Source organism: Bidens hawaiensis, unplaced genomic scaffold, assembly GCF_021521415.1.
Source record: "Bidens hawaiensis isolate Kalapana, Puna unplaced genomic scaffold, B.hawaiensis_p1.1 tig00022408_1, whole genome shotgun sequence".
Classification (NCBI taxonomy): domain Eukaryota; kingdom Viridiplantae; phylum Streptophyta; class Magnoliopsida; order Asterales; family Asteraceae; genus Bidens; species Bidens hawaiensis.
The window spans coordinates 19,499-91,587 of record NW_027493495.1 but is presented as its reverse complement, the minus strand read 5'-3'; the positions used below and the strand labels follow the sequence as shown (position 1 = coordinate 91,587).

At 40.5% G+C, this 72,089-nt stretch overlaps 2 protein-coding genes and 1 pseudogene across 2 annotated transcripts; all 3 read left to right on the top strand.

Annotated features, from left to right (window-relative positions):
- The first annotated feature begins 8,439 nt into the window (after window positions 1–8,439).
- LOC143565546 (indole-3-acetic acid-amido synthetase GH3.6-like) lies at window positions 8,440–11,151 on the top strand (annotated as a pseudogene).
- Window positions 11,152–48,526: 37,375 nt separating this feature from the next.
- LOC143565545 (uncharacterized) lies at window positions 48,527–50,383 on the top strand. The gene is made up of 4 exons (XM_077052497.1): window positions 48,527–48,710; window positions 49,543–49,642; window positions 49,727–49,815; window positions 49,919–50,383. The coding sequence occupies exons 1-4, from the start codon at window positions 48,625–48,627 to the stop codon at window positions 50,103–50,105; spliced, it is 462 nt and encodes a 153-aa protein (XP_076908612.1). The 5' UTR covers window positions 48,527–48,624; the 3' UTR covers window positions 50,106–50,383.
- A 7,382-nt stretch (window positions 50,384–57,765) lies between these two features.
- On the top strand, window positions 57,766–59,997 carry LOC143565558 (uncharacterized). Its single transcript, XM_077052503.1, has 4 exons — window positions 57,766–57,815; window positions 57,918–58,045; window positions 58,557–59,085; window positions 59,633–59,997. The coding sequence occupies exons 1-4, from the start codon at window positions 57,766–57,768 to the stop codon at window positions 59,820–59,822; spliced, it is 897 nt and encodes a 298-aa protein (XP_076908618.1). The 3' UTR covers window positions 59,823–59,997.
- The last annotated feature ends 12,092 nt before the right edge of the window (window positions 59,998–72,089 follow it).

Genomic DNA, 72,089 nt, shown 5'->3' with positions numbered 1-72,089 from the left:
ACGATCCTTCTTTCTTTTTTACGAAGAGAACGGGAGCGCCCCAAGGGGAAGAGCTTGGATGGATAAAGCCCTTATCGGAGAGTTCTTGAAGTTGGTTCGATGACTCTTGCAATTCCGAATGAGCTAAACGATAGGAACCCTTGGCTACGGGTGTCAAAGAGGAGCGTGTGATCATACTTATTGAGGATGATGTCAACCAACACAAGTAATAAACATTTAGCAATTAATCATATGAGGCATATATAACACAATCGGGCAATTATCTAAGCAACACATTACTTAGAGTTTGTGGTTTGAGGATCTAAGTCTTAAATCATTTTTGTTTGAGTAAGTATGCAAGCTACTCCCAAAGTATAAAAGAGAAAACGGGGATGAAATTATTCATTTGGAAAAAGTGACATTGAAGAAGAAAAAGTTAAAATAAATTCTCAAGTAAGCGAGCCCGACGGTTCGGTTTAATGTGTGTGTCCTATATTGAAAGATATTAAGTTAATATTGAGTATTGAAAATGGAATACAAATGGTAAAATAGTTCATAAAAACAAGGCTTTAGTTTTCGGGATTTTAAGTTATATTTTACAAAATCCGGTTAAATAAAGTAAGCATGAAAATACATGAGATTTACATGAAATCGGGTCTTTGATGTTTAGTTTTACTCAACCTTTGTTAAGTTTTACATAGTAGAATTGGTTTAGTGCAAGTGTGCACGATTCCGCTAATGTAAGCATCAAGATCCGACTTTTAAAGGTTTGTTTAGTTTAGTCGGTTCAGGACTTGATAAAGCACCAAATCCAAATACAACTTACCATAATATTTAAATATATGAATTACTTCAATAAAACCAATAGCTTAAAAAAGTTTGAGAATTATATTCATTAGTCACAAACTCGGGTTCAAACGAGTGTAAGTCGGGCCGATCTTGGTATAAAACAAAGCTGGTTCCAACATACCACAAACTTAGAAATATAAAGATTATAGAATGAATAATTAGTTAGAAAGGTTATAAAAGATTTTTGGTGGTTTGAACAGTGACTAGCTCGTTAAAACGAGAAGTTCGGCTTTTACTCGGTTTTTTCCAGAAACTTGGTTTAAGCCAAGATTTATTCCAACACTTCCAAAATCTTAAGTAATGAGTAATATAAAGTAAAACATAACTACATAGGATAGGTTGACTTTTTAATGGTTTGAACGTTGACTAACTCATTAAGACAAGTGTTTGATTTTATTCGTATCTATCAGAAACTTGGGTTCAAGCCAATATTTTTTCTATTCTTATCAAACCATACAAGAACTAAAATATAAGGAAAAACTCAGATATAAAGTGTTGCATGAAACATGTTTGCTCAAAAGTTAAATAAAGTGCTAAAACGAGTTATCGCTTTTGGTTCGGTCCTTGACTCGGTATGAGACTGAGGATGGTTACCACATCTCCAAAACCATAGCACTAAAATAAAGTAAAATTTTCAAATCCAAACTCAAATGAAATGATTATACGAGTAAACTTCCCGAAAACGACCAAACGAGCCTAAAATGCAAACATGTGCTTGATTGCCCATAAACCTTAAATAAAGATGAAAATGGTTTTCTTAAGATAAAATAACTTAGAACAATTGAAAATATCAAAAACATATAACCGAAATGGATGAAAATTCAAGATTCGGTTTTGTCGACTTTTAAAGTCTAACTTACGCAAAACTAGCTAGAACAACTTGCAAGTTCAAATAGTTTGAGAGAAGAAGGTGAAGATGAACATGTGAAGAGGCTGAGATTGAAGGGATATTTATGGGGGAGGATTAGGGTTTTAGGAAATGGATAATGCGTTGTACGATGAAAAACATGTTTGGAGTGTTCTAGAATAACTATGAGTTAAATCTTAGTCGATTTGGATGGTTAAAACCCGAGTTAGGACCTTAAACGGGCATAAACGAACACGAAAAATAAATATGCTGCTACAACTACCTGGTGGTGTCACACGACCAACAAAGGGGTGCTTAGTGGTGTGACGCGACGAGAGGTATTTTCCAAAAAGTTTATTTTTTGACGTTTTTTTTGCCCATGAACTTGTTTTAAAACCGATTTTTAGCGTAAATTAAGCGAGTTAAGGACCGTTAAGGATGATATAACAACATGTCAAGTGTGAAACAAGATCATAACATAAAATCCATCATTTCATTAATATCCAAAGCTTTGAAAATCAAAACGGGTAAGATTTACAATACAGAAACAAATACAAAGCGAACCGAAACTGACACATGTCACACATACACACACGCATGCATATGCATATCATACATACATACACATAACATACATAGGTTTGTTCACGAGCTGGACCAAACCGAGCGAGTGACTACTCATGCTCCGCTCATTTACAAAACCAAATTGAGCCGAGACTTTTCCGAGCGTTTTCCAGTCCATCGCCTAGTGAGATTGAGCATTGATTAGTTTGGACAACCCTACTCAAGACTTAAGCCTTAAGGCGTCTAACGGAGTCGCAAAGAACTAGAGATCAGATCACAAGTGATGAGTTTAGATAGAACTAAACACACATACACATACCATTCATATGCATGCACATACCATATACATACATACCACACACACATACACATACATATACAAACCATACACCCATATTATGCATGTACACATACATAATTATTACATATATCGCGTTAGGGTTAGCACCCTTGCTTAAATGGTGTGTGTAGTTACATATACATGTATATAGATAATCTAAAGGCTAGTTTTCAAATGAAAAGAAAAATTAACATCAAATGTTGTGTGGTGCCCCAAGTCGCATTACCCTTTCAAGTTTTAACTCCCATAACCTTTAGCCAATCATTACACATGGGCGCCAAAGAAAAAAAAACCCATATAGACGCAAAGGTAGTAACGGGTTCCACTGTTCCAAAGCTCTTTGAGTGGTGTCCACCAACTTTCCAATTAATCAAAATTATCTATCTATAATTTTTATATAAAAAAGATTAAACAATAATTATACTCTGAGTTAAACCATTTCGTATTTTTCAAATGAAAATAAGGTTAGGCTATGGGGTGTAGACAGTAGTAGTTAATGGAGGATGGCAAATGATGTTCTATGTAGAAAATACTTTTGGTTCATAAATAATAGAATGGTGGATCATTGGATAACATGGGTTGAGTGATGGAGAAAAAAAACTAATGTGGCGTTGCGCGCTAATGTGATGAATAATGAAGAATGAGGGGAGTGAGCATACATTAATATAGCTGAGCGTATACTTAAGCCAATGAAGCCGTGAGTCATCTACCATTTTCACTTCCCAACAAACCACTCCTCTCCGTACAACTTATAATGGTCGTTCAAATGTATATGATGTAGCATATGCGTATTTCCTTTTATATGGCCTCATATAAGAACGTTGATTATTTTTATTGTAATACCCCGAAAATTCCATATCAAATTTGGCAACTTTGAAAGTAAAAGGTCTATTTGATCATTTATCTAAAGTTAAAGTTCAGGGTTTTAAGTTATTACTCTGCTAAACATGTGATAACGGATCGCTATGATTATCCTGATAGTTCATCGACGATGATTTGTTTACTTTTAGTTTAAATATTATGTGAACTTTGGTACTTCAAGCGTGTTTATGTGTTTCCGTTTACTTGACGTTAAGGACGCTTATCGGGATGAACTACGGACTTGGAACAAAGATGTAGAAGACTCATGATGATTGGCATGTTTTCCTATACAAATTAAAAAAACAAAATAAAGATGATGTGTCAGATACCCCTTAGCGCGGCCCTAAGGGGTCCTGAGGATGATCTTAGAGATACTCTAAGATCATATTTAAGAAATCAGATAAATGAGTCCTTAGCCCGGCGCTAAAGGCACACCCTCTGGATGTTAGTGCCGCGCTAACATCCCTCCTGGCGGGAAAATTAACCTAACTTTGATATAATCAGTTTTAAGCCCCTATTTCAACATATCCTTCATTTCAGCAACCAAGTACAAGCCCTAGGATGATTTTGCACCATCCCGAAGCCTCCAGTTCATCCGTTTATCGCATGCTTTCATCCTTTCATCAGATAAGCGAATCCTTCGTGATGCCAATGTCAGGCTAAACCATTGTATTCACCTTAGGCTAGGGTTTTTTGTAATCTAACTTTGATCAGATTCTATGTTTTGAATGAATATAAACTTGATTGAATGTCTTTAATCTTGTTTTACATTATGAATTGATTGTTTAAATAGTTTATGAATTTGATTATCAAACTTTGCATCACTTGTCGGTTGTGTTCATCACATGTAGGGTTAGCTCTTATGTCATTGAACCAGTAATCGTTAGTCATTGCTTAAAATTGGTTTTCATACATTAAACTGGTGATTGGGTAAACCGGGGTTCAGTTGTGTCAACAATTCGGTTAGGGTATCGTTTTTCCTCACAACCCAACTGTTAGGTTTAGTAATTACTGCGCAATTAATCTTATGAATCTATGATTAGTCGGTCATCACATTATCTGAACCTGAAGTGAATCATTTTCTCATTATTGTTTACAGTTCACTTAAAGTAATTGTGTTTTACTTGAATCATCTTTTATAAACCGCTTGACATCGTTTGTCCACTTAATATAATAACTAATAATTATGAACTTTACTTGCACTTTTCACTGATTCCCTGTGAAGACGAACTTACTTACCCGTACTAGTTATAGGTATTTAAGTCTTATAAATACTTGTTTTTTGTTAGAGCACGACATTTACATCAGCGACGAACCGTCGCCGCCACCAATGGCCCGACAACCGGTCGCTTAATCTTGAAGCAAGCTATAAGAGAGTGACATGTGGCCAATGACTAACTGATGGGGAATGACGCATGTCAATGACATGTGACTGCAACGGACCAGCGACGACATGAGTTATTCGTTATCAGACAAATCATGACACGTGTCCAATGATTCAACATAATGGGTGGCTATGATGTGCATTGACATATAATTCAGAGATGTTATATAAGGATTCATTCAGAACTATTGAATTAACCCATTTCACCGGGACATGGACGCTAACTAATATAAGATTGTGTACTTCGCATTAATTTTCTCGGTGCGTTAAGTGAAACTAAGGGAAGGATAAGTATTCCTAAAAAAGCTCCATTCCACCTTATTCTAAATAAATAAATAAGAAACTTATGCTTAAATGAGTGGTTTTGTGATGAATAAGGATTTGTTAGTAAGGCCATAGGGTATACTCTAACACCCAACATAAATTAAGATGACATGACAATTTAAAGATGAATTAAATCACTCTCCACATGTATTAAATTTGTTAAAAATGGCCATGGATTATGATTTTCACGGATTAAATGGCAAAAAAAACAATATATTAAATTAACAAGTAATAGGAGTGAGATGGAGTTAAATGGATTAAATAATTTTCTTTTGGAGAGATTGAGTGAAAAAGAGAAAAATGAGTGTTGTGGTGTTTATGTGGAGTTAAGAGGGTCAGAGTATACACCATGGCCTAACAATACCCCATTCTTCGCAATGAATTGTACAACCTTGGGACCTGGAATATAACCAAGTTGATGAGAAGAATACCCGTCTATCAGCATAAGGCCTAACATGGGGCAAGTTGCTCAAACAAAAGAAGTGAAGGTTCAAGACTAAAAGCAAGGCAGGCTCAAAATTTTCGAATGAAAACGAGTCAAGTTACACTATGTAAAAAAATTAGACAAAAATGGTTAAATCTATGCTATTGAGCAAAAAAAAACGAGGACAGGGTCACTCTGGGCTATAAGAAAGTCTCGCATTGTACATGGAGGTGGTAGCCGTATCTCTAGCGGCCACGAACGCACCACGACGGTGCCGACACTCAAGCGTAGCGACAATGGTAATTGAGATAACCTTGGAGTGGCGACTTAGGGTTTATACTATGGAGGCCGTTGGTAAGCTTGGTGTTGGCTTTCGTTGGTGATCTTCCACAAACTATGATTGTTCCGCCAATTTCTTTCACATTTTTTTAGCTAAGCGTTTAAAAGATTTTAAATAATATTATTAATTATTCACAAGATTTTCTTATTTAAAGATTTTGTTATGATTTTATCAATATAGCATGTGTAATACGTTTTCCCTTTTAAATATTATTTGTGTTTTAATATGAGGTGGAAAGTTGACATTTTTTTGGATTTTAGCTCTTCAACCTATTTTATAAGTTTTGTTCTTGATGAATAAAAATGTTTTCTTTACACAAAAAAATTGCCTTATAATAATTATGTTGATGGTAGCCACTGCCATCGTGTTTCATGGAATACTTTCTTGATATATAAGATACATAGAAAGCTTATAAATTGCTTACTATAAAATCATGTGTAGCATAACTCTTCACATCCAGGCATTATGCGTCATGTGACGTTCAGTCAGAGTTATGGTCTTTTACAAAAACAGGCTGTTGTCATAATGCCTCACCTATGGGCGTTATACGACATGTGGCGCCTAGTCACATTTACACTTTTTTGAACCCACCACCGGATCTAATTATTCCGGCCACCATTAAACCCACCGGATCCAATTATTCCGGCCACTTAAACCATTTACAACTCCATAACCTCACAAATATTTAAATAATAAATAATTCAAAAAATAGAAATTAAAAAGCCATAAAACTCATGTATATCCCCTTCACATCAAATAGAACCCCTTCACACCCACTCACATCCACCCACCTCCGATCTTCACACACACATAACACACACAGTGTTTATCAAAACCACTTCATAGCAACGAAGAAGAATTCCAGTCGTCGGAGATTCTCCGATTTGAACATGGTGTCACTAGATTCTCTGATTTGACGCCGTCAGAGTTCCGGCCACCATGAAACCCACCAGATCTATTATTCCGACCACCATGAAAACCACCGGATCTATTATTCTCACCACCGGATCCATCATTCTGGCCACCAACGAAGAAGAATTTGTTTTTTTTTTAAATTTCCGTTCCTTCCATCAAAAGGTCGGAAAAAAAAATAAGCCAAAACGCCGGGGGGGCGGTGTGCCCCCGGCGTTATACCCCATAACATTCGGCACAACGTGCCACTACGGACGGTCTAAATTTGTTTGAAAGTAGCCACCACCATCGTGATCCATGGTTTGCTTTCTATATATACATAAAACTAGTTTTTATCCCCCGTATTATGGGGGTTGTTTTATATTATTTGTTTTAATATTTATTTATTCTTTGAATTTATATTTTTTTATTGTATTAAACTTAATAATATACTTATGGTTTGATGATAAATTGTTTCACAAAAAAATGAGATGTTATAACCAGGTTTAAAAGCTATATGGTTTTGATGAGACCTAAGACCCGTTTATTTTTTTTACTATAAAATTGGTTTTTTAATTATAAATATTATTTATGAAAGTTAATAATATACTTATGATTTGATGAGACCCAAGACCCGTTTATTTTTTTTACTAACAAATTGGTTTTTTAATTTAAATAATATATATATCTTTTTTAATATAAATAAGATATTAATTTTTATTATATCCTATTTTATAGGATTTTTACATCAATAATTTGGTGAGAACAATTTTTAATTTAATGAGATGTTATAACCCGTTTAAGGAATATCTGGATTTGGTAAGACCCATACCCATGAATTCGGGTCAAATGCATGAGAAGCCTCCATTTAAAAATCAAACAAATTTGATGACTCCAAAAAAGGGGGTGACCACATCACGACACGTAGGATTTTTGTGTCTTCGTTTATATATATTATAGATTCAACAGAAAGCTTATAGCTTGCCTTATAATAACATTTTGCTTATTATTTGGTATTCCGTTACAAGGCCGTCACTGAGAATTATTTAAAAAATTTCGGTTGAAGTGAGAAAAATTTGGGCTTTAAGTATAAATATTTTTAGTAATTTAAACAATTAATTTTATAACGAGCTTACTAGGTTATGATATAGATTAAAATGAGTAAATATGCAATTTTAATACAAAAATAAATACTTCTTTTTTACACTATTGAGAAAATAACTTCGGATAAATTTACCCGTTTTAATATAAAAATACGTATACGTGGTGAAAATTGTCCGTTTTCTTTCAAAAATTTGTGTCTTTTTATTTAATATCATATTTATTTTGTTAGTTACTATTCTATAAATAATAGCTAGTGTTAGAAGTTCTATAAATACAAATTTTTTTATTAGCTATTATATCGTTCGTTTTTAAACCGGTTCAATCATTCTTACCGATCCGACCAATAAATCAAAAATGTTAGGTAAGATTAAATGTATACAATGCTTTGATATAGTATGGACTTATACAAGAGCATTCACATTAAATGTATAGTTCCGCTTCATTCGATTACTTCTATATAACCCCTCATTCCCCTCCCTTTAAAATGTAAATCTATAGCAAACCCCTGCCTTATTCTCCAATTCTTTGCACCATGCATAAGTCTCCAAATTTTCCACATGATCTTACCCAGAGTAACAAAAACGCTCTTCAGTTCATTGAAGACGTGACCTCTAATCCTGATCAAGTCCAGCAACGAGTCCTCTCCGAAATCCTCACACAAAACGCCATCGTTGAATACCTCAAACGCCACGGTCTTTCTGGTCAAACCGACCGCGAAACATTTAAGAAACTTATACCGGTTATCACCTATGAAGACCTCCAACCAGATATCACACGTATTGCCAATGGTGATAAATCCCCAATTTTATCCTCTCGACCTATTTCAGAATTCTTAACAAGGTATAATTATATTATAAATTATACATAATTAATTACGGGGAAAATTGCAGATATTTCCCTTATAAATACTTCGTACCCGTTTCTTGCGTTTTTTCTAACTTGTTTTTTGTTTGCGGGGGACAATTTTATATTTTTCCTTACAATTAGTTTCTTTTTCTTTGGTTTGTTCGTTTTTTACTCGTAGTGTTTTCTCACTTTTCTTAATATATTCACCCGTAATCTATATGATTGATGCTACTCTAAAAGCTTGTGGTAGATGAAAAATATTAAATGAAAAACGCAATATATATACACACACCTTAAAGAAAATGCAAAAAACTAATATGTGTTGAATCATATTGTCACTCGTATTCTTTATAATTGTTTTTCTTCTTTATTTTTTTTTTTTGTTTGTACTAAGATAGAAAAAAGTTTGAAATGAGTAAATATGTAATTTTAAAAGTTTTAATAAAATAAACCAAAAATAGTCATTATATAAACTAATTTTAACAAAATGATATCAAGATGGGTAAATTTGTAAGGCTTTTTTTTGTTTATGATGAGAAAATATACAACTGAATTTTCATATCGGTAAATATGCAATTAGAGAGGTTTGGAGGGGAAAATATGCTATTGAATTTTTTGATTGGGCAAATATGTAATTAAGAAGTTTTGGACTCCTTAATTACAAAACATTTTTCTAACTTTGATTATGTAGTTCCGGGACAACCGGAGGTGAGAGGAAACTGATGCCCACCATTGAAGATGAGCTCGAGCGACAGGCATTAACGTACAGTCTATAATGCTAGTGATAAACCAGTTTGTGCCCGGTTTAGATAAAAGCAAAGGGATGTATTTCTTGTTTGTCAAATCTGAAGCCAAGACTCCGGGTGGGCTCACGGCCCAACTGGTTTTAACAAGTTTTTATAAAAGCTCTCATTTTCAACAAAGGCCACATCACCCTTATACAAACTACACCAGCCCGAACAAAACAGTTCTCTGCTCGGATTCTCACCAAAGCATGTATTCACAGATCCTTTGTGGTCTTTGTGTAAATAAAGAAGTTGTTCGTATCGGGGCAGCCTTTGCTTCCGGGTTTATCCGAGCTATTCGGTTCTTGGAGGACAACTGGACAGTTTTATGCCACGATATCAAAACCGGCATCTTGAACCTCGAGATTAATGATCCTGATGCTAGAAAAGCTGTGATGAGAGTGTTGAAACCCGATCCAGAGTTAGCAGACTTTATTGAGTTGGAATGTTCCAAGAATTCATGGCAAGGGATCATCAAGAGGCTATGGCCGAACACTAAATATATTGATGTTATTGTTACGGGAACCATGTCACAATACATACCCACTCTTGATTATTATGGGAATGGCCTCCCACTTGTGTCCACGTTGTATGGTTCGTCGGAGTGTTATTTTGGTGTCAACCTAAACCCACTTTGTAAACCTAGTGAAGTTTCCTACACCTTCATTCCGACCTTGGCTTATTTTGAATTCCTTCATGTTATCCGCAACAACGAAGACCTTGCTAGTTCTAGTTCAGTCAAGAATACGAGCTTGTGGTCACCACTTATGCTGGTAGTTAGTACATTCTTTTCTACTAATGTTATATACCTACTTTAATACTTTATATTATTTGTATTTTTATATTTTAAAAAATGGTTAATTGGGTGCAACCTCTCTATCTTGCTCAAATAATCCCTGCTTTATAAGCGGGGTATAATCGGGAACGTTAGCAATGGTTTTGTATTCAATTTTTCATGTGTTGTTGAAATGATTCCTTGAACCGCAGGACTTTACAGGTACCAAGTTGGTGATGTGTTGAGAGTCACGGGATTCAAGAACAAAACCCCACAGTTAAAATTTGTTTGTCGAAATAACGTGGCATTGAGTATTGATTCTGACAAGACTAGTGAAATCGAGTTACACAAAGCAGTTGAGACTGCAGCGAACCATTTGACGCCATTTGGAGTGATATTGGCCGAGTACACGAGCTATGCAGACACCACAACCATCCCGGGTCATTATGTCATCTTTTGGGAGCTCAGCTTAAACCAAACAACAAAAATCCCGACTTCGATTTTTGAAGAATGTTGTCTTGTAATTGAAGAATCACTCAACAGTGTTTATCGACAGGGGCGTGCTTCTGACAAGTCAATTGGACCTTTAGAGATCAAGATAGTGGAAAATGGGACATTTGATAAACTCATGAACTATGCAGTCAATTCAGGTGCATCGATCAACCAGTACAAAACACCACGGTGCGTGAAGTTTGCACCTATTGTCGAATTGTTAAACTCAAGAGTGGTGTCGTGTTACTTTAGCCCGAAATGCCCAAGATGGGTTCCTGGGCGTAAGAAATGGGGATATACTGATTAGTGAAATTAGATTTAGTTAGAATAATGAATAACACACAATATCATGTGTCATGGGACTTTTGTTATTTGTCGTTGGATTAAGGGATTTAAATTAAAAGCAGTTTGAAGGTTCAAAAACTCAATTTGACATTTGATCTAAAATCCAGCAGAAATCATCATGATATTAAAGTATTTAGTTACATATTTCCATCGCTATAATAATGTGAAAAAAGATTATATCATGAAGACTTATCTCATGTAACAATGGATAGGTTCATATCTACTAGAAACACACGCGACTCACTAAGCGAATCTTACTTCCGAGTTGGAAGATTATTATGTTAGCCCAAAGTATTCATTGTTTCAAAAAAAATGTTTCAAGTTTGAAAAGCAATATGGACCGTATCAGGTCTTGAAAATGGATCATATGGTCTGTATGTTGACGTCATCACAACGTCTGAAAACATAGTTGATACAGACCGTATAAGGGTTTGTAGAATATCCTTATGGTTTGAAATTAGGTCAGGTTCCTAAAACTGGTTATACAAACCGGTTCGTAAGTGAAGACGATCATTTATAATTTGAACAGCCAGTTCTGAAGAGGTAGGTCCCAGCAGAGACCAGTTGGTCCCGCAAGACTCACCTTGAATAGGGACGTCTGCGCAAAGGCCTTCTGCTCCCGCAGGACCCACCATGCTCATAGAATCTTACGCGCAGTACGCAAGCTGTACACGCATGGAAAGCCTCCCAATGGTGAAGTACCCCGCCTGTTCCCGCAGTTGCGGATACAAGCCATCAGGGAAGGCTACCCGCAGACAGCAGGGCTACACGCACAAGGCGATAACTACTTCAGTAGTCACATGAAGGAATGAGCAAGGCGGGAACAATCCCGCCAAAATGAGCCAGTCCGTATGATTCTGAAAGATCTTTTGTACTATACCTACCAAGGTATGGATAGGACAGACGATCTGACCAGAACAACCCATGAGCCAATCACAGGGTGACAGCTCACCGACAACAGTATGAGGAGGAGCACCCTCTAGTACTGTTTGTCACTATTAGCCGCTGCCTACTCACCAACTCTTACTGACGGGCGTACGTAGCCTACAGTTGGTAGAATAGTGTTACTATTGGCCGTAACCTATTCACCAACCAGCATGGCCTGCGTATAATCCACAGTAGGTGTGACGTGCATAATCTACAGTTGGTGGAATAGTGCAGCCGACTTTGTTACTGTTGGCCGTAACTTATCCACCAACCAGTATGGCCTGTGCATAATCCACTGTTGGTAGAACAGGAATACTATTCAGCCGGCTGTACCTGCTTGGAAACCTACCTTCGGCTATAAATACTCCAACATCTTGGAATGGTAAGATCATCTGCTATCCAGTTATCTAGCAATCTCCTAATATACACTTATATTCAGAGCAATCTAGTCTGATTCTCACGCCGGAGGGTGGTCACAAGGAGGAACCCCCCCTTCTCAGTGACGAGCTTACGGTGTTTGTTTTGCAGGTCTCCTGAAGAACAGCCTTCTCAGCTAAACCTCATCCGTGGGAAACATTACTTAAACCCCAGATTATCTATAATCTATCCAGGGTTCACTTAGTGTTTCTTCATTGGCGCCATCCGTGCATAAAAGCTAGAACTATTTTAGTTTTTTCACAATTTCTGAAGAAATGGTTAACGTTACTCCGGTCCAAAGGCCAGTAACCGATCAAGAAACCCCGGTAACAACCCCAGCAACTGGGGGGAATACCGGCGGTTATACAATCCTTACGAACACTACCCCGACTACCATAGCCGGGGCAAGTGCAGTAAATATTCCACTGGGGTTCACCGACACCCAGTTGGAAAGACGAACAAGGGCCCCTCGCCAAACACTAGATCAAGTGAAGGCGTGGGCCGAAGCACGGCAAAGAGAATTCCAAGCCGAATTGGATGAACGCTTGCGTTCAGCTCAACAGGCTGACGAGTTCGGCAGTACTCGCCAACACCTCAATATGAGCAGTGACGGTGAGTACTCAGATGAGTTGGAGTCCGATACCGACGCAAACCCTCGCCATAAGGCGAAAGGGAAGCGTAAGGAAACGGACGTCCAACCAAAAAGGAATTTTGGGGAAGCTTTTAAACCAATCACGGAGAGAAACCCGCGTGACTTCTCCAAAACCTTTAGACCAACTGCTACAAATGCAGGAAAGTCAAAATTCGCAAGGGACATTGCGGAAGCAATCGCCCCGAGAAGTGCCAAACAGATGTCCAACATTGGCACTTACGATGGTCTATCCGACCCAGACGACCATTTGAACAGGTTCATTGCGGGGGCTACCGTCAGCAACTGGACGGAACCCACGTGGTGCTACATGTTCCAGATGACTCTGGTCGGAGCGGCCAGGGCATGGTTCGATCGTTTACCGATCCACCACATATATGACTGGGCGGACTTTCAGAACAAGTTCAGCCAGCACTTCAGCCAACAGAGGAAGTACACTGAAGAGCAGTGGACGATCCTCAACTGCGTGAGAGAGGAGGATGAATCTTTACTAGACTTCATCACTCGCTTCAACTCCAAAAAGCTAAGTCTCGGCAACATAAGTGAGGATCTGGTTCGCGCCGCCTTCATCCAAGGCGCCGAATACCCAGAACTTATCCGCACATTGACGGGTAAGGATGGCATGCCATCAACTTGGGATGCCATCATGACGGCGGCAAAGCGCTTTGCCGAGACGGAAAAGCAACTGGGAAGGGATCTTCCCCAGAGTACACACCTCTACACGCAGAGGACAAGGGAGAACAACGTTAGGACCGCCCGGCAGAACAAAAAGAGGAGGCTAGGTATTTGGCAGTCAAGGGTAAACTTTGACACCTCATCCAGCTCTCGCCCTCTTGTTGGCGGAAGAGACAACACACACCCTTCAAACCGAAAACACCGGTGGACGCCACTCACGAAGAGCGTCACGGAGATATTTGCCACGGAAAAATTGCCATGGCCAAAAGCCCCATTGATCCGGCAGAAACCTAATGCGGATCAAAGCAAGTCCTGTGATTTCCACGGGACAAAGGGTCATGGTACTGAAGAGTGCACATCCTTGAAAGACATTGTTGAAGCATTTGTCAAGGATGGACGACTTGCACATCTCGTGGCATCAATCAGGAAGGGAGGAAGGAATGACAACCGGTACAGAGGTAACGGACGAAAGCCCGTCGACATCAGCATCAACATGGTTCATGGCAAGGTCGGAGGAAGAAAAAGACGAATGACAGAACCATGCGCGTGGAAGGAAGCTGAGGTGCGCTTCCCGCGAGTGCCAGGAGGCCCCAGCAAAGAAGGCCCCATCGTCATCAAAAGCCAGCTGGGGCATTACATCACTTCCCGCACTCTTGTTGACAACGGCGCTTCGTCAACAGTGATGTACAGGCAGTTCTTTGACAAGCTGGATGATGAAGACAAAGAACGCCTGGAAACGGTCTACGCTTCAATGGAAGGGTTTGACGGCAGTACAGAAACCCCCCTGGGTATCCTATCTTTCCCCGTCACTCTTACAGATGGAAAACACTCCCGCACAGAGGATGTGGACTTTGTCGTGATGAGGAAGCCACACCACACGTATGACATCCTCTTCGGGAGAGACGGGATGGCAAGATTCAACGCCGTGGTATCTTCAGTCCACGGCATGATGGGATGGCCAACAGCTGAGGGTGTGGCGATGATCACTGGCATTCCCCAGGTATGCATCGCATCTGTCTCATCTAAACCCAAACCAAAGATGGCTAAACCAACCATCACCGAACCGGAAAAATGGGCCTTCAATGGCAAATACCCCGACCAGGCCGTTACCATTGGACCAACAATCGTTGATCCCACCCGCACCCTACTCAAACGCTTACTGCAGAAAAACGCTGACATCTTTGCGTGGGCACCAGCTGACATGACTGGTGTACCCCGAAGTAAGGCGGAGCATAAGCTCAAGTGCGATCCGGCTGTCACGCCAGTCGTACAAAAGCGCAGAGTAATGGGGCCTGAACAAACTAACGCGTGTAGAACCCAAGTCAAGGAACTCCTTGACGCAGGCATCATACGCGTTAGTAGATATCAAACATGGGTTGCAAATCCCGTAATGGTACCGAAGAATGACAAACAATGGCGCATGTGCATAGATTTCAAAGATTTGAACAAAGCATGCCCCAAAGATTGTTATCCGTTACCAGAAATTGATCTTAAGGTGGATTCGTTGGCACCATTTCGCCTTAAATGCTTCCTGGATGCGTATAAGGGGTACCATCAAATCCACATGGCCGTAGATGACCAGGACAAAACCGCATTTCGGACGCCCGATGGTACATTTTGTTATAAAATGATGCCATTCGGACTTAAGAATGCAGGGTCCACGTACCAACGACTGATGGACAAAGAGTTTCATGCCCAAATCGGGAGAAACTTGGAAGTCTATATGGATGATTTGGTCATCAAAAGCCCCGAGCCAGAAGCGATGTTGAAAGACATTGAAGAAACTTTCAACACGCTTAGAAAGATAAACATGAAGCTCAACCCGAGCAAATGTTCATTTGGGATGGAAGAAGGGAAGTTCTTGGGAGTCATTGTTACTAAAGATGGCTTCAGAGCGAACCCTGAAAAGGTCGAAGCCATTGTTAAAATGGAATCACCTACCACCATCAAACAGGCTCAGACACTGAATGGACGACTAGTCGCACTTAATCGCTTTTTGGCAAACCATGCGGATAGGTCGTTTCCTTTCGTGTCAACATTGAGAAACTGCTTAAAGAAAACGCACTTCCGCTGGACACCAGAAGCGGAAGCAGCTTTTCAGGAGATTCGGTCACGCTTGATCGAACTCCCAACACTTACAGCACCACAAGCGGAAGAGGAGTTAATCCTATACCTTTCCGCAACAGATAGAGCAACCGGGGCAGTCCTGCTAACAGAACGAAAAGGCATCCAGATGCCAATCTATTATGTTAGCCGTGTACTAACAGACGTAGAAACCCGGTACTCTACCCTCGAAAAATTGGTCTTAGCACTTATACACGCTTCACGCAGGTTAAGACGATATTTCCAGGGCCACCCAATCACCATTCTCACCAACTTCAAACTCTCAAACGTTCTAGGCAAACCCGAATTATCGGGACGTCTAGCCAAATGGGCAATTGAATTGGGAGAATATGCAATTAAGTACAAGCCAAGACCAGCCATAAAAGGCCAGGTCCTGGCCGATTTTATTGCAGAAGTCCCCGCTTCGCGGGAGAAAGAGTGCCAGGAGGAGGCTCAACCCTCCCCAGCACAGGACATCAATGATGTCTGGCGACTCTACACTGATGGAGCAGCCAATAACGAGGGTTCAGGCGCAGGGTTAAAGTTAACCAACCCAGCAGGCCAAGAATATACTTACGCTATTCGGTTAGATTTTCCAAGTACGAATAACGAAGCCGAATATGAAGCATTCTTGGCCGGTTTGAGAATTGCGCGTAAAATGGGAGTGAAAAACTTGGAAGCCCACGTGGATTCCATGCTGGTGGCCAACCAAATAAATGGGACGTACACGGCTGTGAACGACACAATGGCCCTGTACCTCGCCCAGGCAAAAACCCTTATGCGTGATTTTAGTGATTGTAAAGTCATACATGTCAGGCGCAGCGAAAACAAATCTGCGGATGCGTTAAGCAAGCTTGCGTCACTAGCCTTCACCCACTTGGGAAAGGACATCCGCATTGAACTCCTCGAAGCACCATCAGTCCCGCACAAGGAAATTTGTGTCATCCAAACCGGTACAGAAACGTGGATGACACCAATAATAAATTACCTTGCAGCAGGAACACTACCAGAGTCAAAAACACAGGCAAGAAAACTACGCTGTAAAGCACTGAATTATCAGCTCGTCAATGACATCCTTTACAGACGTAACTTTCTTGGCCCACTCTTGAGATGCGTGGACAACCAAGATGCCGACTACCTCCTAAGGGAAGTACACGAAGGCATCTGTGGAGTACACGCAGGTCCTCGCGCTGTTGTAGCCAAGCTAAACAACGCGGGATACTTTTGGCCGGGGATGCATACGGATGCACTGGCATACATCAGAAAATGCAAGTCTTGCCAACTTTACGCACCCAACACGCACCGCCCGAAGAATGAACTGGTTCCAGTCACTTCTTCATGGCCATTTCAGAAGTGGGCCATCGATGTGACAGGCCCATTTCCTACAGCAGCAGGAAATGTTCAGTTCCTAGTGGTAGCCATCGACTATTTCACCAAGTGGATAGAAGCAAAACCTTTAGCCCAAACAACCGCGAAGCATATCAAAAAATTTATTTGGGAATTTATTATTTGTCGTTTTGGACTTCCACAGAATTTGGTGAGCGATAACGGCACCAACTTTGCTGACAAGAAGCTACAACAGTGGCTAAAAGAACTTCAAATTACCCACACCTTTACCTCAGTGGCACACCCGCAAGGTAATGGTGAGGTGGAAAGAGCAAACAAGAGCATCGTCGATGGCATAAAGAAAAGACTCTTAAAACACAGATCCGGCTGGGTGGACGAGCTTCCGCACGTCCTTTGGGCAAACAGAACGCTGAAGAAGGCCAGTACGGGAGAAACCCCGTTCAGCCTCACTTATGGCACTGAAGCCATGGTCCCGGTCGAAATTGGTCTACCCTCGCCAAGGGTCTTGATTCAGCCAGAAGACAATGATGCGGAGAGACGGTTGGATCTTATGCTAACCGAGGAACGCAGAGACTTAGCCGCAGTGCGTGAAGAGAACTACAAACGACAAATGCAAAAGTACTACAACACGCGGGTAAAACTCTGCAACTTCAAAATAGGAGACTACATACTGCGTAACAACGAGGCTTCAAACCAAGAGCGCCCGGGAAAGCTGGCCCCGGTTTGGGAAGGGCCATACATTATCAAAGAAGCCCTGGGAAAGGGCGCATACCGGCTCGAAAGGCTCAATGGCACTCCCATCCCAAGAACATGGAATGGAGCTCAATTACGCAAATGTTATATGTAGATCAATTCCAAAACTTGTAAAGGCCTAGAGCCACTTCTAATGGAAATGATTCTCCTTTCATAATGTGTTTGCCTTCATCCTTATGAACTTCCCACTGGTGCCGGTATTTACCGCATAAACGGGGAGAAGTAAGTCGTTACGTGTGGAAGGCGGCAAAACCCACATAAACACAACGTTAAAAATAAGGGAAATCTACACGCAGGTATAATGTAAGTAAAGTTTAGCCATCCTTGTAAGTGCAAGTGACGGTCTTACCCGCACAATCACAAACTAGGAAGCAAAACTTCAACCTATCATCTACCACGTTCAAAGGTTATCCTAAAAAAAAAAAAAAAAAAAAAAAAAAAAGATAAGGAAAACCTACACGCAGGTCAGATAAGGGTAAAGTTTTGCCATCCTACTAAGTGCAAGTGACGGTACTACCCGCACAATCACGGAAGAGGAAGCAAAACTTCACACCTATTATCAACCACGTTCAAAGGTTAACTTATCCTCAAAAGATGAGGAAAACCTACACGCAGGTCAGATGAAGGTTAAAGTTTAACCATCCTACTAAGTGCAAGTGACGGTTCTACCCGCACAATCACGAAAGAGGAAGCAAAACTTTAACCCATTAACCACGTTCAACAGGTTAACTTATTCTAAACACTTGGAAAATTGCTAATTTAAACTAAGTATGCAAGTCATAAGTTTATAAAGCAAGGAACCCAAAGAAAGAAATAACAATCTTATACGCAAAAAGATTTATATTTCACAAATAAATTATTACAAGAATGGCCGGGTAACTACCCGCCTACGAAAAGAAAAATAAATACATCCGTACAAGACTATCCTAGCAATGGGAAGGGATCTTCGGGATCAAGCTTCAGGGCCGCTTCCACTTGGACCCGCTCCATCAGAGGAACGAGGCGGTTCAAGGAAAGCTTTAAGGATAGCTAACCCATCATCAGCAGCAGCTACTTGGTTCACCTTCTCCATCACCGGATGCGGGAAGGCGGCGTATTGATTTACTGCTTGGTCATATATGGCTTCGGTATCTACGTTGTACAAAGGGAAGTTGGATGGCGGGACGCCTTTCTCAACAAACCCTAGACCAAGCAGGAAACCGACCCGTTCCCCATCGTAAGATGTCTCTGAGAAGACCCGATGCACAACCTACATAAGAAAATATACAAGTGTCAACACCCTAATTACAAAGATAAGCGTGAAGACATGAAGATAAGACTTACCTGAGACAACGCTTCTCGAAGAAGCCATTCCTTGGCAACCAGAGCTTCTTTAAGGGCGGCTTGAGCTTGGGTGCAGGCGCGTTCGGCTTCGCTTTTGTTAAGTTTGGCAAGTAGCACTTCCTTTGCGGCAGCCTCTTCGACGCCCTTAAGCTTCCGCTCGGTGTGATCAAGCACGCCCCTCTGGTCCAGGATCTCTTGAAGTTTCTTGGCATCCTCCATCGCCAAGGCATCATGAGCACGTTGGAGAGCCTCCAATTTGGCCTTGAGTTCCTCGTTCTCCACGCGTAAAGGCTCAGCAACGGCTTCAGCCTTGGTAGCCCTCTCGGTTGCGTTCCTCGCAGTCTCCTTAGCCAGCCGAAGCTGTTCATTAACAGCTTGGGCAGCCTTAGAGCGGGCCTCGAGTCGCGCTTGAACCTCAACCTCGAGGGCCTTGAAGGCCTTCTCCTTCTCCGCAGCAGCTGCGGCCAACTTTTGGTTCTCCTCCCGAAGAGCCCGCGCTTGAGATACTTCCTTGGCGCGAGCTGCTTTTAACTTGTCGTTTTCACGACAAAGCAGCTCGACGCGCGGCTGCATCCGGGCTTGGAGAACCCGAAGCTCATTGGTTAGCCTACCCTCCTGGTAGCTAGCCATGGCTTCCCCCAACGCACCATGGGGAGCAGCGTCGCGAGCCCATTCCACGCACTCCACAGGGGTACGAAGGGTTGTTCCTCGGCGTATGTTCCATCACGGAACATACACTTCATTGGAATCCGAAACTGCAGAAAACAAAAAGCAGTTAGGAAAAGATGATAAAATATATAAGTGAAAAAGGGCCAAAGGAACCCTACGCACCTGTAGGGTCAATTACAGGCCGATAGCCGCCGAACCCATCACCTGAACCCAATGGAAATCCATCCAAGAGGTCAGGCAGATGGGAAGGTGGCGGAAAGATGCGAGAAGCCCCACGCGTACCTGAGGGACCGGCCATCGTTGCCGGAGGCGTAGTAGCAGCAGCCGTGGTTGCCGCCGCGGTCGCGGGCCGCAGAATCTGCGGCAAAAGTAACCGCCGGCTCTGTGAAGGATGCTGTAAAAATTGCACTCACAGCCGGCGGTGACGTCATCTCAGCTGGAACAGTCGGCTCAGAATGAGCAACTGAACCAGCGGAAGCAGGCGCAGGCGCCTGGGTCGACGCCTCAGGTAGGCTGACCAAGCCTACCGTCATTGGCGGAGAGGTAGTACTCGGCCCCTCACCCTGGAATGCGCCAACATCCACACCTGCGTAAAGAAGAAAAGTGTTAAAAGACTTGGAAGATTAAATTACGAAGATAAAAGCCAAGAGTTGTACTTACGGGTTTTCTTGAGCTTGAACGTACGGACGGGCGGGGACGAACCCGATGGAGCCGGTCTCTTGATGCCGGTCACCGTCGTCGTCATTGGTTCTCCGGAGGTAACAGTCGTAGCCTCCGGAACAGTGGTCTTCTCACCACCGGGGTTCCCCGCCACCTCTTCACTATCTGACTCAGTGTCAGATAGGAGCACTGGATCGGCTGTGGAGGCCGCCTTCTCCTTCCCTTTCCCGCCGGCAGCCCTCTTCTTCCGCACTAACGGAGGACCATCTGCGGATTCCTCAGAAGAAGACAGGTCAGGAATTCCAGCAGCGGGTACAGCACTGAGGGGGGGGAGGAGAGAATAACGCCTTACCTGGCCGCCGGTGGCTCAGGATCTCGTGGCCCAGCGGATAGACCTCCACAAACCGATCCGCTGTTTGCTCCAGGATGGGCAACTCATTCTCGTCAAGAGCACGAGTACCCACCCGCACGGGATCGTTAGCTTCCCGTGGGTACAGGAGCGACTCCAAATTGTTCCCCTCTGAAAGAAAAGAAACAGTTAGAAGACAAACTCATATAAGCAAGAAAGACAAGACATACCATAAGGAGTAGAGTTCAAACCGTATTCGAGAAGGATGGGAACCTAAGACGCCTCCTTCCATACCCGGCTCATCCCCAACATCACCATCCCGGACTCCGCAAACCGGTAAACCGGAGATTGGACCCGGGATATCTTTGCAAACCATTCCGCCTCCTGGTAGTTTGTGGCATGGTGGCTCGGAATGGCTTGGCCATTTTTAAACTTCATGGCAATGGGGACGGCGCGAGCAGAAATGTAGAAGAACTCCCGCTTCCACGATCGGAGACTACGCTCGGTCGCGCAAATCTTCAAACCCTTGATTCGGGTTGTCAGGGTGTACCACCCCTGGATGCACCTCCAAGTATAGAAGGTCATCAGGCGGTCCACGTAGGGCTCAACACCCAATATCCGGCACACCCACTCGAAGTGGCGAATCTTCGCGATCGCCATTGGGTGCAGCTCGGTCAGATGAACACCGTGCCTTTCGAGGACACGGTAAACAAACTTTGTCAATGGGAACCTAAGGTTCCCATAAACAAATAATGCAGCATATACCCCGATCTTGCCACTGGGGGCATCGTACACGGTCTGATGGGGTTCAGGAAACTCAGGCTCGAGAGGATCGAGCATGAACTTCCTAACAACATACCGGTACTGATCGCCGGGCAGAGCACACTGGCACTCGCCAGTAGTACTCCTGTCATCGGTGGTAGACTCGAGATCATGTGAAGACATCTTGCAGAAAGAAAGCGATTTCGGGAAAATGCTTGCCTGAAAAGGGGAGTATTTGCCGGAAATCGCTAAGAAGAAGAAGAGAAGGGTGAAGGTGTGAAATAAAAAAGGACCCTCTCCCCCTTTATATACTAATCGCAATTAATGCGGTGAATTTAATGCGGAGGAGAGAGAAATCGAGGGTGCAATGAAACTATGACGCGTGGCAAAAAGCAAGCTGGCAACAGCTGTAAAAAGGACGCGTGCCAGTAATTTCGCGGCCACGCGCCCGGAAAATCGAGCCCACGCGCCTGAAAAAGCGTCTGGAATGACCATGTACTGTCACGTCACCATAACTTCCTGCACGTCCTGACACAGTCAGAAGAAACCGTCGCACGACGTTTCAGATGTTTGGACTGTTCTTATCCTCACCAACCTTTCGAATTTCAAAATTCAAAATTCAAAAAGATTCAAAAGTAAGCGGGAAAATACCCCTTACCTTGGCAACCAAGTAACCATAAGACGGATGCGGGTACAGTGTTAAGGCAAAACCCTTCACATACCTAGCACCCGCAGGGAATTGACGCCAGGGATACCTTGAAAGTAAAGTAACCATAAGACAAGCGCGGGTACAGTGTTAAGGCAAAACCCTTCACATACCTAGCGCTCCGCAGGGAATTGAAACCAAGAAGGATCTTCTGGGCAATGCTTCCGGAAACGGAAATAACATCCCCGCATAGCGGGAACGTCGAGAACTACATTGTTTGAGGCTCCAGGATGGAATTGGTGGTTTAAACATAATTGATCACTATGTTCAAAACCACTAAAACCTCAAGGAGAATACACACAAGTGAGACTCAACGCTCCTGACTTGCGAGAAGGTTACATACCTACCCGCATCATACCCAAAGATCAAGCAAAAAAATCGGGAATTTTTGCAAGTGACATTAGGAAACCCGCGGGAAGAATCCCCACGGAGAACCTAAAAACTAAAAACCCTTTTCAAAACCCCTTGCTTAAAGTCCAAAAGTTCACCTCACTTTATTAAACATTCATGAGAAGAACATTGGACTGGGGGGACTTGAAGAGGTAGGTCCCAGCAGAGACCAGTTGGTCCCGCAAGACTCACCTTGAATAGGGACGTCTGCGCAAAGGCCTTCTGCTCCCGCAGGACCCACCATGCTCATAGAATCTTACGCGCAGTACGCAAGCTGTACACGCATGGAAAGCCTCCCAATGGTGAAGTACCCCGCCTGTTCCCGCAGTTGCGGATACAAGCCATCAGGGAAGGCTACCCGCAGACAGCAGGGCCACACGCACAAGGCGATAGCTACTTCAGTAGTCACATGAAGGAATGAGCAAGGCGGGAACAATCCCGCCAAAATGAGCCAGTCCGTATGATTCTAAAAGATCTTTTGTACTATACCTACCAAGGTATGGATAGGACAGACGATCTGACCAGAACAACCCATGAGCCAATCACAGGGTGACAGCTCACCGACAACAGTATGAGGAGGAGCACCCTCTAGTACTGTTTGTCACTATTAGCCGCTGCCTACTCACCAACTCTTACTGACGGGCGTACGTAGCCTACAGTTGGTAGAATAGTGTTACTATTGGCCGTAACCTATTCACCAACCAGCATGGCCTGCGTATAATCCATAGTAGGTGGGACGTGCATAATCTACAGTTGGTGGAATAGTGCAGCCGACTTTGTTACTGTTGGCCGTAACTTATCCACCAACCAGTATGGCCTGTGCATAATCCACTGTTGGTAGAACAGGAATACTATTCAGCCGGCTGTACCTGCTTGGAAACCTACCTTCGGCTATAAATACTCCAACATCTTGGAATGGTAAGATCATCTGCTATCCAGTTATCTAGCAATCTCCTAATATACACTTATATTCAGAGCAATCTAGTCTGATTCTCACGCCGGAGGGTGGTCACAAGGAGGAACCCCCCCTTCTCAGTGACGAGCTTACGGTGTTTGTTTTGCAGGTCTCCTGAAGAACAGCCTTCTCAGCTAGACCTCATCCGTGGGAAACATTACTTAAACCCCAGATTATCTATAATCTATCCAGGGTTCACTTAGTGTTTCTTCAAGTTCAAAACTCAAGGACTAATAACTAGAGGTGCACAAATCGGTTTTTTTAAAAAAAACCGGTTCGGTTAATAACCGGACCGGTTTTTCTTGGCCTGGAAAAAAACCGGTTTTTAAATAACCGGACCGGTTTATTAACCGGTTTTTTTTGGTGCAAAACTCGGACCGGTCTAACCGGTTAGGACCGGTTTAGAAACCGGTTAGAACCGGTTAATAACCGGTTTTTTTAATTAACCGGTTTTTTTTTTTTAAAATAACCGGTTAATAACCGGTTTTTTTCATAATAACCGGTTTTAAAATTAACCGGTTTTTTCCATAACCGGTTCAGTAACCGGTTTTTTCTCTAGAACTTGTAACCGATATACGAACCGGCGGTTACTAAACCGGTCAAACCGGTTTTTAAATAACCGGTTTTTGTAAAAAACCGGTTTTCGGTTTAAACCGTTGAACCGGTTCACCAACCGGTTTTTTTGCCCATCTCTACTAATAACCACACAGTCTGTATGCTTTCTTTTGGTAGAAAACCAATTTTTTAGATTTTGAGCTTAAATCCAAGATTTGTGTTTGTTTCTAAATTCGAACATACTAAACATTTTTGTAAATATTCTTTTACTTATAAACACTCGAAGTCATTTATTAATTCATGTGCACATGTTACGTGTGTCGGGTTTCCACAAAAGTTCGGGTTTTGCGTTTAGTTAGAATTAGAAAGTTGGACATTTGGTTAATGAATTACACCTGCACTTGAATGTCCATTCTTATAAGTTATAAGCCATTGAACAAGCTTCTGAACCCTCTATAACAGCCTGCGATAGACCAATCTTCTATGTTAAAACTCTTAAGATATAAACTTAAGTTATAAACCGAGTCCAAGCTAAAGTCCTTACCAAAAGGTGTTCTAGAGCTGAATAGAACGAATCTGACTATTAAGAATCTGTGTACCAAGTTTAACGCTTGCAATCTATGGATTCACTACTTATCAACATTCTTCAACAAGAGTATATATGTGTGAGCTTGGAGGTGTTCAAGGAGGCGGATATAGATACGGAGGTGTTCTTGGATATATAAAAGGTAATGGGAATGTTGAATATAGGTTTGACACGCAATAGACCCAGTATCAAAATTTGACAGAACTGTGTTGGCTTTCAACGGTGGTTCGGAGAAAACGGTCAAACTATTTTAACCCGTTTTAAATTATTAGATTCGTTTAAATAAACATTAATCATATTAATATATAAAACGAACCACGGAAAATAAATGATTAAAACGAACCCGAAACCCGAACTCGGATCTGGTTACAACATATACGAGCACGATAAAATAAATAATAAATCAACCATAGATCTAGTTTAGTTATTCATACCTCGGTTATAAAAACCGGGTGAGACACCAAGGTTTAACGAACCGCACTAGATTTGGACACAATCAAGACCCTCCACGGATTCCGGTGACACGGTGGCAGCGGCTGATGGCGGCGCTGGCTGCGGGTGGTGTCGGACGACTGTGGACAGCCACGAACAGCAGCAACAAGCTGCGGACAGCAGCTGATAGCTGCGCACAGCAGCTCAAAAGGCAGCAAACGGCCAGATAAATACCGGCGGTTGGTGGGAGGCGGCACCGGCGGCGGCGGCGGCCAGAGGGCGGTGGCGACGGCTGGTGTGGTGGTGGCAGCTGGAATAAGTTTTATGGAGGCTAAGGTTTGTTGTTGGTGTTAAGGTTAATTAAAATATAAACAATAATGTGTTTATATATTATAAGATTAGGGTTAAACTCAATCTTAAACCCATTGGGTTTTAAGCCCAGTCATCAACTAAAAGCCTAGATCATCAATCTATCATTGTTAATTAATTGTGCCAGGCCGAGTTAACGATTAAGTGAGCATAAGGTTCGTTATCCTCGGTGTAACTCATACTGGGTCACAATGGGTCGGCCCGCGTTGACTTGACCCGAACCGACCATATATTCCAACAGTCTCCCATTTGGACGGATTTGGATCAAGTAGCACAACGCTGACAGCTAGAGGCGTTCTAGCTATACATAGCTGTCCCCAACCGATTATGACATTTTTAAATTCATAACCAAAATATCTTGGAATACCTTATTGTAAGATAATTAATTTATAGTAATCGTTGTCATCTATCCTTTCTGTATAAGACATTAATTGAACAATGAGACATGGATCAAATCAATCTCATATAGTGTTTAGTTATTGTAGTTCTCGATATAGAGTCAAAGTGGTCCAATCAAACACACAGTAAGTTTGGGTGAGGCCTCACACTTTACCAGTTTGAATCAACGAGAGCGCCAATATGTCTAACTGTTACATTTTAACGTAAGAGTACAGAATCCCATCTTGACTACATACAACTCCCACTGAACTCTAGAACATTCCCAATCAACGCCTTTATGGCTGGCAGTTACGCAACAACGGTTAACATGATCAAAGAATATTCCTCGGTAAACGAAAGTTCCAATATGTATCTCAGGTCTAAGGATACTAAATGAGCATACCATTATCAAAACATCTTATGATCAAGATCCATGAAGATTATTTGATGCGAGTTACATCCATCGTCATTCATAATGAGGTCTGTGAGTTTTGAAGTCAACTGCTTGAGTCCAAAGTCAGAATAGTCTTAATTCAGAATCGTTCCCACAAGTCTGACCGACTACGGATAATTTAGAATACAATATTCACGGATTAAACTTATTAAAAAGAACACAGTTGTATCATTCAACGTTTGCATTTAACCATTAAATCAAAAATGAACTGAAAAGTACAACTGTTTAAATGTTCATACATCCAAATACTAAAAATCAAAATAAATCACTAGCAAGTCTAAGCCCGATAGCATCTCTATGCTGATCATGCTTGTCCTGAGTCATTGGCTTAGTGAACGAGTCAGCCAGATTTTGATATGTGTCTACTTTGCTTATTATGATATCACCTCGTTCCAGTATTACTCGTACATAGTAGAACTAAAAATGTGCTTGGCCATGTGATGATAATTGGGCTCTTTGGCTTGAGAAATAGCACCTGTGTTATCAAATATTACATCGATCCTTTTCCTAAACTTGGAACCAGATCGAGGTTGGCTATGAATTTCTTCACCCAAGCAGATTATGGGCGAGAAATATCTCGGTCATTCTGGAAGTCAGTGTCAGTGTAACACCTTACAGTGAGCTCCTCTTCCACTCCTCCAAACACGTTTACGAGACGTCAGGTCTAGTGCATAATATATCGTACATGACAGAGCCAATCGCTGAAGCATATGGAATTGCTTGCATGTGCTTTGTCTCAATGTCTGTTGCCGGAGATTGCGATTTGCTAAAACGGTTCCTTTAGCAATGGAACAGCTCCTATATTGGAGTTGTCCATTGAGAAGTGTGTCATGACTTTGCTTATGTATGTACTTTGACTTAGCCCTAGAAGCCGCTCAGACCTATCTTGGTAGATCTTGATTCCTATAATACAAGCAGCTTCTCCAAGATCCTTCATTGCAAAACAAAATTCCAACCAGTGCTTAACTCCCTTAAGCATAGGAATGTCGTTTCCAATGATCAGTATATCATCCACATACAAGATTAGGAATGATATAGTGCTCCCACTAACCTTTCTGTAAACATAAGGCTTATCTTCATTTTTTTATAAAACCAAACATTTTGATTTTCTCATCAAAATGTAGATTCCAGCTACGAGATATTTGTTTGAAAATCTACTTGATCCTATTTCCCGACCTTCGGGGGTAGCTCAATCAAGTTCCAGACTTGATTGTCATGAATAGATTGCATCTCGGCGTTCTTGGCTTCATACCTTTTCTCAGATTCCGGATCCAAGATTGCAGATTTGCAGTTAGTAGGTTTGTCGCTAGACTTGGCTACTAATAAGGCTTCTGGACCATCCAGATGCCATAGGTATCTAGGATTTGGTGCGGGGGTCCTACTACTTCTGCGAACGCTGGTGTTCATGTCTGATGTATCAGCAACAACAACTTGTTGATCAGATGCTCCAGCTTCCTCAGCGGTTGTTTGTGGTTCTTGAATTTCTTCAATATAGACAATGTAATCTCCAGTTCCTAGATCGAGAAATTCTTTCTCAAGGAAGTGGTCTTTCCTCTTGATAGAAATCATATTTGTATCACGATGAAGGAAGTAATAACCGCTTTGGTTGTAGTAATTGACGAATGAGGGAGGCGGTCATAAGGGCGAAACTCCAAGGGAGTGAGGCAAGTTAGTTCTACACATCATCGATCGAACCATGTTTAGCAAAGTTCGATTCCTTCTCTCGCTCACGCCTTTATGTTGGGGTGTGCCAGGTGGAGTGAGATGTGAAACAATTCCACACTCTTTTAGATGACTGATGAACTTTGAGCTGAGATACTTTCCATCTCGATCTCATCGAAGTATCTTAATGGTTTTACCAAGTTGGTTTTCCACTTCGTTTTGAAACTCTTTGAACTTTTCAAAACTTTCATGCTTGTGTTTCATAAGATACACATAAGCATATCGACTATAATCATCGATAAAAGAAACGAAGTATCTTTCATGGTTTCTAGACATGGTTCTGAAAGGCCCACATACATCTGTATGTATGAGTCCTAACATATCTCTTGTTTGTTCACTTTTATGAGTGAAGGAGTCTTTGGTGAGTTTGCCAGCTAAGCAGACTCACAATAGTCAAAAGAGTCCAGTCCTGTGGATTCAAGAATCCCTTCGGATTGGAGTCTTTTAACTCTTGCCTTGCTTATGTGGCCAAGTCGGCAATGCCATAGAAATGTATCATTGATGCCAGATCTGATACGTTTTGAAAGATTATATACGTTATTACTAGTTTGAACATCAATCTCAAGAATATCATTTCGAGGTTTAGCCTCAAACTAAAACGATATCATTCAAGTAAGCATAATTAGCCATGCCATTAAAAACGTACTTAAAACCTTGTTCAAACAACAAAGAAACTAAAACGATGTTTCTGGTCAAACCAGTAGCATACAAACAATTATTCAAATGAAAAACTAGACCAGGTGGACAAGTAAAAATGAAAAACTCCAGTTGCCAGAACTGGTATTCTCTTCTCATCTCCAACGATGAGTTCCATGCTGCCTTTATTCAGTTTCCTCCACTTCTCAGGCTCCTGCAAGACATAAATGATGTGGAAATCACATCTGGTATCAAATAACCATGTGTTGCTAAAGACAGTGAAAATTTCAATAATGTATGTAGGAATACCTCGAGAAGAGCCTTCACCATTGGCTCTCTTCATCTTGATCTCAGCAAGGTATTCGGGACAGTTTCGCATCTAGTGTCCCATTTGGTTGCATCGGTAGCACTGGCGCTCCTCAGGGGGCGGCGGCGGTATCTTTGGAACCCCTTTGTTAGCATTGGTGGCACTAGGGGCAGCAATAGTAACATTCTTCTTGCCTTTACCCTTATAACCTCAGTTCTTGGGATTAGGCTTCTTGACACCAGCAGATCGGATCATCAGAACTTGATTGCTCCTTGAAGGAATGTTCATCTCAGCCGTCTTGAGCATGTAGTGAAGCTCCGGCACTGTCTTCACTCAGCCGTTCATGTTGAAATTCATTACGAATTGGTCGTAAGAGCTAGGGAGATAGTTGAGAATGAAATCCGCTGCCATCTCATCAGGCAGGGGATAATCAAGCTTTTTGAGCTGATCGATGTGCCCCTTCATCTTTAGGACATACGCACTAACGGGAGACCCTTCTGCCATCTTGCAGCTAATGAGCTGTTTCATGGTGTCGAATCGTTCTTGACGGGCTTCTTTCTGGAACATGGCTCTCTTCATCTTGATCTCAGCAAGGTATTCGGGACAGTTTCGCATCTAGTGTCCCATTTGGTTGCATCGGTAGCACTGGCGCTCCTCAGGGGGCGGCGGCGGTATCTTTGGAACCCCTTTGTTAGCATTGGTGGCACTAGGGGCAGCAATGGTAACATTCTTCTTGCCTTTACCCTTATAACCTCAGTTCTTGGGATTAGGCTTCTTGACACCAGCAGATCGGATCATCAGAACTTGATTGCTCCTTGAAGGAATGTTCATCTCAGCCGTCTTGAGCATGTAGTGAAGCTCCGGCACTGTCTTCACTCAGCCGTTCATGTTGAAATTCATTACGAATTGGTCGTAAGAGCTAGGGAGATAGTTGAGAATGAAATCCGCTGCCATCTCATCAGGCAGGGGATAATCAAGCTTTTTGAGCTGATCGATGTGCCCCTTCATCTTTAGGACATACGCACTAACGGGAGACCCTGCTGCCATCTTGCAGCTAATGAGCTGTTTCATGGTGTCGAATCGTTCTTGACGGGCTTCTTTCTGGAACATGCCCTTGAGTTGCTCAAGCATCTCATACGCACCAAAGTCTTCCAAGCCTTTAGCAAGCTCAGAAGTCATTGTGGCTAGCATAATGCAGGAGACATAAGCTGAGTCATCCTTATGCTTCTCAAGAACTTTTCGAGCAGCGGTTGTGTTGTTTTCAGGCTCGGTTGGAACAAGTCCATCGAGAACATACAGGCGCTTTGCCATGGTGAGAACCAGTCTCAAGTTGCGGTGCCATTCAATGAAGTTGATGCCGTTTAGTTTATCCTTCTCAAGGATAGACTTAAGGGCGTAGGGTGAGTTTTCGTTTGATGACATCTGATTAAAAAGCAAAAGTAAATTTAATTAGTATTTTTCGACGTTGTAGTCCTATTATTAATGACCCAATAACATTAATAAAATAGGAGCATGAGAATCTGGCTTCCAGTTATTAAAGGCAGATGTAGCACACAACATTAATAAGTGGTTAGGCAGACCGACAACGATTGCCAATTGGGAATAGAGCACAACTCTCGGTTATGAGGCCTATAGAGACAACGATTGTTGGTATAGATACGTTTAGCCTCATCTTTGCCCACTTTAAGTCTCCAGACAGCTGTAGCACAAAACAAGAGAGTAAAGTAATAGTTGTCCTAGTACAATGACGTGTGAAAGGGCCGGATGTGTTAACGAAACGCTTTCACCTTGATGGGATAGGGTAGAAAACAAGTGCGGTGCTTTAGCTCCAAACACTCGAAATTTCGCAGTATGCCTCAAGTGTGACTTGTAGTAGGATTGGCATAAACTATTGGTTTTTAAATTGGGATTAATTTTGTAATTACCAAATAGAGTAAAAGTCAAATTTTACTGTATTTATTATCGGGACAAAAATTGATGAACCCTTTCATCTCTCAGGACACTTAGTTTTAAATAACCTATTAAAAACTAAGTTTGTTGCGATACGCCTAACCAATTTTAAGTTAATAGAAAACTATTAAGTTATTAGTTTTGGAAATCAAAACGTTTTAAATTTGCAAAACATAATTGGTTAATAAAAAATGTTTATTTTCCAAATTTATTTGGTATTAAGTTGGTGATATTATAATCCTATTATAAACATTCCAAGAAACTAAAATAGCAAATAATAATATGTAAATCCTTATGGCCAAAAGGTGATCGGTCTCGCTAGAGCCAATTAGGGAGACCGATCGGGTCAAGGGGGTCACAACACAAAACAACCACAAGGATGGACTTCAAGGTGCATCCCGTCATCTTGTCCGAACTCCCACTAACTCCAAGAAATCCTTGAGCTCGTCCTCGGTTATCATCGCGTCTTCCTTTTATTACAATTTATAAACTAACAACAATTTGCCCTATTACAAATTTGAACCATCCAATATGGTCAAAAGAAAACCGAAAAATAAAATAACAACCGATTAAAATTTTGAACCATCTATATGGCCAAAAACAAACGTAACAATCAAACACAACCAAACAAACATAGGTCGGGGCCGGATTTACATATTCAAAATAAATAAATTTCGGGTCGTTTTGACTTGGTCAAATAAAATAAACAAAAAATTGACCAAATCTAAAATTACCCGAAAACTAATCTAGATCTACGAACTTTAAACGATTTAAAGTTTGAGATGTAGATCCGGTTTAAACGAACCGGGATCGACTCGTACGTTGTAACCGCGGCTCTGATACCACTGTTGGGTTTCAACGGTGGTTCGGAACGAAACGGTCAAACTATTTTAACCCGTTTTAAATTATTAGATTCGTTTAAATAAACATTAATCATATTAATATATAAAACGAACCAAAAACGCAGCAGAAAATAAATGATTAAAACGAACCCGAAACCCGAACACGGATCCAGTTATAACATATACGAGCACGATAAAATAAATAATAAATCAACCATAGATCTAGTTTAGTTATTCATACCTCGGTTATAAAAACCGGGTGAGACACCAAGGTTTAACGAACTGCACTAGATTTGGACACAATCAAGACTCTCCACGGATTCCGGTGACACGGTGGCAGCGGCTGATGGCGGCTCGGCGGCGCTGGCTGCGGATGGTGTCGGACGACTGTGGACAACCACGAACAGCAGCAACAAGCTGCGGACAACAGCTGATAGCTGCGCACAGCAGCTCAAAAGGCAGCAAATGGCCGGATAAATACCGGCGGTTGGTGGGAGGCGGCGCCGGACGGCGGTGGCGACCGCTGGTGTGGTGGTGGCGGCTGGAATAAGTTGTATGGAGGCTAGGGTTTGTTGCTAGTGTTGAGGTTAATTAAAATATAAACAATAATGTGTTTATATATTATAAGATTAGGGTTAAACCCAATCTTAAACCCATTGGGTTTTAAGCCTAGTCACCAACTAAAAGCCTAGATTACCAATCTATCATTGTTAATTAATTGTGTCGGGCCCAGTTAACGATTAAGTGAGCATAAGGTTCGTTATCCTCGGTGTAACTCATACCGGGTCACAATGGGTCGGTCCGCGTTGACTTGACCCGAACCGACCACATATTCCAATAAACTGAACCGTATATATAAACTTGTATATACATGTATACTTTTATATAGCGTGTTACATCAAAAATTTCAAGACAAGGTTTAGGATTCATTCCATTTCAAGACAAGGTTTAGGATTCATTCCATTGCAGAAGTGTACATTTGTGATACGTCAACTAACGTACAAGACAGTCCCTAACGCGTCTGATGAGTGTTTGAAGATGTCGATAAGGTTTTCACGTGGAATTCTAGACCTCTTTTGTACCAGTAACATTTGCATGTACGAGCACGGATATTTGCATAAACCGAGTGAAAGCGATAAACAAACATGGATTCCCTAGAATGCTAGGCAATAATTATTGTACACATTGGGCATGGAGGAATTCTCTAATAGAATGGCGGGTTCAATACATGAGAGGTACGATTATGTTTGAGGCGGTAGCGTCTCAAGATTTATAGTTTTGACATACATTCTTTGGTGTTGTCGGTTAGAACAATGAGTCAATGACATCAAACTCTTCAATCAATCGCCATTATTAAACGATGTACTAAAGGAAAATGCACCTAGTTGTCCATTTGAAGTTGAAAGATTACAATGCGAGCATGTGTATTATCTTGCCGACACATTCTTGCTAAATATTTTTAACTGCCGGGCAAAGATAAAGGAAATATATTCAAGAAAACATAGAAGCAATATAAAAAGACTTAAAATGTAGAAGAGTGTGCACATAATCAACCCGATAAAAGACTGAAAGTTCTTGAAGTGGTTGAGTTGATAAAGGGAGAATGGAAGGAAAAAATTACTGATACTGAAAACAATGAGATGTTCAATATGCAACATAGAATTGTAAAGTCTTGTAGGCATTTTGTGCCAATTACCCAATATGCTTTAGTGTTGGTTAAATAAAAGTAAAATGTATGTTTAGGCTTATAGAAGACTACTAATTGGTTCTGTTAGAATGTTAAAAAAATAATGTGATTATCCCTCACAGAACGGGTTATTTGGGTTGATGTCGGGTTAGATCGAGTTTGGATAAAAATGAGTTTAAGATTGTTCGGCTCCAAATGGGTCTGGACTAGAATTAGCTTGAGTTGTAATGAGACTTTTTCAAAAAAGTAAATATATATATATATAATTATATATATCAAAATACATTAACCAACTATATTTAGTTTTTTACATCGCCACACCCGGCATTGACGGTGGAGGCCCAAGCAAAGAAGGCAATGGTACTGGTGGTGCCTTTGTCAACACCTTTAGCCAATAGGCATAGCAAACGGGTCAGGTGGGTTGGGTTAGGTTATAAGTCGGCGGGTTCAGCAAAATGGGTTAAGACCAAAACAAGTTTTAAACAAATTATTTTGTTTTAGAACATTTACCTACCTACTACCCCTGACCCCTAGCCCTACACCCATGTTAAAACAATTTGTTGTCCTCACCCATCACTGAGTCATTTTAAAAAGAAAAGAAAAGTACCCATCCCACCCCACCTCCCGTTTAAAACGAGTCGTTTTAGAAAAAAGTAACATTCTCTCCCAGTTGACTAGGTCTAGATAAAATTTTAAAATGACCTAGTTAAAAGTGCTAGTGTGCACAGAGCGGAAAAAAACGAATTAGTAACCGATGGTTTGGTTTTGGTTTGGTTTTGTCGAAAAAAACGAACCGGTATTACTAATTTGTTGAGTTACTTTTTCGTTGAATTGCTTATGTTTTATAAACTTGGATATTTGTTTCATTTTTAACGTTAATAGGTTATGTTTTGTCGATTTATATGAGTTACGTCATTTTAAAAATGTAAGTATCTATATAGGAAAATTCCCAAAATAAGCGTTTATAAATACGTTTTTCAGGTTTTAGGTGTCATTTCCAACAAGTTCCCAAAATAGGTATTGTAAACTAGTCGTGACGAACAGTTTATGATTACCCATGAGTAGTTTGTGTAACCAATTAAAACTTGTCACGTATCTATAAATTAACTGTAACAACCAGTTTCACTAATAATTTACTCGTAAAGATTAAATAAGTTTAAAGCCTCGTAATCAATGCCCACGAGTAAATAAGAAATCATTTAGTCGCGACGAGTAGATTCTAAAACTTTACGAGTCACGAGTAGTTTATCAAACTAACCGCGACGATGCGTTTGATTACCAAATGTATCGAACCGGTTAGTTTACCTGGTAAACATTACGCATACGAGTAGTTTATATGTAGTTAACTCGTCTTGATTAGTTTACATTCCCCATACGAGTATTTTATTAGTAATTAACTCGTCCTGATAAGTTTACCTGACTTACATTACCCATACGAGTAGTTTATAGGTAGTTAACTCGTCGTGTCTCGTTTACCTTATTTACATTCCAATACGAGTAGTTAATTTGCAACTAACTCGTCTTGGCTAGTTTAACGTAAGAATCTAGTCGTCTCATTACTTTATAGTCTAAACTAGTCGTTACAATGTTGTCTTGAAGTTGTTGGGTTTATATAAACGCCATGTCTTGTTGTTTTGAACCCGCACATCAATGGAGGAGGAAATTGATAATATTGTAGTTTGTTATGGCGTAAAGTGGGAAGAAACAAAAGGAGCGACTGAGTATGTTCCGTTTGATTGCGGGAGGCAAGGCGTATCTCTATCTTTGATGTTCGGTTATTGTTAGTTTATAAATTTTGTTACTAGTCGTTTTAAAATAGGTCATGCTAAACGATTATCTTATAAGTTCTGTAATTACTCATATCTGGTGGATATACACAACAACTATGGCATGACGCTTTTTCTAAAACGTGCTAAAGGAAGACCAAATGAAGTCGTTTATATCTACGTTGTTGAGGATGACAATGGAGACATTGCAAAACAAAGTTTGATGTCGAATGAGTTACTTACAAACGAAAATGAAACGGGGAAATTTGTGGAGTTTGTTCCGGACTTGAATATAGCTTTGTCATCAAATGTATATGAATAATTAAGGTAAACTTATCAAGACGAGTTAATTACTAGCTGAGACGAGTTAGTTACTAATTAACTACTCGTATTTGAATGTAAATAAGGTAAACGAGACACGCCGAGTTAACTACCTATAAACTACTCGTATGGGTAATTTAAATCATGTAAACTTATCAGAACGAGTTAATTACTAATAAAATACTCGTATGGGGAATGTAAACAAGTCACGACGAGTTAACTACATATAAACTACTCGTATGCGTAATGTTACCAAGTAAACTAACCAGTTTGATGCATTTGGTAATCAAACGCATCGCCACAGTTAGTTTGATAAACTACTTGTGACTCATAAAGTTTTAGAATATACTCGTCGCGACTAAATGATTTCTTATTTACTTCTTTAAACTTATTTAATCTTTACGAGTAGATTATTAGTAAAACTGGTTGTTATGGTTAGTTTATAGACACGTGGCATTATATCATTGGTTACACAAACTACTCGTGGGTAATCATAAACTATTCGTCACGACTAGTTTATAATACCTATTTTGGGAATTTGTTGGAAATGACACCTAAAACCTGAAAAACGTGTTCATAAACACTTATTTTGAGAATATTTCCTATATATTATTAGCTCTTAATATTTAAGGCCAAGATATATAATATTCTATTAATTAATAATTTTTTAAAATAATACTGAGTGTTCAATTTCAAAATATCATGGGTTAAATAAAGTTGACCCAAAAATTAAGGGAAAATTCTCAAAATGATCCAAAAGTGGAGAGAGAGAGAGAAAAATGATCCTAATTAAGTCAAGATTCCCAAAACAATCCAAGAAATATATATAGAGGCGACGAGTTGGGAAAATAAATGACGAGATTTTTTAACCAATCAAAAGGTGACATGTGTAAAGGTTCTGATATTTCCGACGAGATTTTTAAAAATCTCGGGGTTTCCGTCCATATTTTTAAGTTAAAATCATTTTGAAAAAAAAAACAGTCTCTCCAGACGGTTTTTTTATGTTTCTTATCTGGTCCGTTCAAATTATTATTTTTCCTAACTTCATCTTCTTCATCCTCTTCATCTTCAAATCTTCAAGTATCTCATCTTGTTTCAGAAAAACCAGAAATGAAAGATCAGTTCTGTGTGGTCAAAAACTCCATTGCTTCAAGATCTTATTAATAATAATAATAATAATAATAATAATAATCTCCAAAGTTTTTGACTTTTTCTTTGATTCTTGAAAGCTTCATCATCCATGGCTGGCAGTAATCGAATCAACGCTAATGAAGCCATGAATGGTTTCTAGGAAAAGGAGAATTAGGTCGGCGGTTTCTAGGAATGGTTTCGGTTCGGCTACAGTGTGCTCGGTGAACAATGATTCCTCGGGGGAATCTTGGTGTGGTGAGATTGGATCTTTTTGAAGTTTTGCTTTTTGAAGTTTTGCTTTTAAAGTTTACTTTTTGAAGTTTTGCTTTCAAAGATTTCATGTTGGACTATTTTGGTGTGGTGAGATTGGAGATTTTGAAGATGATGAAGATGAAGATGAAGATGTGAAAGAAGGTGGGGATAATAATAATTTGAACGGATCAGACGAGAAACATAAAAAACCGTCTGCAAAGACGGTTTTTTAAAAAGTTAATTAAGTTAAAAATATGGCCGGACAAGACGAGATTTTTAAAAATCTCGTCTGGTGTGTCAGAACCTTTACACGTGTCAGATTTTCTAAGTTGTCGCCTCAGTACATATTTTTTGGATTGTTTTGGGAATCTTTACTTAAATAGGATCTTTTTTTTTCTCTCTTCTTTAGGATCATTTAGGGAATTTTCCCAAAAATTAATAGTCTGATTAGCAAAACCAAATCCAAAAACGGGTTGAACCCGAAAACCCATAACCAAAACCAAACAGTTTTGAAGAAACAAAAAAAAAATTAAACTTTTGTTTTCGAGTTGGTTTTATCTTAAACCTACACCGAACCGCACCCGCATTTAAATATTGTTTTGAAAAAAAAAGGAGACACCGGGGGAGAAGGGGGTGGGGAAGAAACACTACATACATACCTAACCTCACTCCACACCAGGCCTACCCCCGAGTTAAAAATCATTTTGTTTAGAAAAAAAAGCACCCACCCTACACTAGCCCTATCACCTACTTGTTTTAGACAGAAAAACTTACTATACATGTACACACATACATACAGGCATGTCATGCACACACACATACACACACACATACCATACATGTACAACACGCATAAGTTTTCTCACGAGCTGGACCAAACCGAGCAAGGGTCTGGTCGTGCTCGACTTGTTTACAAACCAAACCGAGCCGAAACTTTTCCAAACATTTTTTGATCCAGGGCTTAGCGAGATTGAACGTCGAGTAGTTTAATTGGACAACCTTAAATAAGACTCTAAGAAGTGACAAGTTTAGATAGAAAGAGACACACATACACATACACATACACATACACATACATACACATACATACACATACACATACACATACATACATATATATTGTTACTCTGTTAAGGTTAGCGCACCAACTTAAATAATGTGTGTATATAGTCACATATTTATGTATACAATAATCTAATAATGGTTTTTAGGTAAAAAAATAAGTAAATAAAGAAAGAAGTTAAGACCAAGTGTTATGAGGTGGCGTCCCAACTTTCGGAAAGCCATTACGCATGGGCGCCAACGAAAAAAAAAAACCTATGGACCCTAAGGTAGTTACAGGTTCCAGAGCTTTTTAAGTGGGGTTCATCGACTTTTCAACCGATCAGTATTATCAATCCAGATATATTAATTTGTAACTTTTCTATGCATCTAAGGTTGTACTTTGTGATTTGTATGTTGTACCTTAGTTATTAGAAATGATGTTAACGATATATTGGATAAGTCAATCTTTCATTAAATCATGGCCAACTATATTATTCACTTTTCTATTTTGCGGGTCAACGTGTATCGAGAATATTTGATTGACTCTCGATCACCAAAATCTGAGCTTCGGCTATAGTTTCACAAACAACGGCAACATAGGGGCTTGAAATACTACTTTTTATTAAAAAGAATGATTAAACAATAATATGACTCAACTTTTCAGTCAAACCAGTTCACACACTTCTTCTGCTTATTCACAACAAACCACCTCTCTCCGTACAAGTTACAACGATCGTCAATTCTTTCCCTCTGCCCAAAAAAAACCTTCATATCTCTCATTCCCTCTCATTCATTTCACCCAAATACACACAATTAGGGTTTCATTACCGCCAGATGATTCAAATTCAACCACACACATGTCGGAGATAAAGCCAAGCTTCCGTCACGATAGCCGTAATCCAAGGCTTTTCATTCACAACGCACTAATCTTCCGTGGCCTATCCTGTTCCTATCACAAGCTTCCTAAAAATGAAGAAACACTAACCGGACCCCGGGCAGATTACTGGTAACATGGGGGTTAGATAGATGTTTCCCACGAGGGGTGAGACCCTGAGAAGATGGTTCTTCTGATAACCTGCAAAACAGACACCGTGAGCTTGTCACTGAGAAGGGGGGGGGGTTCCTCCTTGTGACCACCCTCCGGCGTGAGAATCAGACTAGATTGCTCTTTAAATATAAATGTATATTAAGAGATTGCTAGAGCAGATATCAGGTATAATATGATGATACAAGATAAGATGAGATGGTCATACCATTTGTGGTATTTATAGCCGAAGGTAGGTTTCCAAGGAGGTGTGGCCGGCTGCAACAGTATTCCTGTTCCACCAATAGTAGCCTACGCACGTGCCCTGCTGGTAGTTGGTGGGTAGGCAGCGGCTGATAGTGACCAGGCCTGCTGTATACTATTCCTTTTCCACCAACTGCCGGCTACGCACGTGGTATGACAAGAGTTGGTGAGTAGGCAGCGGCTAACAGTGACATACAGTGTAGGAGCATGCTGCTCGCCATACTGTTGTCCATAAGCTGTCGTATCTTTAGTCAGACCTTTTTCCCATACCTCGTCAGGTACAGTACAGAAGATCTTCCCGTATCGTACGGACTGGCTTATTTGGGCGGGAGTATTCCCCCTCCCGCCCTTGTGCGGGATTGTTCCCGGCTTTGCTCATTCCCTCAGGTGACACTGAGTGATTGAGAGCTAAGTGCCTTGTGCGTGTAGCCTTGCTGCGCGGGTGGCCTTCCCTGATGGCTTGTATCCGAAGCTGCGGGAACAGGCGGAGTCCTTCACCATCGGGAGGCATTTCCTGCGGGACCAGCTTGCGTACTGCGCGTAAGGACGTCACGTCTCTGAGCATGGTTGGTCCTGCGGATCCAGTTGGTTTCTGCGCAGACGTCCCTCTTCAAGGTGAGTCTTGCGGGTCCAACTGGGCTCTGCTGGGACCTACCTCTTCAAGTCCCCCCAGTCCAATGTTCTTCTCATGAGTGTTTAATAAAGTGAGGTGAACTTTTGGACTTAAGCAGAGGGTTTTGAAAAGGGGTTTTTTAAGGTTTTCCATGGGGACTCCTCCCGCGGAAGTCCTTGTCACTTGCAGAAATTCCCGAGTTTCCTGCTTGGTCTTTGGGTATGATGCGGGTAGGTCTGTAACCTCCTCGCAAGTCAGGAGCGTTGAGTCCCACTTGTGTGGATTCTCCGTGAGGTTTTGGTTGTTTTGAACATAGTGATCAATTATGTTAAAACCACCAATTCCATCTTGGAGTTTCAAACAACGTAGTTCTCGACGTTCCCGCTATGCGGGGATGTTATTTCCGTTTCCGCAAGCATTGCCCAGAAGATCCTTCTTGGTTTCAATTCCCAGCGGAGTGCTAGGTATGTGAAGGGTTTTGCCTTAACACTGTACCCGCGCTCGTCTTACGGTTACTTTACTTCCAAGGTATTCCTAGCGTCAATTCCCTGCGGGTGTTAGGTATGTGAAGGGTTTTGCCTTAACACTGTACCCGCAGCCGTCTTACGGTCACTTGTTTGCCAAGGTATACTTGGCTTCAATTCCCTGCGGGTGCTAGGTATGTGAAGGGTTTTGCCTTAACACTGTACCCGCATCCGTCTTACGGTTACTTGTTCGCCAAGGTTTACTTGGCTTCAATTCCATGCGGGTGCTAGGTATGTGAAGGGTTTTGCCTTAACACTGTACCCGCATCCGTCTTACGGTTATTTGTTTGCCAAGGTATACTTGGCTTCAATTCCCTGCGGGTGCTAGGTATGTAAAGGGTTTTGCCTTAACACTGTACCCGCATCCGTCTTACGGTTACTTGTTCGCCAAGGTAAGGGGTATTTTCCCGCCTATTATTTGATCTTTTTGAATTTTGAATTTTGAAATTCGAAAGGTTGGTGAGGATAAGAACAGTCCAAATATCTGAAACGTCGTGCGACGGTTTCTTCTGACTGTGTCAGATCGTGCAGGAAGTTATGGTGACGTGACAGTACATGGTCATTCCAGACGCTTTTTCAGGCGCGTGGGCGCGATTTTTCGGGCGCGTGGCCGCGAAATTAATGGTACGCGTCCTGTCAACAGCTGTTGCCAGCTTGCTTTTTGCCACGTGTCATAGTTTCATTGCACCTTCATTTTCTCTCTCTTCCGCATTAATTTCATCGCATTAATTGCGATTAGTATATAAAGGGGTATAGGGCTCTTTGTAATTCACACTTTCACTCTTCTCTTCATCTTTTAAGCGATTTCCGGCGAATACTCCCCTTTTCAGGCAAGCATTCTCCCGAAATCGTTTTCTTCTTTCCTTCACAAGATGTCGTCTCGAGATGTTGAATCCATAGCCGATGACAAGAGTACTGCTGGTGAGTGCCAGTGTGCTCTGCCTGGCGATCTGTACCGGTATGTCGTCAGGAAGTTCATGCTCGAGTCTCTCGAGCCTGAGTTTCCTGAACCCCATCATACTGTGTACGATGCCCCCAGAGGCAAGATCGGGGTTTATGCAGCATTCTTTGTTTATGGGAATCTTAGGTTCCCATTGACAAAGTTTGTTTACCGTGTCCTCGAGAGGCACGGTGTTCATCTGACCGAGTTGCACCCGATGGCGATCGCGAAGATTCGCCACTTCGAGTGGGTGTGCCGGATTTTGGGTGTTGAGCCCTACGTTGACCGCCTGATGACCTTCTACACTTGGAGGTGCATCCAGGGGTGGTACACGTTGACAACCCGGATTAAGGGTTTGAAGATTTGCGCGACCGAGCGCAGCCTTCGCTCGTGGAAGCGGGAGTTCTTCTTCATATCCGCTCGCGCCATCCCCATTGCCATGAAATTCAAGAACGGGCAAGCACTTCCCAGCCTTCACGCCTCCAGCTACCAGGAGGCGGAATGGTTTGCGAAGATATCTCGGGTCCAATCTCCGGTTTACCGGTTTGCGGAGTCCGGGATGGTTATGCTGGGGATGAGCCGGGTGTGGAAGGAGGCTGATGCGCGCAAGATTCCGATCTTCCTCGAATACGGTTCGAACTCTGTTCCTTACGGTATGCCTTTTTCCCTTATGTTGATTTTGAAATTTCTTCTAACTTTTTTCTCTGTTTATTTCAGAGGGGAACGACTTGCAGTCGCTCTTAAACCCGCGAGAGGCTGATGGTCCCGCACGGATGGGTACTCGCGCTCTAGATGAGAACGAGTTGCCCATCCTAGAACAAACGGCGGATCGGTTCGTGGAGGTCTATCCGCTAGGCCATGAGATCCTTAGCGCCCGTCGGCCAGGTAAGGCGCTCTTCGACCCTCGACCCCTCAATGTTGAAACCTCTGCTGGAATTCCTCTAATCGTATGTTCTGATGAGGAATCCGCAGATGGTCCTCCGTTGGTGCGGAAGAAGAAGGCTGCCGGCGGGAAGGGGAAGGAGAAAGCCTCCACTGCCGATCCAGCGCCTCGGTCTGATTCGGAGACCGAGAGCGAAGAGGTGGCGGGGAATCCCGGTGGTGATAAGACCACTGCTCCGGAGGCTGTGACTGTCACCTCCGGAGAGCCCAAGAAGACGACGGTAACCGGCGCAAAGAGGCCGGCTCCATCGGGTTCGTCCCCGCCTCTCCGTACCTTCAGGCTCAAGAAAACCCGTAAGTACAATTTTCTTTAACTTTTATCTTCATAGTTTGATATCGTTAACACTTATCTTCTTTACGCAGGCGTGGATGTTGACGCATTCCAGGGTAGAGTGCAGAGTAGTACCTCCCCGCCAATGACGGTAGGCTTGGTCAGCCTACCTGAGGCGTCGACCCAGGCGCCTGCGCCTGCTTCCGCTGGTTCAGTTGTTCACTCCTTTGAGCCGACTGTTCCAGCTGAGATGACGTCACCGCCGGCCGTGAGTGCGATTTTTACAGCATCTTTCACTGAGCCGGCGGTTACAATTGCTGCGGATTCCGCGGCAGCGACCGCGGCGGCTGTTACGATGCCCCCGCCATCGGCAACGACGGCCGATCAATCAGGTACGCATGGGGATTCTCGCATCTCTCCGCCACCTTCCCATCTGCCTGACCTCTTGGATGGATTTCCGTTGGGTTCAGGTGATGGGTTCAGCGGCTATCGGCCTGTAATTGACCCTACAGGTGCGTAGGGTTCTTTTGGCCCATTTAGATATATATTTTCTTTATCATCTTTTCCTAACTGCTTTATGTTTTTTGCAGTGTCGGATTCCAATGAAGTGTATGTTCCACGATGGAACATTCGCCGAGGAACAACCCTTCGCACCCCTGTGGAGTGCGTGGAATGGGCTCGTCACGCTGCTCCTAGTGGTGCGTTAGGGGAAGCCATGGCTAGCTACCAGGAGGGTAGGCTAACCAATGAGCTTCGGGTTCTCCTAGCTCGGATGCAGCCGCGCGTCGAGCTGCTTTGTCGTGAAAACGACAAGTTAAAAGCAGCTCGCCTTAAAGAAGTTGCTCAGGCGCGGGCCATCCGGGAGGAGAACCAAAGGCTTTCCGCTATAGCTGCGGAAAAGGAGAAGGCCTTCAAGGCCCTCGAGGTTGAAGTTCAGGCTCGACTCGAGGCCCGTTCCAAGGCTGCCCAAGCTGTTAATGAACAGCTTCGGCTGGCTAAGGAGACTGCCAGGAACGCAACCGAGAGGGCCACCAAGGCTGAAGCTGTTGCTGAGCCTCTACGCGTGGAGAATGAAGAACTTAAAGCCAAATTAGAGGCTCTCCAGCAGGCTCATGATGCCTTGGCGATGGAGGATGCTAAGAAGCTTCAAGAAATCTTGGACCAGAGGGGGGTGCTTGACCATACCGAGCGTAAGCTAAAGGGCGTCGAAGAGGCTGCGGCTAAAGAAGTGTTGCTTGCCAACCTCAACAAGAGTGAAGTCGAACGCGCCCGTAACGAAGCTCAAGCTGCCCTCCAAGAAGCTCTGGTTGCCAAGGAATGGCTTCTTCGAGAAGCGTTGTCTCAGGTAAGTCTAACTTCATGTCTTCACGCTTTTCCTTATAAATAGAAAAGGTTCTGACACTTGTATTTTTCTTTGTAGGTTGTGCATCGGGTCTTCTCAGAGACATCTTACGACGATGCTATGAGCGCAGCCCTCAACGCTTCTCACGAGGACGGGGAAAAGGCCGGCTTCCTGCTTGGTCTAGGGTTCGTTGTGAAAGGCATCCCGCCTTCCAACTTCCCTTTATTCGATGTAGATACTGAAGCCATATATGACCAAGCAGTAAATCAATACGCCGCCTTCCCGCATCCGGTGGTGGAGAAGGTAAACGAAGTTGCTGCTGCTGATGATGGGCTAGCTATCCTCAAAGCTTTCCTTGAACTGCCACGCTCTACTGATGGGGCTGGTCCAAGTGGAAGTGGCCCTGAAGCCTGATCCTGAATATCCCTTCCCGCTGCTAGGATAGATTTAGCTTGTATAGATTTATTTTCTTGTAGGCGGGTAGTTACCCGGCCATTCTTGTAATCAACCATTGTGAAATGTAAATCTTTTTGCGGGTAAGACCGCTACTTTCGTTGGGTTCCTTGCTTTGTAAACGTTGTATGACTTGCATACTTTAGTTTAAATTAGCAATTTTCCAAGTGTTTTAGAATAAGTTAACCTTTGAACGTGGTAGATAATAGGTTGAAGTTTTGCTTCCTCTTCCGTGATTGTGCGGGTAGGACCGTCACTTGCACGTAGTAGGATGGCTAAACTTTACCATCTGACCTGCGTGTAGGTTTTCCTCATCTTTTGAGGATAAGTTAACCTTTGAACGTGGTAGATAGGTGTGAAGTTTTGCTTCCTCTTCCGTGATTGTGCGGGTAGGACCGTCACTTGCACGTAGTAGGATGGCTAAACTTTTCCATCTGACCTGCGTGTAGGTTTTCCTCATCTTTTGAGGATAAGTTAACCTTTGAACGTGGTAGATAGGTGTGAAGTTTTGCTTCCTCTTCCGTGATTGTGCGGGTAGGACCGTCACTTGCACGTAGTAGGATGGCTAAACTTTACCATCTGACCTGCATGTAGGTTTTCCTTATCTTTTTGTTAGAAATTGTCTTGAACCGTTCGACGCGCGGTTGTCAATAGGTTAGTGTTCAGTTCCCTTTTTCATGATTCATGCGGATAGACCGGCACTTTCATTTAATGGGAGGACTGAACTTTTCCCCTTCGACTGACCTGCGTGAAGGTTTGTCGTTTTTTGGGTTTATGCGGGTTTTGCCGCCTTCCCCACGCAACGACTTTCCACGTATTTATGCGGTGAAAACCGGCATATTCGTGTTGAATAAATTAACCGTTCGATGCGCGGTTGTCAATAGGTTAGTGTTCAGTTCCCTTTTTCATGATTCATGCGGATAGACCGGCACTTTCATTTAATGGGAGGACTGAACTTTTCCCCTTCGACTGACCTGCGTGAAGGTTTGTCGTTTTTTGGGTTTATGCGGGTTTTGCCGCCTTCCCCACGCAACGACTTTCCACGTATTTATGCGGTGAAAACCGGCATATCCGTGTTGATAGTTCATAAAAATGTAAAATCATCAGCGTCAATGTTTTAAGGAGAATCGTTTCCATTAGAAGTGGCTCTTGGCCTTTTCTTTACAAATTTGGAATTGATTTACATGCAAACTGTGTAAATGAGCTCCCTTCCATGTTGTTGGGATGGGAGTGCCATCGAGCCGATACGCACCTGGTTCGGGATCTCGTTCTTTACGCAGCATGTAGTCTCCACATTGAAGCTGGAATTTTATTCGTGTTTTCCCCAGCTGGGGTTCTACACGCATCACCTGCTCAGCGTTCATTGCGCCACGAGGTGCGCGAGCGTCCCATCTCTGACGAATGCTTCGACCATGTCCTTCACGTCTATGCATTCTTTGGTGTTGTGGCCTTTTGTCCTGTGAAAGTCACAGTATTTGCTCCGATCAGCATTGTGACGATGTCGGATTATTTGAGGCTTTGGTCATGGGAGCTCCTCAGTGGCGAATATCTCGGTGACGCTTTTGGTGAGCGGCGTCCATCTGGAGTTCTTGGACTGTACGTTATCCCTTCCGCCTAACCGATGCTGCAAGCCGGATGAGGTGTCAAAGTTTACCCTTGACTGCCAAATGCCTAGCTTCCGCTTTTTGTTTAATCGGGCGGTAAGGACATTCTCTTCCCTTGTTTTCTGGGTGTAGAGGTTTGTGCTCTGTGGGAGATCTCTACCCAGTTGCTTTTCCGTTTCCGCAAAGCGTTTAGCTGCTGTCATGATGGCATCCCATGTGGATGGCATGCCATCTTTACCCGTTAAGGTGCGGATGAGCTCTGGGTCGTTCGCGCCCTGAATAAAGGCAGCGCGAACAAGATCTTCGCTGATGTTACCCAGACTTAGCTTCTTCGAGTTGAAGCGAGTGATGAAGTCCAGCAAAGATTCATCTTTCTCCCGAATGCATTTGAGGATTGTCCATTGCTCCTCGGTATACTTTCTTTGCTGGCTGAAGTGTTGGCTGAACTTCTGTTGGAAGTCAGCCCAGTCGTAGATGTGGTTGACCGGTAGACGATCGAACCACGCTCTAGCAGCCCCGACCAGCGTCATTTGGAACATGTAACACCATGTAGGTTCCGTCCAACTACTGACGGTTGCCCCCGCTATGAATCTGTTCAAATGATCATCTGGGTCGGATATACCATCATATGTGCCTATGCTGGACATTTGTTTGGCACTTTTTGGGGCGATTGCTTCTGCAATGTCCCTTGCAAATTTGGACGTTCCCGCATTTGCAACGTTTGGTCTGAATGTTTTGGAGAAGTCTCGTGGACTTCCACTTGTGCTTTTTGGTTTGAAGGCTTGTCCAAAATGCCTTCTCGGTTGGGAATCCGTTTCCTTACGCTTCCTTTTTGCCCTATGGCGAGGGTTCGCGTCGGAGTCGGATTCCTCCGAGTCATCCAAGTAATCTTCGAATTCGTCAGCCTGTTGGACGGAGCGCAAGCGTTCGTCCAACTCGGCTTGGAATTCCCTCTGACGTTCCTCCGCCCATGCCTTAACTTCATCGAGTGTTTGGCGGGGGAGTCTTGTTTGTTTTTCAAACTGGGTATCGGTGAATCCCAGTGGGCGATCATTTACTGCACTTGCCCCAGCTTGGGTAACTGGGGTAGTGTTCGTAAAATTTACTTCACTTGCCCCGGCTTGGGTAGCCGGGGTAGTGTTTGTAAAAACTGTGTAGCCGGTAGTCCCCCCAGTAGCTGGGGTTGTGGTTACCGGAATTTCTTTAACCATCTTGGAAGTTTGAAAAAACTGGAGAAAAATAAAGTTCTAGCTTTATGCACGGATGGCGCCAATGAAGAAACACTAACCGGACCCCGGGCAGATTACTGGTAACCTGGGGGTTAGATAGATGTTTCCCACGAGGGGTGAGACCCTGAGAAGATGGTTCTTCTGATAACCTGCAAAACAGACACCGTGAGCTTGTCACTGAGAAGGGGGGGGTTCCTCCTTGTGACCACCCTCCGGCGTGAGAATCAGACTAGATTGCTCTTTAAATATAAATGTATATTAAGAGATTGCTAGAGCAGATATCAGGTATAATATTATGATACAAGATAAGATGAGATGGTCATACCATTTGTGGTATTTATAGCCGAAGGTAGGTTTCCAAGGAGGTGTGGCCGGCTGCAACAGTATTCCTGTTCCACCAATAGTAGCCTACGCACGTGCCCTGCTGGTAGTTGGTGGGTAGGCTGCGGCTGATAGTGACCAGGCCTGCTGTATACTATTCCTTTTCCACCAACTGCCGGCTACGCACGTGGTATGACAAGAGTTGGTGAGTAGGCAGCGGCTAACAGTGACATACAGTGTAGGAGCATGCTGCTCGCCATACTGTTGTCCATAAGCTGTCGTATCTTTAGTCAGATCTTTTTCCCATACCTCGTCAGGTACAGTACAGAAGATCTTCCCGTATCGTACGGACTGGCTTATTTGGGCGGGAGTATTCCCCCTCCCGCCCTTGTGTGGGATTGTTCCCGGCTTTGCTCATTCCCTCAGGTGACACTGAGTGATTGAGAGCTAAGTGCCTTGTGCGTGTAGCCTTGCCGCGCGGGTGGCCTTCCCTGATGGCTTGTATCCGAAGCTGCGGGAACAGGCGGAGTCCTTCACCATCGGGAGGCATTTCCTGCGGGACCAGCTTGCGTACTGCGCGTAAGGACGTCACGTCTCTGAGCATGGTTGGTCCTGCGGATCCAGTTGGTTTCTGCGCAGACGTCCCTCTTCAAGGTGAGTCTTGCGGGTCCAACTGGGCTCTGCTGGGACCTACCTCTTCACTCGTCTCAAGCTCTCTGTTCTCAGATTGGACGGTTCTACGTTCGGTACGTTTCGATTGACTTGTTGATTCGTGTTTAATTTGTTTCCCGCTCAATGTGTGATGTTTAATTGTAGGAGTTGAGGTTCCGATGAGTGCTACTGTAGCAGAGCTTAAGCTAGCACTAGAAGAGTTCTTTAATTTGTTGCCTAAGGATCAGAGATGCACTATTTCGTGGTAAGATTCCAGATTCGATTAAATGTTACGGTTTTGAGTTATGAATTATCGATGTTGTGCCGTCGAAATTTGTCCATTCGGCTACAAAATTAGGTCAAATTGCATGAATTCATACTGATTTGACGTTATTTGATCATAAAAGTATGTGAGACTGTATAATTTTTGTTAATGGATTGGATCTATGATTCAGTTTTCCGTTGATGTGCAAAACTTATTATTATCACGTAGTGTGATAATTTGTAGGAATATTGACTGTTTTTATTTACGTTTAGCTCAATTCACCGGCTTTTCACCTTTGGATTAATTGGAAGTGTCATTGCAGCAAGAAATTAGCTTAAATGAGATGAAGCAATTAATGCGTTTAGTGAACATGTGCTTATAATTGCGTGAAAATGCATGAGTTGGACATGAATGCTAGTATCACACTCATTAGGACTTCCATTTGTATGTTGAAAACTTGAAATTGACAGTTGTGTGTAGAACTAGAGTGCTCCTTTTGTCTTTATTGATGATTTAGGGTTATGCTAACACATCATAATGTTAGTTAACTTAATGAGATATGTGTATAAGTATCTACTTTATGCATTATGGTAGTTACTAGTTAACACTTGTGCATAGAACCAGAGTGCTTCATTTGTCTTTATGACGATTTAGAGTTCAGCTAACTCATCATGACAGTAATGTGTTAGTTAAGTTGGTGAGATATGTGTATAAGTATCTACTTTATGCAATGTGGTAGTTACTAGTTAACACTTAACACTGCAACTGCAAGATACTTTGAATGGAGAGATGGCACCAAGCTAAACTTGTTATTTTGTACTGGGTGGGCCAGGTCACATGTTTGGGGACATTTTTGTTTGTGCTATGAAGGTGAGAAGCTGCTTGATGATAAAGCTTATATAAAAAGACTAGGAATCAAGGATGGTGATCAGGTTGTTACAAATCAACTAACTGTGTTTCTTATTTATTACTGGATCAGTAAATGGTTCTAAATTTCTAGTCATTGTCACATGCAGATTAAATTTGTAAGGCATGTTACAATCAACTATCGACCCGGAAGACAACAAATCAAGAACCAAAGTGATGAACCGAAACATTGTTTAATGTATAAAACATCTAAAATACCCTAAACTTTGAATCTTTTTGGTTCAAAAGGTTATCTTATATTAAATAAAAAGGTTAACTTTGATTAGCATGTGGTTGTTTAGGTCAAGAGGTCATGAAGATGGAGAATCTGGTGATGTCAGTAACTGTGATTCTGTTAGAGTTCAAGAGACCACTATATATGAGTGCCAATGTGAAGAAGATGAATCAGATTTCATGCCCGGGTCGAAATTAACCAACTTTTTGAGAGGGTGGTTTTCATACCGAAGATTTCGTAATGGTATGGTATGATAGATGATTCAAAAGAGTTTATTTGCATCTCAAACACAATTTTGGCCACTAGCTAGCTCAATTTAAAGCTGTTTTTAGTGTAAACTGCTTTGGTCTCTTATTAGAGAAGTTGGGGGGCATTAGTTGACTTTTTCTCCAAGAATATGCTACTAACTTGACTTCAATCGTTCTGGATATTATTAGGCCTTTAACTTTGAAATATTAACTTCTCTTGTGATGTTGCTATCTTTCTTTTTGTTTGTTTCGTAACTGCTGAAACGCATTATTGCAGAACTTATAGACCCTATCTACGCCTTGCTAACTAATGGGATTAAGTAAAACACGATGAAATCAATTTAGTGTATTGTAATAGTATGGGATTTGTAGAGGATACAAAAATTAGTATTCATTTACCTGACATATGATTATGGTTATTGGTTGCTTTCTCATAAGACGGATTAATAATATATCAACATTAAAGCATCCTAATCATATAATGTATATGCAATTTGTCTAAGAAAGAATATGGTTGTTGGTGCTTGTGAGTGTGGTGCTGTTCGTGTGGGAAGAGAGGGGACGCATATAAGAGAAAAAGAGGAGACAAAACGCTAATTTGGCATTTTCTTCGGCATCTTGTTGCATTCATAGAAATAGGGGAGTGACCTCAAGTGTACTCCAAAATACTAATATTAAGCTACAATTGGATCATTGGGGATACTCTTAGACGGATTGGTAGTAAATATTTCATAAATTGACCATGATACAAGTTTATAATATAGTTATAACTGACATAGTTTTTTATATATATATATAATTTACTTTGGTTTTAAGTTTTTGTTTTCTATCTCTTAAGTTTTGTGAGTTTCTCGGTTTCATTTCCTCGGCTTTAAATGGCTAAATGTTTAATGAGTTGTACATATAGGAAAATCAATTTGTTGATAAATTTCTCATGGTGATAATGGAAAACAAGAATAATATGATAAACCTATAATTATATGTGTACTTGTTACATCATGGAGAGTAGTAACCGCAGCAGGGTATGATGTAGTCGACATGTTTGTCATCTTGATCGAGTTCCCCTTTAGGATGTATAGTTAAGGATGGTTAGGGTAAGAACCCGGTTTAGAAGAGAGAAGAGACACATGATTTTTTTATTATGTGTGTGAGATTAGGTTATGATATTAATTTATTCTCTCTATATATACACCCAAGGGGAAACCCTTTATTAGCTATTAAGAGTAATATGGCTCATCAAGAATTACTAAGCTAATATATAATAAGGTATAATTAATTATTTTGATCTATTATTATATAAATGATAATGATGGCCATATAAATAAATATATAACATATATTTATTCTTACATTCTCCCACTTGGCCGAGTAATCATTTATTATGAGTATTAGATAAGCCTGATCAGGAGTTAACACTCATTTTAGTTTTAAACTCAAACTTGAGCAGAGAAATACAGTCATTGAATTGAACATCAGCTCAAGACCACCATTAATCATACTGCAGTCCTTATTTAAAACCTAAGTAGTTATGCTCAAAATTTTCAAGTAAGTCCTTCAAACGTTTGATTTGTATAATAATTTGTCTATATGTCATTATGCATGCAGAACATATTAAGAGACATACAAAATCAAAACTAGTGAGGAAATATTAATAATTAATCATTCATAGTACGATATGCAGTTGTACATGGTCATCAATAAACCCCTCATGATTATAAGCGCTTTCATAATACTTACGGGTAGACCGTTAGTTATAGGATCCTTAAGCATATCATGAATGTATTCGATACGGAAATTTAGATTCCTCAATTCGTTCATAAACGAATAATTAGTTTCATATCAAAATTTAATGCAGCATCTCTCAAACCGTTACTGTTTGAGAAAACATGGTAGCTGACTTTATCACAATTAGTCTTCAATATATAATTTATCTGGAGTTTAATAAAACTTCTGAGTTCACTAATAAATATTCAACATCATTGTAATTAATCAACATATTATGTCGTTATGACTTAGGTTGTTGTTATCAGTTCATTATAACTCCTCAATGAGATAGATTTATCTTCTGACAAAAGAATGTATCCCGAAAATTACATTTTCTTATCTCTGAATAGGACAAAGTTTAGAGTAATCTACCGGTTTGAATTCTCACTTCTTCTTTTAAATTATAGTCTTTCGTTTCTTTTAAAGATATTTTAATACTCTTTTTAGATGTTTCACATTAATCTAGACATATCTAGTGTGTTACAATTTTGAGTAATATCTGAACGAGTATAGACTTGAACCTACATAAGGCTTCTACTTAATGAAGCATAAAGTAATAATCTCAATGATCCTATTATCCTATAAATAGAGCAATATTGTTTGTTACATGTATAAGGACCCATTTAAGATAAAAATTATAGAACAAAACTAACGTCCCTTTGGGTCTATCTCAGAATGTTATGATATATATTATGTAAGGGATATCTATGAGATCTATCACATAAAAGTATGTACGAACAATGCTTTGACTTATGTAACATATACTTGTCAGAAGAATGTCATCTATATAAGGACAAGTTTGTTTTTAGTTGCTCCCACTCATCTTGAAGTAGGTACATTAATCCACTAGGTTTTTGATGAAAATAATTGTATAAAGACTTCATCACATTTTGATGTTTGCTTTAACCCATATATGGATTTTATTGACTTATAGACTAAATGTTCTTTATCCTTCAGTTTATAACTTTTAGGTTGTGTTATGAACATATAAATATGTAAGTCAATTGTTAGGGAAAGTTGTTTTAATGTTCATCTAATGTAGCTCTTAACTATTATAAGCTACTAGAACAATAATGATACTTAAATAAATCTTTTGTAATATAGGTAAGAAGATTCTTTGATAATTGGTTTCCCCTTGAATATAACCTTTAACAATCAATCATGCTTCTTTATGTCTTAACGTTTGTGTTAGGATTTAATTTAGTTATGAACACCCTTAGGTGTTTCAACAAAATCTTAAACGTTATTCTGACTTATGACGTTTAGTTTAATTTGCTAATAATAACTTTATTCCATTTAGAATATTGATTGATTTAATGGTTTAATTAGAAGGGGTATGATCATTAAACTTTCCAACATCCATTTCAACTTTAGTTAGGGAGCTTACATAATCATCAAAGTTAGTAGGTTTTAAAACCTAGATGACCTCCTGAGTTTGATTATTGGGTTTATTTGAAGTTTCAGTTTTATGAAATAGCTCTTGGTTAGGTTGCTATCATTTTCAGGATTCTAAGTGTGTAAGAGTTGGTACAGCATAGTGTACAAGATGTGTAATTGGAGTTAAATTTGGAGTAAAATTTAATGACTCTTTTCCCCCGGCCTCTTGTACTTCTAACAAGTCATTATAAGGACTTTTACTGCTCCCACTGACCTTAGAAACCTTTAGAAAATCAGCATGCTTAGGGTCAATATTTAAAGACCAATAGATTTTAATAGAGAACAAGTTAATGATGTAAGTCGGCGTAGTTTCTCTTGTGATGATTATTTTAGTAAGGAATCGGAGTATGCCCACATTTAAGAAACAAAGAAACTTTTGTAAGAGTAGTAATAAATTCTAAAGAGATAAGTTTTGATGGAATAGTGTTATGATGGAGCAGTGTCTTGTACAAGAGGTGTAATTGAGATAATATCAAGTTTTCACTCCCCACCTCTTTCAAATCTTGCAGATTATGATCAAGACACTTAATGCTCCCACTAATCTTTAATGTCTCTAGAAAAACTACATAAGGAGTTTTAATGATGTATGCGATGTGGGAATATGTCATATATATGTTAGACTTGATTTGATTTCATTAACGTCCAGATGTCATAATAAACTTAGGGACATATTAGAAGAAATCGTATTAGGTATATATGAATGGATTTCTTTAAAAACCATGGACCATAGAAGTCAGATTAGATACAAGTAAATAGCCTTTTAAATTATAAAAGAATTATGTCTGAATATTCCGTTTTGAATAAGTTCCATGAATGTCAGTAAAATATAACTTATGGTGGACCAAGACTTATTCCTTAAGCCAAGTAATGTTTAGGGCATCAACACATGATTAAAATCACTAAGAATGAGATTAGATGAAATTCACCCTCATCAACCATGTCATGATTTCTCATGAAATTTGGTTTTAATGGATGAATTTTATAAGTCTCATTTGTCTTTTGTTAAATTTTTATTTGCATGATAACAAAAGTTGTGAAAGTATGTAGTATCATCTAATTCTATTTAATAAATGTTTCAATCCAGATATTGATAACAAATAATATGAGAGTTTAATGTAAGAGTGGCTTTATGTTGGCTATGCAAATCTCACAACTGTCATAATGTAGCTTAAGTATTGATACTAAATTCTAATTGATCTCCAGAATATTTAAGGTATCATAAAACATAATTAGAAGACAGTTTTGTATGGTTATAATAGCCTTAACATTTAAATTTTGTCACCAACACTCATGTTAGTTATTTGTTGATATCGGTAAAAAAACTTATAGAACTAGACTTAACCTATCATGTTAATTGGAATATTAGGATTAGCAGACTTAAATATCATTAATATACGACTACTGTTTTAGCCAGATGTTCTTTTGAATTTGGATAGCCTTGTTACTTATGCCTAATATAATAATGACATATTTTTACAACGAGACTTCTCCTTAGAGAACTTAAAGCTGGAAGTAATACTTGTATTTTGTCTATGAACCTTAGAATTATCCTCTTTAAGGTTTTAATGGTGGTGAGTTGAATAACATCTTATGTTCCACTGCCATATTCTGTTCTATTACATGTGTTGCTAATCAACATACTCATTTTCCTTTTGTACTTATGAGTGTTATAATTGATACTTAAGGCAACAAATTGTAATAATAGAACATTTTAGTATGTAGCATTAGAAAAGTGTACTTATTTCCATGTGTGAGCCCTTAACTTTATGGGTCATGGTATTGTACATAATGATGTATTCAGCAACGCCATTTAACCTTATAGTTAGAACTTTTAAGGAGTGCATGAATCTTAGGAGTTATTTTAATTATTTAATAGATATTAGATTAGTTTTAGGAAAAACTTAATATAGAATAACTGTATTCGATAGCATGAGTTTATTGATTATCATAAGAGACATTATGTTTGACTCATCCCATTTTTCATGCTCTAGGTTTCTTCTTTATTACTATTATTAGAAGGAGCAACAAGATGGTCATGTCTTGAGGATAATCAAAAAACGAGAAGAGCTAAAAGTTAATGAAACTCTTTATGAAGCAAAACATATTTAGGTTTGAGATTAGAGTGGATGATTTGAATGAGATAATTATTTATAGAAGAAAATTATACTGAGTAATGTTATGGGATACTAAAATAATACATATTAAAATTTATGATCAATAGATTAATGAAGGATCATCAATGTAAGGATCATTATATTTTATTGAAGATGTGATATGTCTTTTATTAACATCAAACTAATAGACTAATTAAAAGTTCTACTTAAACAAAAAATAAATCACCTTTGGGCAGAATTAAAATTTATTTAAGTATATGTGTGCAAAACAATTGTAACACATCACCTTTGGGCAGGAGTGAGACAATTATTTTAATTATGCACGAGTTAACTTTGCTGGATATAAATGTAACACATCACCTTTGGACAGAAATGAGACATTTAAATCATGTAAGTAAAATTAACAAAGCTTTGTAATTAGACTTGAATGAGGAGTAGATGTGTAACACATCACCTTTTGGCAGAAGTGACACATCAAAATTCATTCAAGTAAAGCTTTTATGTTTTGTAAAAGGTTTTTAAGTTTTAAGTATTTACAAAACATTTAATTAGTTAATAATAACATGTTTGGATTAGAAAAGTTTTGGTTTTGTAATGAGTTCTCGATTCTAGTAATGAGTTCTCGGTCAAATTATGAGTTCTCGGTTTTATCGGATTTTCGGTTTTTAATAAGTTTTCGGTTTTTAATGGGATCTCGGTTTTAATGAGATTTCGGTTTTGATGAAATCTCAGTTTGACCGAGATTTCGGTAAGCATTAAAATCCAAAATTATTTAAGTTAATAATATTTTGGTTCAAATTATTAGAGATTAATTTTATCTCCAAGATTTGTTTAATTTTGAAATTTATATTCTTAATAATTATTCAGATTTCAAAAAAATCTTTTAAGATTTGTTTTTCAATTATTTTAGGAAAAAACACAATCATAATCTAAATTTAACCAAAATATGCATTATTTTTGAAAAACCCTTGATGAACACGAAGAACATCACCGAAAAATCATAAATTTTTAACAGGTTTTTAATGTGAAATTGGGTTCTAAAAGATTTAAACAGTTTATTTATAAACCGATTTCAATTAGTACAAGCATAAAAAAATTTTAAATTAGGTTTTATCAAGATTTTAGATTCAAGTCTTCCGGTTTAAATCCAGATTTAATGGAAAACCATGAAGAACCGATTAAACAACATCGCTCTTGATACCACATGTTGATCAATTTCTCATGGTGATAATGGAAAACATGAATAATATGATAAACCTATAATTATATGTGTACTTGTTACATCATGGAGAGTAGTAACCGCAGCAGGGTATGATGTAGTCGACATGTTTGTCATCTTGATCGAGTTCCCCTTTAGGATGTATAGTTAATGATGGTTAGGGTAAGAACCCGGTTTAGAAGAGAGATGTGACACATGATTTTCTTATTGTGTGTGTGAGATTAGGTTATGATGTTAATTTATTCTCTCTATATATACACCCAAGGGGAAACCCTTTATTAGCTATTAAGAGTAATATGGATCATCAACAATTACTAAGCTAATATATAATAAGGTATAATTAATTATTTTGATCTATTATTATATAAATGATAATGATGGCCATATAAATAAATATATAACATATATTTATTCTTACACAATTGCCCAACACATGTAATTTGGGTTTTAGGTTTCAACATTGAGTTTTCTAGCGTCAAAAGCCAATTAACCACTTTGGTTTCGGTTTAAAACCAAACTAAAGATCGATACATCGATTTTGGTGTTGGTTCGATTGTCAGAATAGAGATAGAGTCCTAGACTCACTCGCGGATACAACTGTAGCTATCCGCAACCTCTTCTTACCCCCGCGGACTAATCTCCAATATACCAATACCATCCAAAGGACGGTCACTCACAGAGTGAACAAACAATACATAACGGCCAGTCCAAAGGCCAATCATCAGGATCCTCCTAGAAGACAGACAACACATAAAGGACAATGAATGCACGACGAGCCTATCAGAAAACGTCAAACACTGTATCTCCAGGTGACAACCGTCCTTACCCACCAGCCGTTACGACCATCAGAGGCCATATTTATGCTAAGTAATAGAAGGTTTGACAGCCTGGCCAAATCTATTCTTTACCTCTCCGGCTATGAATAGGACACATGATCAATGATAAAAGGATCACCCTCTCACTCTAAATACTATTCTCAACCTACATACCCAGTCAGAGGGTGGTTACGAGAGAAATATTAACTTACCATTCAACAAGGTTTTCTTGGGTCAGTTTGGTTGGTTTAGAACCGAACTTATAACACCCATAATTACACACGCAGAAGAACATTTGGCGCCAAAATAGACGCACAATGACGGAGAAGAAACTGAAAGATACGAAGAAGAAGTCTTCATACCGATCGTAACTCCATTCCTCTTTCAATCAATCATAATTTATGTTCTTCGTTTAATTAAACATTCCAATTGAATTTGAATAATAATATTCTAACCTAAAACTTTTCAGGAAACCCTGCGTATCGAATCATGATGAGCGTGGAAAGGCGTTATTTGACGATCAAGATGAATCCGGAGAGTTGCCGATCAAACGCATTCGATGCCTCGCGCTGCACCAGCCGGATTCGCCTAAATTAGGTACACCGATTATTATTTCACTTCTTGATGTTTCTGTTAAACTTCATATTAAGTGATTATGATGAAGTTTTAGACATTAATAATGTCATCTCACTTCTTGGTTGAACTATGGTAGGATGATTCCAGTGCATGTTTTACAGAAATTAGGGCTTTTATTAAACAGGAAGAACAGCTTGTATTACTGTTTTGATCAGTTGCATGTTAAGTTGATTGCACTGTGATAGGATGTAGGTGTTAACATTATTGAACTTATAAGGATTAACAGAAATTAGGGGTGTATCAATATTTTGTTATTAAATTGGGAGACAACTTATATTACTGCTTTCATCAGTTGCATGTTCATTTGATTTCAGTGTGAGATGATTTAGTTGTTAACATTATTGAACTTATAAGATTTGACAGGAAGAACAGCTTATATACTTGATATATTAATTACATGTAATGTATTAGTGTGCATATTTAACATATCTAATTTGGTTGAAATATGTTATTATGGTGTAATGTTGAATAGGTGAAAGGTCCAGTTGGAGAAGTTATAGACCATGGAGACAAGAAACCTATCACAGATCAGCCCATTTAGAAAAGCAACTCAAGGTCCTTGAAGACCAAATCGACAAGCAAGTAAAACGGTTCCAAACCCGATATTCACGGGCCTTGAACCCGACCCGACCCAAGGATGTGGCTAAGCTTCTTGTACCAAGTTCGACCCCACCACTTGAACTAGCCACTCTCTCATGGCTAGGTGACTGGCGCCTGTCTTCCATTTTGGGCCTCCTTAGCTCATTATCCAAGTCATCGCCCACCCTAGCCTCGTCTTTGACTCATGCTGGTGCAACCGAGAAGGCCATTTCACAACTGATCCATGACTTGCGGATCGAGGAAGCTGTGATTGACGAAGAGTTAACTGAGATTCAAGCCAATTGCATACTCAATCTCCCTTTTGCACTGGCCCATGAAAAGCCCAATGGGTCTACTTTGGACCAAGTCAATTCTGAGCTCAAAAAGGTCCATCGTCTCATCGTTAAGGCCCAAAACTTCAGGTCCAATAAAACTCACATATACCTTGTAAAGTTCACTAATTATAATAGAATTGATTACGCGAATGGTCTTTGTGGTTTAACCATATTGCAACTTTGGAGATTAACTTTTCCGCTTACTGCATGTGAAATGACCAAAATACCCCTTAACATTAAATCTATAAAGAATGTCAAGTGGGCCCCACTTTTGTTATTCAAGTATAGTAAAATTCAATTAAAGAATCTTGGCTAAGCCCACGATTTTCAGCCGAATTATTTAAATAAAATTATTATATTTAAATAAAAAAAGTGGGCCTCACTTTAAATTTTGTGATAGATTGAACGTTTTAGGGTATTTTGGTCATTCACATGCACTTATAGAAAAAGGTTAGCATCCATTCATTTTAGGAACCAATGGTGTTACAATCGTATAAACATTTGGTCGAGACTTATAATGTTTTAAAGTTAGAAACTAAATTTGTAAAGTTGCAACATGATCAAACCACAAAAAACATGTGTAATTAATTAGTTCTTCATAATAATAGTAACTCGTTGATATAACATTTAACAGGAGAAATGCATTGGAGACAGTGGTGAAGAAAATCTTGTGTCAAAGTGATGCTGCTGAGTTTCTAGTTGCTTTTGGTGGAATACAAGAAACTGTGCACCAATTTTCCAGAGATTATAAAATGAGGAAAGGCCCTGTTTGTGTGCCATTGACTTGTGGTTCAGAAAATGTGGGGGCTGACACTGCTACTTAATAGGTAAGTTTCAATTGAAATGGATAGATCATAGGTACAACTGGTAAAGCATTTAGTACCTCTCATGACAGCTATTACTCTGCATGCATATGCATATACATTAGGTGTAACACAACTGGACTCTGCATCAATATTGTTCTGTTCTTTCACATCTATCTGTACTTGAAACTTTATGCTTACAACATTTAGGATTCTTTTTTTAGGTAAAATACCAACCATTTTTCTAATGTTTGGCATTGTTTGCCACTTATAGTATATGTATCATCATATTTTGCATTTATCTCTATTTTAGATGTGGTTCTTTCTAATAAATTTTTAATTAGTTATGGCACGAGTTGAATAAAGGTTTAATATGAAAATTGTGTCCTTAAACAAAGGACCCACCCATAAAACAGTGGCACTTGATGTATAAATATTTATATTCTATGGTAGACTATTATGAACATGTTACTTGTATTTAATTTAGTAAAAGTAGAATCAGAAATGAAGATTTTTAGCGCATGCTTTATAGAAGCAAAAAGTTTGGCCCCAAATTTCACATCTGATCATCAAATATAGATAAAAGATCATCCGGGTGGATATGCTTGTCCCCTTTGGATTTAACTATTGATTGGTATATGATTACAAAAGATTCATAATGATATCAAAACTATAATCACTTTGTCTTTGATTCTGGAACCTAGAATGTGCTTTAGATGCCATTCATATATTGCTACATGAATGTGTGTTTAATTAATATACTATAGAACAGGGGTGTGAGTTACTTACATGAACTTAACATAAAACTCAATGGTTTAGGTTTTAGTCTAAATGGGTTCGGGTGATACCCCACCAAACGTGATTATCTAAACGATCGCGTTCGGGTGAATTGATGGGTTCGCAGGTTTACATGTTTAAGCGTTTTGCTTTTATTCTTAGTTTTTTAAAGTGATTTATACTTTTATGGCACAACTTAAATAAATTCATTATATACTTTGGATATCAAGTTTAATAGTTTAAAAACACCTGTTTTATACACATTTTATCTTTGGTTATAAAGGTGTAATTTTAAACTACGAGTATGAGAAAGAATATCGGGTTGAACTATTGTTGAAGGGTCGTTTCGTGTCAACTCGCTGAAACTTGTTATGTGTTACAATTTGTGTCTGTTAGTGCATGTTTTGTAACAGATGATCTTTCGTGTTTGTTAGAATTGAGAGCAACGGTCAAAGGGGAGACTGTTGGTGCATTCTGTGACCGTCGCTATGCAATTCTGACCAGCGGATCGTCACAGGCGAAGTTAGCACAACTTCGCCTAGGCGAAGTTATAACAACTTCGCCAACGGCGAAGTTGTAACAACTTCTGCCGTAGGCGAAGTTATCACAACTTCGCCCTAGGCGAAGTTATGAACAACTTCGCCTACTGAAGCCCAAGCCCGTGAAGATTGTCTATATATACATGTGTCGTGTTAGGTTATGCAGAGTGAATCCAGTAATTCAGAGAGTGTGTGTTACAGTTTGAGTGTCAAGAGAGAGCAAGAGAGTGAGAGTCGTGTGAGACGACCCGAGGTAGAGCTCACCTCGGGTCAGTCGTGTTTCTGTTTATGTTACGGTATGTAACGTGTTTTATTATTATATGAATCTGCAGATTTGATTATCCATTCTTGTATTTGTTTGTGTATTTGATCGTGTACGTGTTTGTGTTCTTCGTCTATACACCATATACGAGTCTAGGAGGATTCCGCACTCCTAGACCTCGTGCGGATCTCGTATCGATCAGCACCGGGACTAACAAGTGGTATCAGAGCCTTAGGCTCTTACGCTATGGTTCGAGATCTGCGTTTTTGGTGTTTCTGGCACGTTTCTGTGCGTTTTCGGCCGAACAGCCGCCGCAGGCGAAGTTATTGGGTTCAGGCGAAGTTGTCGCTTAAATTTTAGGGTTTAGGCGAAGTTATGGCCAGGCGAAGTTATGGCCAGGCGAAGTTATGAACAGGCGAAGTTATGGCCAGGCGAAGTTATGGCCAGGTGAAGTTAAAAAAAAAAAAAAAAAAAAAAAAAAAAAAAAAAAAAAAAAATTATTGTTTGGAGTTTTCGTCTGTATGGCCGGGTGTACACGATTATTGTGAGACCAAAGATGTTGTTCCGTCAACGAGTGATCTTGTTATCTCTTGGTCTTACGTGTGAACAAATACGTGTCAACTCTGGATTTGGAGTTGAGGTTGTGAATGGGATATTGTTTGAAACTGGATATTGACACATATTCGGGTGTTTGTGGGCAATGAAATTGTTGTTGTTCGTGGTTGACCAACCGAAGAAAGTCAAATTGAACTGAAGGTTTTCGTCATTACTGGATTGCGGTCAGAGCATATTATTTATGTTATTTTCAAGGCGTTCGAGATTTGGATCCTGAAACGTGATGCTTATTTATACGAGTGAAGATTCTGGAACAAGTTGGATTTAACCGGGAATTAAAGTGTCTATGTTCTTGATTGTTATCCCTGGTGATTGAAGATGCTTCGGATTAATTAATGGTCATGTGTTAGATTCTGTCAAGGTGGTTTTGTGATGAAATTGATCACCTGATGTTGAGTAGTTGAAGATTAAACCTTATCGTATGCCGACGAGTTGGTGAAGTTGTGGAGGAAGCCCAACTTCATGTGTTGGTGAAGTCAGATGGACTCACGTGATTGGTTGAGATGATCTATTGGCACGAGGATGCATGCATTTCAAAGACCTCAATCGTTATAGTCGGAGAAGCTTACACTGAAGGGGAGATCTGATATGGAAGACGCTGGGTGATTGGTAGATTTGTGAAGCTACAGGACAGATTCAGACACGGCTGGTTGATGAACAAAACAGAAGATCATCAGTTAAGAGGGAGTCTGTTAGTGCATGTTTTGTAACAGATGATCTTTCGTGTTTGTTAGAATTGAGAGCAACGGTCAAAGGGGAGACTGTTGGTGCATTCTGTGACCGTCGCTATGCAATTCTGACCAGCGGATCGGCTCGATTGTGAGGTTCGGGATTTCAGTCAAGTGGCTCGATTGTGACCAGCGGATCACCTTCCGCACTCCAATCGGCTCGATTGTGAGGTTCGGGATTTCACGCGGGTGTAGTTTCGTCTCGTTTGACCTATTCGCGAGACGTATTTTTGTTGGGATTGTGTTCTACTAGTGCTTGACAGTCATTTTCAAGCCTTAGCATTGATCGGGAGCTTCTGGTTTGAAGAAAACAGATCTGGAAAAACTTCCAGGTTCATCGGGCGAACTTGCTGATCTTCAGGCGAAGTTGTTGAATTCAGGCGAAGTTGCCGTCACTGGAATTAGGGTTTTTGGCGAAGATATAAGGTTTGGCGAAGTTAACCACAACTTCGCTCAACTCATAAGTTCGCCTTAGCGAAGTTATCCGCAACTTCGCTTCACACTTAAGTTCGCAGATTTCATAAGTTCGCCTTAGCGAAGTTATCCACAACTTCGCTTACTACCCAAGTTCGCTCAACTCATAAGTTCGCCTGAGCTAAGCGAAGTTAACTTTAACTTCGCCAATTCAAGCGAATTAAAGACCTCAGCGAAGTTCTCTGTTCAGCGAAGTTGACCTTCAAGCGAAGTTATCCTTAACTTCGCTTACTGAGCTGTTTTAATATTTTCTTGTTTTTTTTTTTTCAGGTTTTTCAGGTTTTACAAGGATGTCGTCTATCAACATCTCCGATTTGGTCAAGATGGAAGTTGAGGCAGGGTCAGCCACTAAGGCCCCGAGGTTGATGAAGGGAACAGACTTCGTGGCATGGAAGGATAGATTCATCCAGTACATTAAATATCAGGATGCCAAAATGTGGGTGTGCATTCAAGATGGATACGTTCCTCCAACCATGCAATACGAAGGACGTGACGTGGTGAAGAAGTACAGTAAAATGGAGGACGAAGAAAAGAAAATGTATGAGGCCGAGAGCAAGGCCCATGCAGCGATAACAATGGCACTTCCTCAAGAAGTTCTCCATACGTTTCGAAAGTACACTTCTGCAAGAGAGCTTTGGGATGCTCTGGAAAACAGATTCGAGGGGAACGTAGGTATCCGTGCCTCAAAGATTAAACTCTTGAAGACCCAGTTCTCCGTCTTCAAATATTTGAAGAATGAATCTTTGGATGATATTATCACCAGATACTATCATCTAATGACAGAGCTTAGCAATTATTCGATTGCCTACCGAGAAGAAGAGATCGTCGAAAAGCTTCTCGATGCTCTCCCACCGAAGTGGGAAATGTACACCGTCCTTATGAGGGAAGACAGAGACTTTCCTAACTGTGATTTGGAAACTGCAGTAAACAAGCTCAGAACTTATGAGCTCAATATGGTTCGAAAAGAAACACCAACAGACCAGATACAAGACCCTGGTATGTATGGTGCAAAGATTAACTCAGGCTCAAGCTCGAGACCTGAATCTGCAGCTTTTTACTCAAAAGGGGAGTCAGGTCCCGACTCTCCTCATGATGGAAACGTTTCTGTAAACACGAATGGTGATGTATGTTTCGTTGCTGGAGGATCTAGTACTTCAAAGCCTCAAGCATCCACAAGTAGTTTTTCTGTAAATGCATCAAGCAATAATTATACCAAGATGCCTATGAGTGTAAAATCTGCTGAAGAGCAGTTTGCAGTCTATGCTTCATTTATTGCTTCCTACGAAAACTACATCCAGGGGAAGATTGTGGACCCTGCTGTTCTGGATGAGGATTATGACCAGATCGATGCTGATGATCTGGAGGAGATGGACTTGCAATGGCAAATGGCCATGATAGTGAGGCGAGTCAAGCGTTTCATGAATAAAACGGGGAGAAAGTTCGTTGGTGGTCGGCCCGGGTTCGACAAGTCCAAGGTAAGGTGCTACAATTGTCAACAGTACGGGCACTTTGCCAAGGAATGCAGAAATGAGAGGGTTGAACGTGGACAAGGTCGACCTACACAACACTCAGGAGTTAACAGAGAGATAAATGCCATGTTGACCAGAGAGGCAGGAGAGTACAACTGGAATCAACGCCCAAGTGGTTCTGGTGAACAGGCTAACATGGCTGAGACTGAAGCTGAAGAATGTGAGAAGGTTGAAGAAACAGAGAAAGCGAATGAAGAAGAAACCGCTTTCATGGCAAATGACAAGGATAATCGCTCCGAGGTAAGTCTTAAGACTGTTTGTACTAGTTGTGAGAATTTGTCTGAGCAACTCACAACGATAACTGATCAGTATGTCAAATTGGATGCTGAATTTAAAACGATTAAAGAAGATCACCATTTTACTAAAGCCAGAGAAAACAGTTATAAAATTAAAATTAAGGCTTGTGAAAAAGACATTCAAAGTTTAAAAACCAAACTTGCTGAGAAAGTAGAAATTATTGATCTTAGTTATGAAGTTTTGGAAGAAAAAACTAAAGTGATTGCTGATCGGGATAAACAGATTGCTGACCACCAGGTAAAGGTGGTGGAACTGAACCGCAAACTTGAGCAGTTCAGGAATTCCTCGGCCATCCTTGATCACCTCGTGAGTGATCCAGGTACCTCTGCAAAGAGGGGAGGAATCGGATATCACGAAGTTCCACCACCCTTTAACCACAATTATACTTATAATCCAAGTGTTCAGAAATCTGTCGATTTCGAAGTTCCTCAGACAACTCCAATCAAGATTACAAAACCAAGTGTTAGCTGTGGAGAAACAAGCTCGAATGTTTCTAGTGTGAATATTTCTGTATCAAGTCCAGTCTCATCAGATTCGGATATGTTGTCCGAATCTGGTCAGACAAAAGAGAAGGTAGGTTTACCCACCGATGGAGATAAAAATGAAGTAGCTAAAAAGAATACTCCACTCAATCCGTACGTCCCACCTTATGTGAGACAAACGGATAGTAAAACTGCCTCTACATCCAAATCAACATTTGACAAGAAAGTGGAGAGACGATGTTGCTTTAGATGTAACAAATTAGGGCATTTAGTTGCAGACTGCCCTCTGAAGCCGAGATTCAGAGGTGTGAGGCCTAACAAAACTGAGAATAAGCGTAATTTTGTAAATGCTAAAATTGGAAACTTTTCAAATGTCAAAAATGTACCTAATTCAAGTTTTCATAAATACAAACCTCAGTTTTTCAACCAAACCACAAGATATAACTCTTTCAATTCTCATAGGTTTGGAAGGCATTACACTCAATCTGCAGGGAGATTCCCTAACAGGACGTACAGAAATTATCCTGATGCTAACTTGAGAAAGCCAGGATACGGGATGTATCGATCCAAGACCAATTGGTCTTGGGTCCCAAGATTCTAACTCTTTGTTTTATGGTGCAGGAACAGTTGAACAGGGCTGCAAACAATCTTTGGATTGTAGATAGCGGCTGTTCCAGGCACATGACAGGCAACAAACACTTGTTGCAAGACTTAAAACCTGTTCAGGGAGCTAGAGTTAGTTTTGCTGGTGAAAGCGGTGGAAGGATTACCGGAAGAGGAACTGTGTCGAATGGGAGAATGACACTTGAAAATGTAAACTTTGTGGAGGAATTAAAGCACAATCTGCTGAGTGTGTCGCAGATCTGTGATAAAGAATACACTGTCCATTTCACTAAGAATGAAGCGATTGTATTGAAGCCTGGTTTTCATATACCAGAAGAATGGATAGTAATGAAAGCTCCACGTGAAACGAATACATACGTGATGGATATGAGGTCTACTGAAATGGCCACCAGAGAATCCTGTTTAATGACAAAGGCAAGCGAATCAGAATCAGAATTATGGCACAGGAGAATGGGACATATTCATCTTCGTAAGATGAACTTCATTGTCAAAAATGGGCTTGTGTTGGGTGTTCCCTTAAAGAGTTTTAACTTTGAAGATAAATGCATAGCGTGCAAGAAGGGAAAACAACACAAGAAAAGCCATCTCACCAAGACGATCAACTCAATTGCTGGTACTCTAGAACTACTTCATATGGATCTCTTCGGTCCGGTGAATGTACAAAGTCTAGGCGGTACTTCTTACTGCTTGGTGATAACTGATGATTACTCGCGATACTCGTGGGTATATTTTCTGAAAACGAAAGACGAGACGACTCAGATGGTAAAGAATCTCATTACAAAAGTCGAGAATGTCATGAGTAAATCAGTTAAATTCATCAGAAGCGACAATGGGACAGAGTTCAAGAACTTTGAGATGGAAATCTTTTGTCTACAGAAGGGTATTGAGCATCAATACAGCGCTCCGTATACGCCACAACAGAACGGAGTAGCTGAAAGGAAGAACCGAACGTTGATTGAAGGAGCCAGAACTATGCTGGCAGACTCAAAGCTTCCTGTGATGTTCTGGGCTGAAGCAGTGGCTACAGCCTGCTATGTTCTGAATCGGGTGTTAACAGTTAAGAGACTTGGAAAAACTTGTTACGAGCTTATGCACGGTAGGAAGCCCAACTTGTGCGGTCTTGAACCATTTGGTTCTCCTTGTTCGATTTTGAAGACTAACTCGAAATTTGGTGAAGTAGCCGATGAGGGAATCCTAGTCGGTTATGTTGTTGGGACTCCCAACAGACGGGTCTTCAATACGACAACTTGCAAGGTGGAGGTGGTTTGTAACACCGACATTACTAGTTATCAACCGCCAAAACCAAGCAATGGACCTGCTGAGCTTTTTGACTATGTTAAACTGTTTAAGTCGTTTAACGTACCTAATTTGGAAATTGCTGAAGAAGACGAAAGAGTTGTGACGAAGATGATATTTGATGAGGAAGAGGAGCTAGTGCAACATCAGATGACAGAAAAATCTCAGCCTTCCACATCAAACTCTATTGATACCCCTGCGGCCTCAACTGAAGATGAGTTTATTAATCCTTTTCACTCTCAACCTGAAACTACCATAGATGAGATCTCTTCAAACTTGGAAGAAAATTTACATGTCGGTGCTGTTCCGACCACGAGAATTCACAAAGATCACCCTTTGGAGAATGTTATAGGTGACGTGTCCTCGGGTGTACAAACCAGAAGTAGCCTGAATGAGCACACCTGTGTTTATTCAAGCATTAAAGATACAGGTATTATGAATGAATGTTTGTACTCTTGCTTCATAAGCCAAATTGAACCGAAGAATTATCAAATGGCTTTGAAGGACAGCTCGTGGGTCGAAGCTATGCAAGAAGAGTTGGCTCAGTTCGAGAAAATGGAAGTTTGGTCTTTGGTTGAAAAACCAAAGAATGTGCATGCTATAGGCACGAAATGGGTGTTCAAGTGCAAGAGAGATGATAAGGGAATTATTGTGAGAAATAAGGCGAGGCTGGTTGTTAAAGGTTTTAATCAGCAAGAGGGTATTGACTACAATGAGGTTTTCGCTCCTGTTGCCCGGTTAGAAGCGATTCGATTGTTTTTGGCGTTTGCTGCTTTCAAAAAGATGAAGGTGTTTCAGTTGGATGTAAAGAGTGCGTTTCTTAACGGGAAAGTTGACGAGGTTGTGTATGTTGAGCAACCACCGGGTTTTCCTGACCCAGACTTTCCTGATCATGTATACAGGTTGAGCAAGGCGTTATATGGTTTACATCAGGCACCTCGTGCCTGGTATTCAACGTTATCGGACTACTTGCTGGAAAATGGTTTTGAAAGGGGTTTGATCGACAGTACGCTGTTTGTGAAGAGAGAAGGATGTGACTTCTTACTGGTTCAAGTCTACGTGGATGACATCATTTTTGCTGCATCAAGAGTATCCATGTGTCAAGATTTTGAGGCTGTCATGAAGAAACGATTCGAGATGAGTGCTATGGGTGAACTAACTTTCTTTCTAGGATTGCAGGTTGATCAGAAGAAAGATGGGATGTTCATTCATCAAACAAAGTATGTTCATGATGTGCTGAAAAGATTCAAGATGGAGGACAGTTCTCCATATGACACTCCAATCTGCGTCAATCACAAATTGGGAGCTGAATCAGATGGTGACGCAGATGTGGACCCTACTCTGTATCGGGCGATAATAGGTTCTTTAATGTATTTAACTGCTTCTAGGCCTGATATAATGTTTTCTGTTTGTCTTTGTGCTCGCTTTCAGGCAAACCCAAAGGAATCTCACATGAAAGGTGTGAAGAGGATTTTGCGGTATCTCAAGGGCAAGCCGAAACTAGGATTGTGGTACCCAAAGGAGGAGACGTTGAACTGGTGGCATATACTGATTCTGATTATGGAGGTTGTAATCAGAGTCGGAAGTCAACAACAGGAGGCTGTCAGTTTCTTGGAGGAAGATTAGTTTCCTGGCAGTGCAAGAAACAGACATCAGTTGCAATTTCAACTTGCGAAGCTGAATACATGGCAGCATCCAACTGCTGCTCTCAGGTTTTATGGATTCAGCAACAATTGCGCGACTATGGTCTGAATTTCTTACTCACTCCTATTTTAATTGATAACACTGCCGCCATCTCAGTAATTAACAATCCCGTGAAGCACAGTAAAACTAAGCATATTGACATTCGTCATCACTTCATACGGGATTGTGCTGAGAAGAAACTGATCAAGATCGAAAAAGTTGATACACTTGAAAATTTTGCTGACTTGTTTACAAAAGCGTTTGATAAATTCAGATTTCAAAACCTAATTGAGCTAAATGGGATGATCAATCCCGAGTAACCATGTCTTTGTTTTTAATTCAAAAAAAAAAAAAAAAAAAAAAAAAAAAAAAAAAAAAAAAATGTGTCTTTATTGCTTAAAATTAGTCGGTTACCTCAGTTTGATGGACATCTCCTCGGATATGTTTTGGTCCTTGCTTTCGACTTAGGAAATGAGGATAGCCATTAACCGGAAGACTGAAAGTAACTGGGGCAGTGTTGACATGTTTTTCTTTCAGTTGCTGAAAATTAGTCGGTCATTCTTAGTAAGAAGGACACATACTTGTATGTGGTCGGTCCAGCTGATCCAATGGATCTTCAGGATAGCCGTTTACCTGATGACTTTGACATGATTGGGGCAATTGAATTCAAAATTTTTTTAGGGAAATGAAATTACTTTTCAAGTCTATTACTTCGTAAGAAGTTCTTTGCTGTGTTTAAAAGAAAATTGATCCAACCTTGGAAAATGATATATATATACTGACTATGTGTGCCTAACTAGTGAAGTTATTAAGCTTAAAAGGCTTTAGAACAGTCATTGTATGTCATGGTAATTTTAATGGTGCGTAAAAGTAGATGTGATACTAACTTAAATTTACTCGAATTTACGTGGAAACTCCTTAAGAGTGTTGTATGTCTTCATACATATCTTTTCGAAGGATAGGCAGAAAAGCGACTACCCAGTCATACACGAGCCCGTGAGTGTTCTGATTCCCGTGAAGAAAGCATTTCAAGATACTGCAGTGATCCAGATTCGGGACTTGCAGTGATTTAGTACTCCGATGAAAATTCTTATGTTTGATTAAAAAAAAAAAAAAAAAAAAAAAAAAAAAAAAAATGTATAATTTTTGTACTTATGAGAAATAGTGACAATAAACACGAGAACCGAAACTTCTCAAGATTTCTCAAGTTTGGAGTAAGAAGAAAACGGGAAGCAGACAACGAGTATCTACAAGTTAATCAGACACTATGGGTCGAAGTCAATTCGGGGTGACTTGGGTATAGCCAAATACGCTTTGAGAATAGATAGAAGGCATCATTACCTCTGAGTTGTTGCCAACTTAAATTTTTGAGCTTAACTGAACCGTAATCCGTATCACAGAAACAATGAAAACCATTTAAGTTATTACATGCTTACAACCTGTTTCTCTATGTCATAATACAGCCAAACACGGATCCAAGTGACAGTCACATAGTTAGTATGATTCCTGTTCGGATCTTTTCTAAAACGTAGTGGTCCCTGACTAGACTGAAATTTGATCCCTTATTTCGTTAAAATTTTATAAGTATTTTCTGTTTTTGTAGTTATATTTTTATTGTTGGTTACTGGTTCTTGATCATTTTGTTTAATTTTTTTTTGGTAACTTTTAAGGATATATTCAAGATTTTTCAAACTGAAAGGGCTGTTTTTTGTAAATAACGGGCGAAGTTGTTGAATCGGCGAAGTTGTACTTAACTTCGCTTAGGCGAAGTTAAGAATAACTTCGCCTGAACCAACTCAGCCCTATAAAAGGGGTTTTCAACAGTAAAATTTTTTCTTATTAACTTTTTCCGGCGAACTTAACCATAATTCCGGTTAACCTTTCTTATATACACTTTCGATTTCGATCTTTTGTTCCTTGTTTCTACTATACTGAGTGGTATGTGTTGTCGATTTCATCCTTTCATTCACTTTATACTTTTACCCGGTTAGAGACCTCGGGTCGTCTAACCCTCGAAACCAAGTTTTTTTTTCGACCTCTCGTTACGTGTTCATGGACGATCTTTTCATCCATTCACCTTTGAAATATGTTGTTCTTCATGTTTCTATCGTTTAATCGGTCCGAAAACATCGGATTTCGACCTCCGAATCCGAACAGTCGCCGATTCTGTTTCAGGCGAAGTTATGGTTTTGGCGAAGTTAATCTCAACTTCGCCAGACGCTTAAGTTCGCCTAGGGCGAAGTTATCCACAACTTCGCCTGGGCGAAGTTAACCACAACTTCGCCGTGGCGAAGTTATCATCAATTTCGCCTTGGCAAAGTTATCCACAACTTCGCCCTAGCGAACTTAACTGTAACTTCGCCGTGGCGAAGTTATCCTTATCTTCGCCTATATCCTTTTCTTTTAACTGTTTTTTAGACGAATTTACTGATGATGCGAAGTTGTCCCCAACTTCGCCTCAACTTTAATTTCGCCTGTGTATCTTACATCACAACTTCGCACTTGCTACACTGCGAACTTGTGAGTTACGTAAAACGTCTCTAACTTGATTTGTTTTGTGCAGATATGGCTGCAGTTGGAGGAACTGGTGGTGATGATGGTGATGAGCAACGACAATTCTTTCCAGCTCATAACCAATACATTACTTTGGATCCAGACGCACGAGGCGTTGAAGACTATAGGGAGATTATCACATTTCTCCAAAGATCACGAGTTTTTCACGCGATCACTAATACACTACCCATATCTCTGCCCAACATTCAAGACTTCTGGCAGACGGTGTATTATGATTGCAGACCTGAGCCTCCAGTGATGCGAGCAACCGTCAATGGTCAAAACATACAGTTTTCTTCGGAAGACATTCGGTTGGCTCTGCAGTTCGGCAATGAGACACGAGACGACCCAACGGAGTTCGTAGCTCCTTTCCGTGACGGAGCATACTTGAGAATGGGTTATTCGGGTCCGCTGGGGGACTCGCAGAGG

Coding starts and splice junctions, on each gene's coding strand:
- LOC143565545 (XM_077052497.1), top strand. CDS start 48,625: ATGAGTGCTACTGTAGCAGAGCTTAAGCTAGCACTAGAAGAGTTCTTT. Junction 48,711..49,542: donor CAGAGATGCACTATTTCGTG/GTAAGATTCCAG, acceptor TGGGTGGGCCAG/GTCACATGTTTGGGGACATT. Junction 49,816..49,918: donor GAACCGAAACATTGTTTAAT/GTATAAAACATC, acceptor GTGGTTGTTTAG/GTCAAGAGGTCATGAAGATG.
- LOC143565558 (XM_077052503.1), top strand. CDS start 57,766: ATGACGGAGAAGAAACTGAAAGATACGAAGAAGAAGTCTTCATACCGA. Junction 57,816..57,917: donor AAGAAGTCTTCATACCGATC/GTAACTCCATTC, acceptor AAAACTTTTCAG/GAAACCCTGCGTATCGAATC. Junction 59,086..59,632: donor GTTAAGGCCCAAAACTTCAG/GTCCAATAAAAC, acceptor AACATTTAACAG/GAGAAATGCATTGGAGACAG.